Raw genomic sequence first — 62538 nt, 5'->3', positions numbered from 1 at the left:
TACTGGGTTCAAACTAAGAGATGACAACATCCATAAGTAGCAAAGCATAAAAAATGATCGTTTGACATACGTACAAAGTCAGTTATAGATCTAAACTAAATAATTAAAAGCCAAGTTGTCTTGCTAATTTAATTAACTTAGTCATAAAAAGCTACCTAGCCCTATTTAAAAGCTTTTCTATAACTAGGGTCGGTCAGTCAGTCCGTCTGTCTGTAACGGTTAGCTCCTATCGTTTTCAAAAGATTCCTATAGGTTCAACTTAGAAAGTGCAGTAACTCGAAAATCGTTACCACGTCCATTTTAAACATGCATATTTTTTTTTACTTTTTTGACAAAAAAATCAAGTCCTAAAAATGTAAGTATGTCCTTAAACAATATCATGTATTTAAGCAGTTTTGCAACAAATTTACTTAAAATTTTGTTTATACTTATACATTTATATCCTGACATTCTACAAGTGTTAATGTTCGTTTGTCCTACTGTTTCAGAGCTTCGCTTTTTTAAAAATTTTGTTATTAATTGTTTTTTAAAACAAAGCAAATGCACAAATCTAAAGTAAATACATGTTTTAGTATAGATTTGCAATAAGAAGCAAAGTGCATTTTAAATGCATACAGAAAAAGATAATTTATGGGGGAATCACATCCATAAAAAAAATAACTTTGAAAATATCCTTAACATGGCATGACTCAAAATATAGGTTAATCTGATGTCAAACTTTGCATGGTATACTATTCATCTGATTTTTGAAATAATGATTCCAAGGACAACAAGGTACAATATTTCAAGCAAAGATTCTCTATAATCAAGTCCTAAAAATGTAAACAATTTGCAGTTCTCTATCTCTCTGATATGTCTAAAATAAAAATGTGTCAGATTAGAGTTTATTTTATGAAATCAGGTCAAACAACAAACAAAAATAAAAACAAGCAAAAAAAAATTAATTTATTTTAGATCTAAATTTTTCAAAGATTAATCTCTTTGCACTTTTCATTTTTTGTTTGCTAGTAACTTTTTTTCTTTTGATTTTTTAAAGAAATTATTTCGCATTATCTTCTTTGTCAGGGATCTAAAGGGATAAGACAATGTCCGAAAAATTAATGCCCAATACACAAAATTAGCACTTCTGTAGATCACAATAAGTGTTGAAACGTTTGGACACTCAACTTAATGAACCAACCAATAACATTCAATAATAGTCCCTAAAGTCAATAAATAAGAAAACGTTATTATAAAACTTTGAGGACAAATGTAATGAACAGTCCAATGTCCCCTTCCTCCCTGCTTCTTAGTAGAGCAGCTATTCCTAATTATGTGTGTATGTTGATTTTTTCAACTGGAAAAATAATTAAAATTCAATTTAAACAAGGATGACAACTTTTAACAAGTAGCAAAGATAACATCGGACAAAGTGGTTTTACTGAGCAGATATTCATTGTCATAAAAAAATATACACCTGAATTTTGGAAAGTGAAAAAATCACGAAACCTATTTGTATAAAAAAAAATTGGTCTTGATTGACAAACTGACTGACCAAGTAAGTTTTCTCTTTACACTCATCAAAAAATAATTAGACGTCTCTCTTGAATAGCAGCTGAGAAAATCACGTTTATTATAGACAGATTGACAGACGGATGGCAGGGTGGGCATTTGAATTGTAGAGTAGCTTCGCTACTTATAAATATATTGCTAAACTTATCGAAGCTATGATAAAGCCAGCAAAATTGTTATATTTTCTGATTTATTGTGATAAAAAATATTTTCTGTTAATTGTTATGATAATGGGATCTAGGTAGTTCACGGAAAAATGTTCCTGGTAACGATCATCTCCAAAAATCTTTAGATATTAAAGGCTGCTATCTTCGAAACGGCTGTCCGCACAACATTTTAATTTCCATTGAAACACAGGGAAAGCTTTACTGAAATAAAAATGCGTAAAATAATTCTTTTTTTCGCATTTTTGTGCCCTGCGATATAACTATACATTAATAATTAATGACTATTCCAGATTATTTGTAGGTCTTGTTTTTGTCTGCTAAAATTTTGTTTAAGTATAATCTACATGTCCTCCATTTTGCCGTTAAAAGCCTTTAAAGTTCATTGAGATAATCGTTACCAGGAACATTTTACCGTGAACTGCATTTGACCTCAATTATGTCATTTCTGCACTACTTATGGACGTAATTATCATTGTTTGAAACAATATCTACATTTTAACCTAAACTTATCTGTGTTGAGTTTTATGCTTCGATTCTTCGTTTCCCCTAATTTAGTAAATTTAGAGTGCAAAACAGGTATTATTTTGCACAATATATCATGTACAAAACATTTTTGTCAGCAACATTTAATTTAAAGTTTTTTCTTAAAGGTAATAGAGATTACAACATCTATAAAGCAAACTACATGATTAAAGGGAACTCAAATGGCCAAATCGAAATTAATAGGCTGTTTTTATTGTCAGGGATCTAGGGATGAGACAATGAATCAAATATTCAATATTTTATGGCTTTCAAATCTTTGGGACTCATGTAAAGTGTTTGTGGAGGATTTAGCAGGTTCAGACTGACTTTGGGGACTAGCGCACAATTTCCACTGAGTTGTCCTGTTTTTTTTTGTATTAACTTAGGAACAACTCCATAGACGTCCAATTTTTCTATTTTGGAGGGTAAAATTTTTTTAATGGGGGGGTAATTCGGTTTTGGTGGGGGGTAAAATGGCGCGCGAAGCGACCCGCAAATTTCACCCCCCCCCCCCCCCAAATTTTTACCCCGGGGGTAAAATTTGATTTTGGGGGGGGTAATTACCCCCCCTGAAATCTTTTGGCAAGGGTAAATTTTGTTTATCCCCCCCGAAATTTACCCCTAGGGTAAAATTTTGGGGGGGAGTAATTTAAATTTTATTAAATATTTAGTATTAAAAATGCGCGGTTCTATGGGGGGTAAAATGAAAAAATATTTAGGGGTGCCTACGGCACCCCCAAATTAACCCCCCCCCCCTTGGACGTCTATGAACAACTCGGCTGTTTAAAACAAGCTACCATAAGCCGCGTGTTTTGATTGCAGCTGTGGCTTAAGAGCCCTTGCTATTAGAATTGTTCAAACAACATCAAAGATTTTAAGGGATAAAAAATGGACGACTAATTGATGCACAATTATATCTCCAACAATGATAAACAAAATTGCCCCATTCTATTTTGCATTCTGATACAAATCTGATTCTAAAATAATTTATTTTTGACAAGCCTTAGTTATTTATTTTATTGTTTACCCCGTATATATTTCTGCTCGGAGTTCTTTATAAATGTAGAGAAATTGAAGGACATACATCAATTGTAGAAATACTTCTTTTAATAGTTATTTATCGCATCGTAATTTAGACAGCCTTGAGACCCGTTTTGAGGGGACTAAGTTCCTGGCTAACAAAAATGGTATTGATTTTTCGATATTTATTTTAATAATCATGGAAAATTGTCTGTAATATGATGCTATACATATTTTTTTCTTTATGGCTGAGAACCAGTTCTAATCCAAAAGATATTAATCGGTTTCGTAGCCATACTGGAAAACGTGTAATACTTTCTCATAGCAATATCACGTATGTTAAATGCCCGTTTATAAAAAAAATTCCAAGATTTTTTCTGTAAAAATTTGAGGTATGTTAATCATCCTAATGTGTTTGCCTTTCTTTCTAGAATTATGAATGATGCTTTGTTCATGGCAAATATTTACCAGGCAAGGTTAGCCAGGGACTTTAAGGGATAGCATAAATTTAAACAATGACTAAGCATCAGGGATCCAAAGGGATAAGGCAATGGCCGATAAATTGATGTATAATCACAATGATGATACACAAAATTACACCTTAAGTAGATTAAAAATTATTGGTTGAACGTTTGAACACTCTACTTAATGAGCCAACCAATCAAAATTCACTAAAGTTGTTATACTAACGAATAAGAATACGTTATTATAAAACTTTGAGGACTAGTGTAATAAACAGCCAATAGTCCCCTCTCTCTTTGCTTATAATAGTGTTATATTAGATTTACTTAAAAATATTTGATTATATTAAATCAAATATGTATCTTTTTCCTTATAGAGTTGATAAATTTTGGTTTTAACTTTGACGAGGATGACAAAATGCCTTACTGAAAATTTCGTTTATGTGCATTCAGGCAGGTAGGATAGGGATGTGGGTACCCAAAGTACTTCTTGGCTCAATAACTTTGGGTACTTTTATGAAATTTTTAATTGGTTCAAAACTAGAAGTGTTCAAACATTTTAACCAATGATTTATCCTATAGAAGGAATAATAATGTCTATCATTTTCTGATGCATTTAGTTGAATTTATGATAGTCAGAATTGCAGGAAAGCTTTGCTTCTTACAATTAAAGAGTGAGTGACCAAGATTTTTAGAATTGTTTTGAATTCTTAAGTTAAATAAAATCAGGTGTTAGATCATTTAAATTTTTCTAACTTATTTATTTTCTCATTAAACAAACTTCAAGTCACATTAACATTTTTTTAAAGCTCTGAAACTTGACTTTCTACTTTAGGTTTTTTATAAAACCATATCATTAATTGAATTTTGACTATATTTATTCAATTTAAAACATTTAATTTTTCACTGATATATACAATTTTTTTATTGTATCTTAGGAGAAAACTTTATGTAATGAGAAGCTTTTAAAAAAAACTTGGGAATTCATAAAAATGAGAAATTATCCATCTCTTTTTTAGGAGTTTTCCTCCCCACTTCTCTTCTCATCTCCCTCATTTTTAAGACGTCACATGTCTGATTTTTTAATTAATTAATAATTGCATAAGAGCAGAAAAAATCTAGCTTTACTAACTTTTACTGAAAACTAATAGTTAAGATAAAACAGGTAAAAACAACAAAATGAGCAAAAATATATTTTGAAGATAGACAAAAAACATTATTTGTTGAGAAAGAACTTGTGAAAAAAGTGAACACTCAATTTATAAAGATTTACGACAAGAGATTGGACAAAATTGGTCCAATTTTCACAATTTTCATAATTTGGTGTGTAGTCACTCCTACACAAGATCTAAACAAAATTGTAAGTAAATTTGTTGAAAATACAGGATAATATTAAGGACATACTTACATTTTTATGACTTGATTATAGATATACCTCGCTTTTATCATTGTACTTTGTTGTCCTAGGAATCAGTATTCCAAAATTCAGATCAATAATTATATCACAAAAAAATTAGTTGTTAAAAAGTTAAAAATCAACATGTTTAAAATGGATATACGGATTATCTGGTAACGAAATCGTACCTAGTTACTATAGGTATCACCATGAAAAGTTTAAAATCGATAGGATAATTTTAACATGCCCAAATTAACAAAAAGGCTATCCGTTCCAGACGTACTTACGGACGGACGGACGGACTCTAATTATAGAAAGTTTCGCCTTTTTAAAAATCATTAGAATAGAAGAGCATTTTCTTACAACATCACTGCCCAGGGATCTTTGTGGATAAGATAATCGCCGATAAATTGATATACATCCCTAGTGATGATATACAAAATTACCCCTTCTATAAATTACAATTAGTGGTTGAAACGTTTGAACACTCAACTTAATGAACCACACAATCAAACTTCATAATAGTCCCCAAAGTTGTTGAGCTAACAAATGAGAAATATAATTGTAAAGCTTTGGGGACTAGAATAATAAGAAACCCATTGCCACCTTCCAACTTGCAAACTGAGCTTTCTATTACTTGTATCAGTCTCATGATGAAGTAACAGGGAGGAGGGGACATTGGGTTGTTTATTTTACTAGTCCCCAATGTCTTATAATAACGTTTTCTCATTTGTTGACTTAAAAACCTTGGGAACTTTTTATGAATTTTTATTGGTTGGTTAATTTAGTTGAGTATTCAAACGTTTCAGCCACTAATTGTGATCTACAGAAGGGTTAATTTTGTGTATCAATATTATACGGTATGTACGCCAATTTATCGGCCATTGTCTTATCTCTTTAGATCCCTGATAAAGTACTCTCTATTTGCTATGATGATATGCGGAGGTGAATATACACCCCCTATTTTCAATACATTTACTTCTTCCATGATAATCCATTTTTGATATTTTTGTTCAGACTACAATTTTTTGCTTGTGTTATTTTTTATCTTTCAGTCAAGACTGAAAAAAAAGCTTCCATTAAATTCAAATCTACTTGAATTTATTTCCTTTCAAAGAAAATTTTTGTTTAAAAACAAATATTATAAATTAGGATATGAAAAATTAACAACATTTCAATTTGACCCGGGATAAATGTCATGTTTTGAGTATAGAAAGAAAACTACCTGCAAATGAGGGCATTTTTAAAAAGTGTTTGTTTATTTAAATTCGTATGTAATATATATATACTATACTCTACACTTACAACAAACACACCAAATCTTTAGACACACTTAAGTATTTCACCTCAACTTCATCTCACCTGTAAAATCTACAGGTGGGTATTGATAAATAAAGTGTAGTAAAAAAAGAATGATCCCGAGGATAATTATTTCTTGTGATTCTTAACTTTAACCATATGAATTTAAGCCTGTTTTTCATATGGTGACGTTTAGACCTTCAAGAAAAATTACCTCATCCAATAGAGGGTCAGTATACAACCTTAACAATAATCTTGAGGTGGAGCTTTTGGTGATCTGCCCATTAAAGCATTCTGCAGTTTTCATTTAACAGGCCACACTTATTTATCCCTCCTTAGCAATTTTAAGTTCAGCTGTGTATCCATTATACACATTTTTATATTAAGGATTAGTACCTATTGACCTAATATTTTTATCATGAATATTATATTTTACTTCTCGATGACGATTAATTTTTCTTTCTGGAACTTACTGAAGTTTTATTTTTTTTGTATAAATTGGACATATTTTGAGAAGATATTATGTTGAATTAGTATTGACCTAATTTAAATGTACACTTTTTATGTTAAACGGCAAAATTTCTTTCTTTGTATTGCTTACTTCTGCTTTACAATGAACTTACACTTTCTGTAAGAGAATATCTTGGATTAGTCCTTATTTAATATTGTTATAATAACTCTTATAATTCATATGTTAACTTTTTATGTATATAGTTAAGACAAATAAAGAATCAAATAATAATAATAACAATTTTTTGCTTCTATAGGATTTTACCAGAGAGAGAGGGGACTGTTTATTACACTAGTCCCCAAAGTTTTAAAACAACGTTTTCTTATTCGTTAACTTAACAACTTTGGGGACTTTTAATGGACTATGATTGGTTGGTTTACAAAGTTGAATGTCTATACGTTTTAACCAATAATTGTAATCTACAGAAGAAGAAATTTTGTGTATCATAATCGGGGATGTGCATATTTTTTTGGCTATTGTGTTATCTAATTAGATCGCTGGGATTTTCTCTAATTTAACATTTATTATAAAAATTTTATTAATCAATAAAAAAGGTGTAGATGAAAAAACTTTAAAAATTGTTATTTAAGATCTGTGACACAGTTTTTTTTTGACAAAATATATGAAAGATATCTATAAAAACGGAGATGGAGGAGACATTAGTACCAAATTAAACTTGTACTCAAAGTTTTATAATCACGTTAACTTATATTTGTGTGCTTTCAATTTTGGATACTTTAATTCTAATTTACATTGTGTTTATTATCACTGGGGATGTATATTAATTTACCTCCGATTGTCTTATCCCCTTAAGATCCCTGACAATACACAAACATTTAGGTTAAGAAAATATTAATTTTTATTAAAAAAATAGCCGGAAATAAATTTTCTAAAGATAATTGTCCTATAATCTTTAAAAGATAAAATGTAAAATTTTAATAAAGTTGAAAGGAATAAAAATTTTTATTTTTTATTTTTCTATTAATTCAAACTAAAAAAATATTTATATTATTATTATATCTGCCTTTTAGTTTGTTTTGAAGAATAGAAATCCAGGCTCCTTTTCATGTTTGTGGTCAAACAATATCCTACAGTGCGGTACCCAGTGAAGAGACAATGGACGTTAAATTGATATATGTCCCGAATGATGATAAACAAAATTATATACAGCTTCTGTAAATTTTAATTATTATTTTAAAAGTTTGGAAAATGCAAGTTTGGATCCATACAATTAGAATTTAAAAAGGTATCCAAAATTTTGGTCATCGAATAAGATAACTTGGCTATTTCAGATGCTAGAATAATTTCCAGTCCAATGTCCCCTCCTTACCTGACTCTACATGACAAGTGTGCATTAATTTCCACACATGTATTACAAAATAATTATCATTATGGCCATTATCTCTTGCATAGTTAATCCAACCAGGGAGGGATGGAACATTCAGCTGTTTATTAAACTAGTCCCCAAAGTTTTATGATAACGTTTTCTTATAAGTTGACTTAACAACTTTGGGGACTTTTACTGAAGTTTGATTGGTTGTTTCATTAAGTTTAGTGTTAAACCGTTTCAACCACTCATTGTAATCTACAGAAGGGGTAATTTTATAGATCATATTCGGGGAGGTATACCATTTATCGGCTATTGTTTTATCCCTTTGGATCCCTTGTATAAAAGCGTCACATAATCAATTTATTATAATGAACAAAAGTACAAACTGTACCTTTTCCTTTTAATTTCCTTATATATTATTATCATTATACATATCTACTACTTTTCATTTGCTATTGTGATAATGTATTAAATTTATAAGTATACATGTATAACCCAGACAGCTACCTGGATCCAGTGTTGGGGACCCCTTTCATCTGCTAGCAAATTGCTTCCTGCTCCTTTAAAGCGACTTGGCTGTGTTAATATTTGCAATGTTATTCGCTGATATTTAAAGACCTAATTGAAAGTCGGCACAGGGGTACACGGGGGGAAGACATACTGTTAATCCACTCTATTGTTTCACTCTAATGATAATGCTGATATTTTCTGCAATTCATTTTATTGCATAAATGATAGTACACCATGCTACCTAACTTATTAAAAACGAGACCGGAATAATTTACAATGTTCAGGGTTACAAGGTTAGGTCAATTAAAGATTAAAAATTAAAAGTTGTTTGCAAACTAAATCAAAAATATTTAGAATTGGGTAAATTTAAACTTATCTTTCATAGACCTATCCCTGAAAACCCTTCTTTTTCATTTCACTTTATTGACATTAGGTTCCTGTAGATTTTTACAACTTTCTATAAAAAGGTTTTTACCAGATAGATTGTTAGATTGAATCAATTGTGAAGGATAACAACAGCCAAAAAACTGCGTAAAAGTCATACTTGAGTAATAAATATGCTTCATAACGATTGGAATCTCAACAAGAGCAAGGGAAATCATGTTTTGCCCACTCAATTTCTTACAGACGTACAGACAGACAGACATATAGACTGACAAACATTGCATACAGTATATTTGCAACTAAAAACTAACTGTCTCGAACAAGTAAAGCTCAAATTTTTGTCTTTTAATAACATCATTGTAGCTATTTCATTAATTATCTTTGATGCAAATTCCAGAAACAAGAAACAATCTCTATATTGACATATTATTTGCTGCTAGAAAATGTTTGGAATTGAGGTTTCTTGAATTTATTATGTTTTTGTTGCAAAAATGCCAAGATCGAATAGTCCACATACTTTGTGAGATATCAACTAGATTAGATTAAACAGCATTGTCCTTCCAGCACTAGGTGAAGAACTTTCCAACCCTGTATTCTTTTTTGAAAAATGAATAGTGATATATGGGGCTTAGGTTGTCAAAGCATCCTGGCAGGTAAGTGTTCTCTGTAACTTTTGCTTGATTTTTATATCTATTTTCCTTTTGTTCTAAAATATACCAGGAGGGTTTATGTTTGTCCAGTTTCAATTAAAAAGATTGTACTGATTCAAACATGGAGAATATATAGCTCAATTAAACTGGATATAAGTGGATAAAAAATGACTAAAATTCTTTATCTCAAATTATTTTTTAAAAATTAAGGGCAATAAGCAAAATTAAATCAAGCTTTACTCACACAATTAAGAAACTATTGAGAGGAGAGCTAATTTTAGTTTATTTTGCTTCTGACAAAAAATTATTCTACTTAATGTCATAGGTTTTTTAAAAAACATATTTTTTTATTTTGTCTTAAAATCCATAAACTATTAATTTCAGGTTTGGCCCAGTCTAAAAATTTAAAGACCAAGGTAGTTTCCAAAATGTGGATTCGAGTTATTTCATCAAGCAGTTCAGCCATTTGCCACTTTCAATAAATTATTTCATATTGTGGTCTTGATGCATTATCCTTATTTTATGATAAACAATTTTATAATACTAAAGCTACTCTGTAATTCCCTTTGTCTGTTCCTCCATCCATGACGAACCCCAAACTGTCCCAGTTTTGAGCAAGACGATTCCAGTTACGTCATATACGTTTCGGGAAAGAAAAAGGGAAGGGGGGAAGAAAATATCTTCAAAAGAGATGGGAGAAAAGGGAAGATATTTTCTTCCCCCCTTCCCTTTTTATATGACGTCACAGGAATCGTCTTGCTCAAAACTGGGACAGTTTGGGGTTCGTCCCATCCATCTGTTAGTTAGTTAGTAATGATATGAGGGAAAAATAATTTTAACTGCTGCTTTATAGACTAAATCGCAGATTTTTTGTGGTGAAAATTCCCTAAACCAATAAGCATCCAGTATATAACTTACTTGGTCTGTCAATCAAAAAAGTTTGTTACTAGTGGAAGATGTCATTCTTGTTCAATCTATAGTTTGATAATGTTTTTAGAAATTTATGAAAAAATATTGAGAATCCTAATGTCAACATTGATTATATTTCCAGATAAAAATGGCTTACTGTGGTGAGAGATCCAGATTAGAAAACAGACTCACAGGTAATAAACTATACTAAACCAAACGGATATCCGGCCATTTTTAATAATTAGCCTAATGCCAGATACTGAAACTATCCGGCCAGATATCCGGTAATATAATCTTTTATATTATACAACAAATAGTACATATGGACTGATCCTAATAGTATTTATTTTATGAAGAAAACTTAAATATCCGGTTATACGGCCGGATATTTGGTATCCGGCCTATCCCTATGCTAAACTTAATTTTCACAAGTGAAGCTTTTCTTTATAAGGTTCTGTATCTTCGTTGCATTTTTACTACAAAAGAAATATTAAATCGTTTAAAAATTGAATATTTTGCAATTGAATTTAATGACTTATTTTTGCAATTTTTTCTATAATTGTTATGATAGATTATATACAGGGTGCGGCACATAAATCCGGACTTTTTCTAATCTTTAAACAAATGAACATAAAATCGTCAATTTTAAAGATTTTATTGAATTTTAAAAACTGAGAGGCAGAATAGGTATTTGACTACTAGATTATTTTTAAAAATGGCTGCCAGTCTTATTCACCGCCTCTACCCGCCTCCTCAACCGCCGGCAGGCCCCGGTCAAAATGTACCTGTCCAAGCTGGCGAAGTTCTCCTTGATAGTGGCAATTAGGGAGGTCTTTGTGATATGGGCACGTCTATTGGTGCATGCTTCAAAGTAGCTGTAGGCCCAAAAGTCCATTGAATTAAGATCAGGCTGCTGGGAGACCACATTTCCATAGAAATGTGAGTAACCGCAGGATCCAAATTAACCCAACTTTCAAGCTACCCGTAGACGCGGAGGCTCTTATTTGGACCACAGTTGAGCTATAACGACGTTTTTTACCTTTTTGGAAATGGCATGACGATTCAGCTAGGGTTGTCAGCGCAACTTATAGTCTAAAATGAGTTTTTAAGTTCCAAATGGGTCCCTGAAATCGAGAACCGAGAAATATTCATAATTTTTCACGGTTTTTGACGTTTTTTACATCTCAAAATCTGCCTTGTTTCACTTTGCTAGGGTACTACGGCCAGGCCATTACAGATAGAGAGCTCTAGTCTTTTCTAGTGTCTTACTTATGTATCTAACAGTATTTCCAGCAAGTTACATAACTCTACCTCACCTACAGATGGGCTGAGATCAGAATTATTGGACCCTAGTCGAGAATCAAGATTAAACCACCTGCGCATTTCGAATCTGCCTTGCTGAACATATGCGCGGCCAGCTCGGAATACACGTCCATTCTCGTTCAAAGATTTTTTTTTGCTAAAAGGTCATTACCTAAGCTTTTTATAGTGGGTTCAAACGTCCTGATTGGTCAAGTAGTTTTGACGCTATGGCCGTTTTAAAAAAGTCCGGATTTATGTGCCGCACCCTGTACATATTTTTAAGATGGTTGTCTTTGCTAAATTGATTTGTATTTAGATTAAATACAGCTTTCATATGTTACCTTTCTATTGGGTATGCTATGTGAAAATCTGATGAAAAAAGTTTTATATTAGTTGGTCATACTCTTTAGAAAATGTTATAGTTGCAAAATCAATTACAGAAAAAAATGCTACTTTACACTTTATTAAACTGAAGGAGGGTATCAGGTTCATGTCCCGAACAAAACCGATATAATCTGTGTTAAAAAAATGTTTCCTATTATATATTTTTAATTTAAGCTTGGTTCTTTATCAATTAGTTATTTAAGACAAAATTCATGCAATCAAAAACTTGGTTGTTGACTAAAAACTGTTGACTAAGAAAAACAGTCTTGTTTATATTTCTTATCTGTACTCTTTAAAAGTTTCAAACATTAATGAAAAGCGTGAATTAATTTTTTAAAGAAAAATATAAGAATTTAATCCTCACACTAAAAACAAGGAATTAATAGTTTTACAATGAATTAAGTTTTAAAAAACAAGGATAATTCTGTGAATAAATAGCGCATCCTAAATTTAATAGGGTAAGAAACTGAGAGAGAAATGCAGCACTATAAGTATTCATTTCTATAGTAATGCAGGGATCTAAAGGGATAAGACAATGGCCGATAAATTGATGTACATCCCCCATGATGATAAAAAATAACCACTTAGTTGTTGAAACGTTTGGACTAAGATCAAAATTAAAATTCCCTGAAGTCTCCGAGTCCAAAGTTGTTACGCCAACTTTGGGGACTAGTGTAATAAGTAGCCCCATTTTCACTCTCTCTTTGATAGTAATGTGAAAGCTCATAGATATAATGAGAAGATATAACCAACAGATCTATAGTATAGATGTATATACACTGATACAGACAACTACCTTACTTCCTTTTTCAATTACCTTTTTCGTCTGCTTCTAAATTATTTTCTGCTACTTGGCTGTGTTTATACAAGCGACACCATTGGGTGATTTTCAAGGACCCAATAGAAAGGTTGCTCAAGGTTGATGCGATGGGGAGATACAGTTATTTAACCCTTTCTCCCTCTAGTGGCTTACTCTAATATATAACTAATAGACATACGAAGTTAAATGTAAGACCCTGAATATATGTAGTTTAGTTTCGCTTCTAGAAAGAATTAGATATTGCAACAAAAAAAGAGGACAGCTGCTGCAAATAGGAAAATAAAAAGTTTGTTGTGTCACAAAATAAAACTTTTTTTTATCTTTTTCCTAATAAGATGTTTTAATTTGTTACATGATGCAATTAATGAAAAGTGCTTTAAATTTAATTAAATTTATTTTCTTATTTCTAAGTAATAATAAGCGAAGCTTTTTACAATCATGGATTTTATCTAACACATTTGCAAGAAAATGTAAAAAAAAAGTTCAAATTTACTCTCAAATTAAAGAGTAAAAAAAAAAAAATTTTTATTTTCTTTCAGGGATCTAAAGGGATAAGACAATGGCGGATAAATTGACTTATATTCCTAATGATGATACACAAAATTACACCTTCTGTAGATTACAATTAATGCTTTAAACGTTTGGACACTAAACTTAATGAACCAACCAATCAAAATTCAGTAAAAGTTCTCAAAGTTGTTAAGCCAACGAATAAGCAACCGGTATTATAAAACTTTGGGGACCTGTGTAATAAAGAGTCCAATGTTCCCTTCCTTCCTGATTTTCTTTTATTTCGAGTAATGTATTGGCTAATTTAGAAACGAATCTATATAAATTCTTTGTCTGTTAAAACTTAAAATTTAGTTATTGTTAGTTTTTAGTAGCAATGAACAAAATTATAAATATTTATAAATATTTAATATTAATATACCTTTAACATATATTTAACTTATGGACAAATTGATTCTTGTAAACAGTTGCACATTTTTGTACAGCATGACCCTCGAAAAAGTATTTTTAAGCATCTGCAGCCCTTATTTCTCAATGAATTATAAAAAAATGCATATGTCCTTGTTCTCCATAGTATTCCACATAAGTAGATATAAAAATATTTTTTTTACCTCCATTAACACCGGAGATTTTTAGAGCTAAAGTTTTGAAAAAGTGATTGAGGAAAAAGTAACTTTTAACATGAAACGACTTTTTTAGCAAAATTAAGGTAGAAATCCTTTTATTTTTGTTACTAGCAGAAACTTTATACAAAAATGAAATAAAAAATTTAGTTTTTGAGTAAAAAGCATTTTTTTACACATATTTTTTGAGTCTTTTTAGTTTAATGATATTTTGAAAAACTTACTTATTAGGCAAAATTGTTTAAGATTAAAAAACCAAATAAATCTTTATGAATATAGCAGGAAAATTGTTTTTGTTTCACAATCCTAACTTTAATAACAAAAAAGTTATAAAGAAAATAAAATTAAAACATAATGATTTTTTTGTCTAAAAAGCTTAATTAACCCCCTATTAAATTATTGAGATGTCAGAAAAGTAGGCGGAGCAACTGTCATAATTAATCCTTTTCTCAAATAAGGGTTAATAAATAACCTAAAATTTGCAAATAATCAATTCATTTAGTAGTATTTTTTGCCATTAAAAATTTATATTTTTTGGTGGAATAAAAAAGAAATAATTAGTTAACTTGTTTTTCTTTGTGTATCATTATTCAGTTGCCAGAAAAACATAATATAACAATCCAAAAAATAAGAGAAACAAAAAAAAATTCTTTTTCTCAGTCACTTTTTCAAAACTTTAGCTCTAAAAATCTCCGGTGTTAATGGAGGTAAAAAAAAATATTTTTATATTTGCTTATGTGGAATACTATGGAGAACAAGGACATAAGCATTTTTTTATAATTCATTGAGAAATAAGGGCTGCAGTTGCTTAAAAATACTTTTTCGAGGGTCATGCTGTATATGTTTAGGCACTCAATCTTAATGAACTAGCCATTTAATTTGTCTGTTTAACTGACCAATATTTAAATTGTTTTTATCTGTACTTTGCTCCTGATTATCATCCTTGTTGTTATTAATTGAAATGTAATCTTTAAGTTGTATTAACATTAGGATATATAAGTTGGAAGGAATTTTAGAGGGAGATTTGAAATCTGCATCAAATTTTAAGGATTTTTTATAGAATTCGTTTTTTGTATAATTCTTTATCTAAAAGCGGAAATACAATTTAAGTTCATAAATTTTCACCAATAGGATAGGTGGATTAGAAACTACCTGCGCTCTAATTGGTTGAATGATGTGCGACACTTAAGCTTCTCCAAACAGAGCGCAGATACTTTTCAATCCACCAATCACAGATGTCAAAATTAATTAATTTAAATTGTATTTCCGCTTTTAGATAAAGAATTATACAAAAAATGAATTTTATAAAAAAAATCCTTAAAATTTGATGCAGATTTCAAATCTCCCTCTAACATTAAAATTCTTTCCAACCTATATATCTTAATTAACATAGTTTACTTGGGTAAAATATCAGGAATCTAAAGGGATAAGACAATGGCCGCTAAATTGATGTACATCCTCAGGCCCAATGTTAATGCACAAAATTACCCCTTTTGTAGATTACAATTTATGGTTGAAACGTTTGGACACTCATTTTAATAAACCAACCAATCAAAATTCATCAAAAGACCCCAAAGTTCTTAAGCCAACTAATTATAAAATAGTTTAACAGCCCATTGTCCCCTCCCCCCTTGATTAAATATTGTATTTTTCTATTCTATGAAATATGTTAAAAGCATCATAAATGAAGAATTTTGAAATGACCGGAAAAGACTAGTTTGAAGACATTTTTACACCTTGTATGAGTTTTACAATTGTTATTGAAATCTCAAAACTTTGGCTTTTTTCATATTGAAACTTTTTTGTGCAAGAAAAGTTAAGCGTTTTTTTTTCTCAGGGATGTTTGGAGTACAAAGATCTAGAAAATGTTTATTAAAAAATTTTAAAGTTGGGGAGGGGGGGGGAATAATTGTTGGACCTTCATAAGTACGAGATAAAGCAAGTGAGGGGGGGGGGGATATTGGACTGATTGAAATCTATAGAAAGGGGTAATTTTGTGTATCATTATTGGGGATGTACAATATTTTATCTGGCATTGTCTTATTCCTTTAGATACATGAAAAGAAGGTCAAACTTATGGGTTTTTTTTAATTTGATTGATATAAAAAATAATCTTGATTTGAACTCTTAGTTTAGGGAACTTCGTTATAACATGTAAAAGTTCTGTATAAATGAATACAGTTAGGATATGTTTTTTTCATTTATTTAACTCTTTATATCCTACTAGCGGCTACGCCCCCTAGAACCTCTAGGGGCACTTAAGATGGGATGGGAAAAAGTCTTTTTCAATTTGATTTTTGAAATGAAAATGCATCTTTTATTGGAAGGGTGAAGATATACTCCCCAAAAATAGTTATAAAACCTTACATAGACCAATTGAAAGCTACATTGTGAAACCAATATCGGTTCAGCGGTTAGCTAAAGACAAAAAAGCTTACTACTGTATATGATAGGATTAAAGTCTATGTTATTTTTTATTGACCTATCCCCCTCCCCATTGTTCCTGGTTGAATTGAAAAGTGACAAAGATGTCAATTTTTCTTTTCGTGTGATCTCACACGAGAAAAAGTCGAAAGATCGCATCATCTAAAATTGGACCACCAAATGACCCCACTTCGGAAGAGATTGTTTTGGCCTTTTAATGATTCATATTATTAAAAAGCAAAAATTAATTATGTCATTAAGAGGACATAATTTAGTTAGAAAATCGTCATATCGATAATATGTCAGTTATTACTACTTTAACATGAAATTATAAAGTCGTTATAAACCAAGAAAATTATTTATCTGCACAACGCTTCCAATGTTGTCAACAAAAATAGCTTCTAACTGACATTAGTGGATAAAATATAAGTTGGGGGAGGGGATAGGGGGGTTTAAATGTCCACTGTCGAAATGAACCTGCAAAAAAATCCGCAAATATTTGAACTTGAACCTTGAGGTTACTTTTCAAACAAGTGATCCTTATATAAAAGTAACAGGATCTGTGTGCGTGTGTCTGTTTGTACCAAATGATTTTTCTGAACCGATTTGGTTCTCCTTTACAGTTAGCTTCTCATAGGTCCTGAGAATGTTTATAGACATTTGGGAGGATAGTACCACCAATTTCCCAAGAGAAATCATCCTTAGAGAAAAATGAACTTCCAACCCCAATTTTTAATACTTAAAAAAAACTGAAATCGGAAATGTGTGGGATTCAACTCCCTCCCACCTTTAATGCCCCTAGAGGCCTCTAGGGTTAAAGCCGCTAGTTCTAAACAAGACGTGATTTCATCCCATACAATTCAAACATCATATGATCTGAATCAATTTGATTGAAAGTCTATCCACATTGCTTAAAAGTTTAATAATTTTATTTTTAAACAAAAAATATTTTTATGCCTTTTATATTGCTGAAATGGTAAAAATTAAAAGAAAACACAGCTAAATATATGCCCATAACTGACCTCTTTAGCGCGCACGTCACAGCTTATAATATGTCATGATGTCAAAATACTTCTCGAATGGCCTAAAAGAAATGATTTAGTATAGATAAACAAACAAGCATTCTTTAAGAATTTTTACTTATATTTTTAGTAGCAAAGCTACTGTATAATTCAATTTGTCTGTCCGTCGGTCAAATAGTCCGTAACGCTATGGGGACATTGTGGTTTTCTCGGCTGCTATTAAAGAAAGAGAGTTTGAATTTTTAGTGAAGATATCTATGACAAATGCGCATCTTTTCTATACATTAATTTGACCGTCTGTACGTCATGCTTGAAAAGAAATAAACCTAACTTTTTAGAGAGTTTGTGATTTTATTTGAGTTTTCGCACACTCTCACTCTTTTGTAGTTATGAACATCTGATTTATAACTAACTTTGACCGTTTGTCCATTCAATGTTTTATGTGATTCGCTACTTATGGCTTTGGTCATCCTTGTTACATCTTAGTTCTTCAGGTTCAAGTTCTAAAATTGTTTGCCGTGATATATTCTCGTAGCTAATTCATTATAATAGTTATAGAATATACGTGAATATTATGTCAGGGGAAATTTTTTTTATCAATTTAGGTTGCTAACATGTTCATCATTTATTTCTCAGTTCGTTCATACAGTAGATAAGATAAGATAAGATTTATTTTGGGTTGTTGGTAGCTCGTGAACTGCTAAGGGGAAACATCTGATATGGTTCCCTATTACAGTGAAGCTTCCTATATGTCTTGAGAAGGTTTGTAACTATCTCCACGCTCACACGAGAAATCGCCGCTAAAAATTACTATCCCCCCAAATATTTATCACGTTTACTTTTTAAAAAAATTTCCTGCCTTAAGGTATCTAGGGGCGTAGTCACTAGTTGTGAAATTATTGAATTTTGATAAAATTTTAATTACAAATGCCTGCTTTTTGTTTAGGTAAGGACCTGCAGCGTGCCCTGTGGGTTGGACCTGAACCTTCAAGATTTATGCCAGGTGTTCCCAGGTATCCTAACATTTAATACCAACTTATATTTTAATAATTACAGAGGCCTGTAGGGGCACTGAGGCGATGGAAGTTTCAATTCGTCCTCCCCCTCCCCCTTACTTTTAATTCTAGCTTCAAAAAGAAAAGTTTTAATTTTTTTTGGAGGGGAAAATTTTATTTTGGGGTTCGGGATAGTGGTGGTAACTTAGCTATAGCTATAAACCTTTCTAGGACCTATGAGAAGCTACCCTGTAAAGGAGAACCATATCGGGTCAGCGGTTAGCGAGATCCTTGGCTACAGAAAAAAAGACTCACTAATTTATATAACAACAAGAAGATATCGGGCGATTTCCCTTGCAAGTTTGTAATATTTTTACAAAGTTTGTAATACTGTGGTATCCGCCGAGGATCAATGGCAGACACCGGAGTTCAATTAGATTACGGCAGTGTGACAGACGTGGACACCTTACTATAGAGAAGCTACGCTTCTCTAGCTTTCACTAGATAATGATCAACATCTACTTTCAGTTGTCACTTTATTGAAGGGTTTAGAGATACTGGAGTTATATACAACAAACAATAATTACATGGATAGGAATAAATAATCATAACATAAAAGCATAAATAATATATATACAATGGTCAGTTTGGGCAATAATGATTCCCCCATCCCTGGAAAGGGTGGGGGAGAATTAAGAATACAGTTAACCATAATAAACATGACAGATTCAAATCATTAATTCTAAGCGTAGGGAGGGGGTCACTAGACCCCTTCCCCAGGACTCGGGGGAGGGCCATTGACCCTCCACCGAACCCCAGATCAGGGGTGCCATAGACATGGCTCACGGTTGCCGAATACCACAACTCTCCCCTCGGAAGGCTGGGAGATGGTTTCCCTACCAGACTTCCGACAGTGGTTGAGGCCTTCGGCCCGCTCCTTAGGGCTAAACAATATATACAAACGATAATGATTCAATGGAATCCTAGTGGTGAGTATCTTCTTAGGGTTGATGGGCTCCCAATGTGGGATAGAAGGCAGAGGCTGCCTTGGGTTGGATACGTTGGTCAGCGCCGGCAGGTATCAGGTTTGGTGGTGGCACATTTGTTGCTGGAACGGTCAGCAGTGGGACCTGCGGGTTGTTGTTGGCAGCGGCTGGGGCACTGGCTGCCAGGTTGAGTGTCTGAGCAGCGGCCTGTCCTCCTGAGGGGCCGCGGGGTCTGCCAGAGGGCGGTCCTGGTCTACCTGGGCGGTCATGCCCGCTGTCAGTTGATTTCATAGACACCATTTCCTCGGCTGCTTCCCTGCCGATGGGGATGGCATCCCAGTCCACTGAAAAGTCCCGGGACTTGGCATGGTTGAGCCTGGCTCTAGCCATCGCCTTCTTATACAAGGCTGGGTGGTACAGGAACACTTGTGATATCGCATTCAGGGCTGCCCGGACTCCTCCTTGTGCTGCTGCCAGAGAAATGATGGTGAGGTCCCCCAGCAGTTTGAGGATCAGCAGCAGCAAGCACAAGATGGCGGCGCCATCTCCCCACTCGTGGATGGCTTGTCTAAATCCTGCCCAGACATCCAGGGCTGCCTCTCCTTCCTCCGCCAGTCGGTCAATGTTGTAGGACACTATCCCATGGTCTCCTGTGGCCGAACAGCTGCCTTGCTGAACGCAGGAGCCATAGGATAGGCCGGTCAGCATGGCGCTCTTGTATGCTGGGAACGCCAGCAGCTGTTGCCAGTCGTTCAACTCAGCCTGTGAATACAAACCACCTGAACTGAAGTCATCTAAGGGGTCTGTCAACAACTGCTTGGGCGTATCCAGCGGGGGTGGCCTCTTCTTGGGAGCAGGGGTCAACTCTATCCAGCCTTCCTCTGCGTGCACAGTCAGGGGGTAGGTGGAGGAACAGGGAATCTTGGTGGCGTGCTCACTGTATACCCGCGTCACGGCGTCTACAAAACCTGTGGGCTCCACTGGCACTTTGTCCCAACACTCCTTGTGTTCGCGGACAACATACTTGTGCCTTTGGCAGGTCAGCTGCAGCAGGATGTCTCCCCTCAGTACCGAGAACGTGCTCCCCTGGACACGCACCGGGTGGGCCGGATCTAGTTGCTGGAGCTTCCAGCAGTTGGCCGCTACTTCTTCTGCTGCAGTGCTCCTCATGCGTGTTTCCAGGGTGAATCCAATATAACCTGCATGGATCTGGGCTTGGAGGGGAACGTCAACATCCCTGGCCGACACTCGGGGCAGCGCAGCCGCGGCTGGGTCAGCTGCCACAAACAGCGCTGGATGGTTGGTGGCATGGGCCTCGAAGTCGCAGTTCACAATTGAGGTGGGGCTGGTCATGTTGATGAAAAACTGGGCCTGATGGTCAACCAGATATGCATCCCTCACCAGGCTGGGCTGGAGGCTGCGGATCAGCCTCAAGGGGCAATCTCTTCCCAGGTGGTCCCACACGTAGGTTGCTTCCCCAGTGATACAGGACAGCTCAGAATGGGGACAGTCGAGGGTCAGGTGGTCAGACTGGGACTCCACCCGTCCATCCTCCACCACATAGGTCTCCTCCTTGACCAGCAGCCGCCGCTCCTGGAGCACTAATTCATTGCGGTAGAGCTGGCCCTCAAAGTGGACGTCCTCCCCCTCGCAACCCACCCCCTCGGGGCTGTTGACGAGGGCGCCCACTACATCAACGGTGAAGAACAGGGGGTGGTTCAGCTGGAACGTCAGTGGCTGGGTCTTGCCTGGCAACGTGTATACTCGGTTCCTGGCCAGGTCTCGGCACGCTTCTGGGTCTATCTTGGTTGGCCTCATGAGGGTGGGGACCGAGGTCACCTTGAGGTGACCCCATACCCCACACCTGAATGTCCACTGGGACACGGTGAGCTGACAGCTGAACCCAGTGGTTTCCCTCACCTTGACTTGCTGCAGGACGTGGATGTCGTGGCCCAGGGGCACCTCCTGGTGTAGGGGCTCCGTGTCACACATCTTTTCTTTGTTGTAAGACGTGACATGGGTGGGGTTGGCACAGTCCCACCCCACCAGGACGTAGCTGGTTGTAGGCCACACGGCTGCCAGAAGGAGGCCCCACAGGACCATCCACCAATGGGAGAGGCTTCCAGGTAACCATCTTCCTCGTGCACGCGGCTGGGGATCTCCGGTTCTGGTCACGGCTGCTTCTGGGGGCTGGACACGGCTGGGCTGCTCCTGGCTAGACACAAATTTCCATTGAGCGTTATCTGTATGCGGCCGAGGCACCCCGATACCCTCCCCAATGACAGACTGGCAAGCGACTGGCACTTGCCTGGGTGTCGGCTCCCCTAGCCCTAAATGCTCCCTTCCCTGGTCCAAGGCATGCCCAGTGGCATGGGGCTGAAGTGCATGTGGCACAGGCTCGCCCTTACTCAATGCCCTCCCCTGCCCTAGGAACTCAGGTGCATGTGGCACAGGCAAGCCCTTATTTTCCCAATTTTCAATCTCCCCAGCCTCAAGTGCAGGGGGCACAGGCAAGGCTGGGTGTTTACAAGGTTTTGGATTCAATACATTTAACAAATTCAACTTATCCTGATGGTGAGCCGCTGGGTTCCCTTGGCTGGTAGAGGGCTCTGGATGGCATGTAGCTGGACTCTCCCTGCAGGCTGGTGGCGCTGGCTGGCATGTAGCTGGGCTCTCACTGCAGGCTGGTGGCGCTGGCTGGCTGGGGGTGACGGGTGTCACCCCTTCCTCTGGGACCGCTGGCTCGTTCCAGGACTCAGGTCTCTCGGTGGCGGCGACGGGGGTCGCCCCAGACATCAGGTTGGAGGCTGGCTCGTTCCAGGATCCAGGTATCTCGGTGGCGGCGACGGTTGTCGCCCCAGGCACACGGTGGGAGGCGCTGGATAGCACCCCCCCATCATCCCAGGTGGCGACGCCGGGTGGCGTCCCATACATCGATGCAGAGGTGCTGGCTAGCACCTCCTGCCTCTCTCGTTCAGCGGCTGCCAGGGCCTCCCCATACACCGTCTCAGGGACGCTGGGCAGCGCCCCTCCACTCTTGCTGGGTAGGCTCGGTCGGGCAGGTTCCATCATATTGAGACTGAAAGGCTGGGGCCTCAGCACCTCTGGCTCGGCTATGTTGTTGGGCTGTATCAGCTCTGGCCCCAGATGGTTAAGACTGAAGCCTAGGCCAACCCGGTTGGGCTCAGCCGCGCCGCCCAGTACGTTGATCCTAGCTGGGACAGTCCCGAACTGCGGCATCCCATCGGCTCGGTCCGCAGCTCTGGAGGCGGCTGCTTGCGGTGGTGGTGCTGGGGGCGCGCTCCCTTCCATATGGGCCACTCTGCTGGGCTTCCCTGGAGGGGCACCTTTGTCGGCGGTGCGCCTGCGGCTGGCTACCTGGGCCCAGTCAGCTCTACACTCGGCCGCCGTGTGGCCGTCATAGTGGCAACGCTCACACTTGGCAGAACGGTCACGGCGTGGCTGGGTGCGCCTCTCCTCTAGGCTAACTTCCATAGGCGTTGGACAGTCTCGAGCTCGGTGGCCTCTCCCCTGGCAGCGGTAGCAGCGGCCTGGAACCTTGTCATCTGGAGCGACCTTCCCCATCTGGTGGAGACCCGGAGCCAAGGAGCCAATCTCCATTGGCTCCGACTCGTCATATTGGGGCAACTGGATGCAGGCAGATCCAGTCAGCCCGTCGGTCGAGTCCACTAAGCACACACCCTCCTTCAGTTGCTTAGTAACCATGGTCACGGTGAACATGGCCTTGCGAGTGTACTCAGGTACACTCGCAATTTCATGGTTCATCATGAGGCGTTTTACATTGGCGTTACGAATTCCACGGTTTAATTCGTCCACCAACAATTCAAGATCCTCATGATTGTAGGCGTCCCTATACAAGGCGCACTTTGTTGATATGTACGCCTGTATAGGTTCTGTCGAGTGTTGCTTGTAGTCCCTAAACGCTTGTTTAAGCGTTTGGGACTCAAAAGCAGGACGAAATAACAATTCACACTCGGTCTTGACCTGCTCGTAGGTCAAGGCTTGGCCTGCCTCGCCAAACAGATGGGACGCCATTTCCGCCGCTTGCCCTACCAATGACAGTAGTAGGGCGTTGCGGCGGTTGAGGGAATCATGAGGTGGCACGCGGTAAGCCGCCCATGACATTTCCAGTCGGCGGATATGTGCCGACCAGGACTGCTTGGGCGGCCCTCTATACTCCGGCAGATTGCTCAGCATCAGCTTGCGGTACTCGGCTGGGGCCGGCTGAGGGTCATCCTGGAGCCATCCTGGGGCTTGGTCACCTCCTGGGACTTGATGCTGGTCCATTGGGTCAACGGTGAAACGGCGGGCACAAAGTTATACAGGACTACAATGAATGGGTTGTCACTTGAGGCTTCCTAGCCTAACAGCCAACACTGTTTGTATCACTAGGTTGGGAGTTTTAGTTGCAAAGGTATAACTTAGCTGTACTCATCAATGGTTAGGTGTTGAGGTAGATAGATGTTGAGGGTCTGAACTGCTGTCAGGAACTGATTGGGTTTTCCCTTATCACACTAGAGCTAGGAGGAAAGAAACTTGCAATTCTTTATTTGCTAAAAATACCCCTGTTAGATGCTATGGAGTAGCTCTGCTCTGGTGTGAACGTGTGTGTGTGTGTGTGTGTGTGTGCGTGGAATCTTCTGTCCTTGTAACGCGCGTTCGCGCCGTCAAATCCGCGCACACGGGGAAAACGCGCTCTCACCCCTCAGCTCGCTCCCTCATTGGTCCGCTTCGTCCGTTGGATTTATGATGTTTTCCGCACTTTGTTGCGCTACCCGTGAATGGCGCTCTGTATATCCGATCGCTAGCTCCACACTACAGACGGACTTAGCCTAGTGTGGGTAGGAAGGGGGAAGCGCGTGAGGGGACGGGGGTAACTCCGTCCGTTCCCACTGTGAGGGAGGGGGTAACTGTGTGTTGGTGTAATGGGGCCTCTGCTTCTTAATCTTAGGCTTATCTGTTATATAACCCTGATTGTATTTGTCTTCAATTGGAGAGGGGCCCCCTCCCCTTCCCTTGGAATAAGGGGTGTATTTGTTATTGTGCTGTGGGCTTGAAATTGTTTTGATTATATTACATCTAACTTTTATTGCTGTCCTTATCACAATTACATAACAGATTTGTTGACCAACTCTGTTCTATTTTTAGCTGTTATCACAATAAACAGTAATCCAAGCCTGTTCTATTCTTAGATTTATCACAACACAACAATTTGTTTGCCAAGCTTTGCTCATAAATCTATTGTTTGGTCATCACATTAGGGTGGTAATCCCTGCAAATGTGATATAATATCTGTCTTCTAGATGGGTGGCTGCGTTGTAGCTTCTCAGGATACTCGGGGTTGACATAGTTTTTTCTCTGTTCTGGTGCACTACACCCGTATGTTAGCTCGCAGCTTGCAGCTATGTGGCATGTTTCAGCCTATCGGCGGCAGGGAATGTCCCGTCCTGCTAGCGCCACTGGTTCGGATCCTGCTATTTCTTGCAGTAAAGTTGGCCTATTTTCAGCCGTCTACACGTATTTGGCTTGTTTCAGCCGGTCCGCAGGCCTGTTTCAGCCCTTTTGGCGCTCGATTCTCCGTTAGATATCAGCGCTGCTCGCGGTTATTCGTCAGATTTCGCTGTTTTGCTTCCACAACTGCCGGATGCAGAGTTAAACTTTGCTGTCCAGGGTGGGTAATTCAGGTTGCTTGCGTCAGTTTTGCCAGATTCACTGCTGGGAGTACCTTAGCCTCAGATGCGCGTCTGCTCTACACTTGTGGTTCGCCGTAATCTCACACAGCTGTCACCAAAGTTGTGGTATCCGCCGAGGATCAATGGCAGACACCGGAGTTCAATTAGATTACGGCAGTGTGACAGACGTGGACACCTTACTATAGAGAAGCTACGCTTCTCTAGCTTTCACTAGATAATGATCAACATCTACTTTCAGTTGTCACTTTATTGAAGGGTTTAGAGATACTGGAGTTATATACAACAAACAATAATTACATGGATAGGAATAAATAATCATAACATAAAAGCATAAATAATATATATACAATGGTCAGTTTGGGCAATAATGATTCCCCCATCCCTGGAAAGGGTGGGGGAGAATTAAGAATACAGTTAACCATAATAAACATGACAGATTCAAATCATTAATTCTAAGCGTAGGGAGGGGGTCACTAGACCCCTTCCCCAGGACTCGGGGGAGGGCCATTGACCCTCCACCGAACCCCAGATCAGGGGTGCCATAGACATGGCTCACGGTTGCCGAATACCACAATACATGTAGTTAAATATTTCTCAAATATTAATATTAATTCTAATGATTTTACTATAAGTGTTAAAAATTAGAACAAATACGAATTTTTTTAAACTTAAAGCATTAAATTTACATAAATCAAATAGTTTTTATTTCATTTTTTATATTTATATTTTGGGTAATCCTTTTTAGAAATAAATGTTTATCAGTATATGAAATATCAATAGAATAGGTACTAATGTACATCACACACAGACAGACATCCTGTTACTTTTTATATTTAAATTAAATCTACTAGCGGCTATGCCCTAAAAAGTAACTATTTATTGGAGCCTCGCGAAGGCGAAGCAATTAAGCTAATCAAGGGAAATAAAAATTTCTAGGTCTTTATCAAAATTTTCTTCTGGATAATACGTACCAAATGCATAATTTTTTTAAGGGTAAATTATACAGATGCTTTTTGCTTATTACAAAGAAAAATCAAGCCAACCTTCCTGTTACTTTCATTATTTAATAACCTTTTTTTATTTAGAAAAACCACTCAGACAGAGAGATTAAAGATGAAGAGAGACTGTGATGAAGTATTCCCTCAAATTATTATCGGAAATGGAGATGCTATTAAAAATGTAAGTAAAACCCAGGGCTCGGCAGCCGTGCATCAACCACGTAAATAAGCCTCAAATTTAACCCCGTTTGGAAGTTTTGAATTTTTTTTAAGAATAGAGATTGCCATAATTTGGTCAGGTTTAGACTTCCAGCTGATTTTGTAATTGTGAGAGCTTGATTTTCTCGAGGCTTTCAGGCGGCTGACGCGCGGCTGCCGAGCTTAGGTAAAACTGTCAGATTATTATTAGAAATTGGGATGCAATTAAAATGTAACCTTTTATAACAAGACAGTCAAAATAAAATTATCTAAACAATATTTATAATTTTTTCTGGATTTACATACACAATAGGTTGGTAAAAATTATCATTGAGAAAAAATTATACCATAATAAAAAAATTTTATAATTGGAAAAATCTTTTTTATGTTGGTTTAAATAATACAAGTGCCTGTACACTTTCGAAATTATCTCCAAATAAGCAAGATTATGTAAAATTTAATATTGTAAGAATAATAAATCTTATCCTAACTTTTTTCTTTTCTTTTTACAAGTAACAACTCAATGATAGGATAATCTTTTCAATACTTAGAAACTTTATTTTCGGGGAGGAAGGGTACTTTGGACTGTAAATTAAATTGGTACCCAAAGTTTTATAAACAAGTTGGTGAAAACTACCAATGTTCAAACTTTTACTCAAACAGAAAGTAATTTTGTTTATTAAAATTGGGTTTGTTTGTAAATTATCGTCAATTAGTCTTATTCCTTAAGATCCCTGACTGTTTTTGATTTTAATACCATATAATAGTTTACTAATGTTAGTGTGCCTAACTTTCTTAGGAATCCTACTTATTAATTGAAAAAGTTGTAAAATTTTTGTTTGTCCGTTAAGGTCTAGCTAACCACTGAATCGAGTGAGCTCTCAATTTGGGGAACTTAACATAGGTTCTAGTGTGGTTGAGAATGTAAATTTGGATTTAAAAATTTTAATTCTTAGATTATTTTCAAGCATCTCTTTGTCCATTCTTCCTTTAAATGCGTTGGGGCGCAACCACTAGCATAAATAAAAAATGTATTAAATATTTACCAAGAAAATATTACATCTTCAGAGAAAAACAAATACAAAAAATGGAAATTTGACTATTTCCTACTATCCAATGTATCCATCTTTTCATTTTAAATTGGATCTAGAAAAAATAAATTTGTTCCTGAAAACTTTTGGTTACTCAGTTGGGCGGTTAAAAAAAAACTTAAAGGGATAAAAAAATACCCTTAATATTTTATCCTATAACCCTGTTATGTAAAGTACTAAGATTTTTTTCTGAAGCTTAAGATTTCAATAACTACTAAACTGGTTGAGTTCTCCTTTATAGGGAAGCTTCACATAGGTCACGGGATGGTTTTAAGCTATTTCTATTTTAGATATAATCCTTGGCATGATTTTAGGCTATTTTTATGTTCCCTAATTTAATTCTTCCATTTGAATACAAAGCCTCCTAGATGCTGGGGGCGGAACTGCTAGTATAATATAAAGTAGTAAGGTTTTTTTGTCTTAAGCTGAAGATCTCGGAAAATACTAGCATGAATTGGTTGTACTTTTCAGGAAATCTTTATAAATGTCTTTTGCTGGTTTTAGACTATTTTCCTGACCCCTTATAGAGGCTAGTGTCTAAGCAACTTGTAATGTATAAAAAACTGACCTTTGCTTAGATATAAATTAAGAACCCTCAGCTTTGGCGTAAAGCATCAAGAAAAATTTAGCATAAATCCACGTACACTAAATAGTGGATAAACTTTTATTAGGTGGGGTAAAATCATATAATCATTTCAAAGAAATTTAAAGGTAGGGGAAGAATTACCACTTCGTTGTTCTTGATTAATATTATAAAGTTTGTTTCAACCTCCTAACTATTAAATTCCTTAATTTTGAACACACAAAACTTAATTCATTTCTAGGAAAAAGAAAATTGTTCCATATTTACTTTGTGAATAAAAACTTTTTTTCAAGAATTTTTCAATAAATTCATTATATCTTTCTGTCTAGGGAAATATTTGAACAATTCCTTTACTTTCATTATTAAATTTCTTAAAACTTTTGACCTATAATGTTTTTTTTCTATTCTATTGTAACAAAGATAATGCACCTTAAGACAGATTAAGACTTACAAAATTTACTTTAATTGGTGACAAAAATGCATTCTTTAAGTGCTGAATCCATTATTTAAATCATATATGAATATCTACGTTTTTTTTAAATTTTATTACAATTTTTTAACCTTTGCTTTTTAGTAAATCTCTCTTTTGATTTTATATTTTAGATGGACTATTTGTTGGATATTGGAGTGACTCATATTCTTAACACTGCTGAATCAGACGTCAGGTATTATAATTTATTGTTGTTTTGCTGACTATGATATCATTTTTTAGTAACGATTATGCCCCTCTTTAGACCCTATTAGAAGGTGGGGAGAAGTAAACCCTCCATTTAATCTTAAAAAAAGAAAAGTAAAAAAGAATGGTGAGGGTCATTTTTCTTGGAAAGAAGATGGTACCCTCCCCTGAAATGAAAATGAACCTTCCCTAGACCCGAGAAGCTTTACTGTAAAGGAAAAACCATATCGTTTTGGTTTTTAGTAACAATTATTCCCCTTCTTTAGACTGTATTAGAAGGGGGAGGTGAAGTGGACTCCCCACATATTATCTAAGTTTTACTTTGCTAAACATACACACAAACACTTACAGACATCCTGCTACTTTTATCAAATGATGGGTACACGATAAATAAAGGGTACTTGACAAAAAAAATTAAAGATTACAAATATATTAAGAGGTAGATAAGACTGGATAAAAAAAGACTGCTGGTCTGTAAATACACTGGCATTATAAGATCTGGCTCTATGTCAAATGTTTTGCTCATGTCAAAAAGACACAAATCATATTTTATTAATACAATCAAACCTTACATATTAGCCATTACATTTTTTGGAAGATGATGAAAGTCCCTCCACAGATTATAGCCTAATACGATAGAATAACCAATGTGAGGCCAGCATAAATTTTACCATTGGTCAATTACAGTGTATACTGGCCACTCATTGGCTATTCTATCTATCTATTGGCTATCATCTGTGGCGGGACTTTAATCATCTTCTTTTTTTTGTTTTTGCCCAGTTACTAAATAATTAGTGAATGTTCGTATGCCTTACTGTCTCACTATCCGTCACTTAAAGGTTTATTCAATTTCCATATACCCAATCACTTAGGTACTAACTGACAATGAGGAAAAATAAAAATATCCCCTTCTGGATTAAATTTATTGGCTAATCAGTTTGGACACTGCAAACAATCAAATTTAAATAAAAGTGCCCAATGGTAATGAATCAATGAATAATAAATAAGGAAGAAATAAAACTTTATGTACCTATTTCATTTACAATGCAATGTCCCCTCCCTCCTTACAAAAGATAGATAAACTAACATTGATTTATCTAATTTATGAAACACAATAAAATATTGAAATATTAAATATTTTGTAATATATCTGTTATATTCTGAAGTTAAACAAATTTTAAAATGTATCAAATTTAATCAAATTTGTTGAGGCGAGTTGATATGAGAGACAGAGAGAGAGATACACGAGTACAAAAAGAGATTTAGTAATAAGTAAATATCAAATTTAATCAAATTTGATATGAGAGACAGAGAGAGAGACACGAGTACAAAAAGAGATTTAGTAGTAAGTAAATATCAAATTTAATCAAATTTGTTAATGTGAGTTGATATGATAGACAGAAAGAGAGATACACATGTACAAAGGAGATTTAGTAGTAAGTAAATATCAAATTTAATCAAATTTGTTGAGGCGATTTGATATGAGAGACAGAGAGAGAGATACATGAGTACAAAAAGATATTTAGTAGTAAGTAAATATCAAACTTAATCAAATTTGTTGAGGTGATTTGATATGAGAGACAGAGAGAGAGAGATACACAAGTACAAAAAGATATTTAGTAGTAAGTAAATATCAAATTTAATCAAATTTGTTGAGGCGAGTTGATATAAGAGACAGAGAGAGAGATACATGAGTACAAAAAGAGAAATTTAGAATTTAGAAATATAGTACCCACTACTGTATAGTAACGCATCACAGTGCCTTCGAAGGTGCTTTGACTTTAGTGTCAGAACCTTAATTGGGATATAGTGCATTTCATTACCCTAGGTTTTTTAACTTCATTTCACTTTTCAATAAAATCTAAAATGCAGCGGTTTTTGAGAAAATTAGATTTAAAAATTTCAAGTTCAATTTTCACCCACTAGGAGTTACCGCATAATCATGACAAGAAAAGCAAAGATTATTTATTTAAAATTTTAAAACAACTTTGCTTTTATAAAGTCAGTCATAAAATCTCTTTATATATGATTTATTTAAGGCTGAATTTCCATGACCTTAGCAAAGCAATTGATAAAAATGGCCATTAATTAACTAACTTCAGGAGTGGTTTTATGAGGAACTTTATAAAAGCAAAGTTGTTCAAATATTTAAATAAATAATATTTGCTTTTCTTGTCATGATTATGCAGTAACTCCTAGTGGGTGAAAATTGAACTTGAAATTTTCAAATTTAATTTTCTCAAAAACCGCTGCATTTTAGATTTTATTGAAAAGTGAAATGAAGTTAAAAAACCTAGGGTAATGAAATGCACTATGTCCCAATTTAGGTTCTGACACTAAAGTCAAAGCACCTTCGAAGGCACTGTGGCATGTCACATTCTTTAGGGAGTGGGTTTGAATCTCAAAACCAAAAAAGACATACGTTGTACCTACAGCTACTATGTCAGATGTGCGACATGAATAGAATGCCTTTGCCAAAAGCAGGCACAACTCATTATAATTCACCTTTAGGACTTCCAGATAAAGATCATTCAATGCATATAATCTACCATCTCCAGAGGAATAGAATGTTTTTTATATCATTTTTTTTGTTAATTTATACATTCCTTTAATTCAACACAGTTCAGAAACCAAATATATAAATCCTTTGAACATTTTTTATTAAAATTTCAACAAAATATCATATGTGACAACCTTTTACAGAAATACTAAAATTATATCATATTTAAAATATCTTATTTCAATATTTAGAAAAGTTCCATTGAAGTAATGAGCTAAAATATAATAAACAAGGACTAATAAGTTAATAGTTGAAGAGCTTTTTAAAACAGAATAACTAAACATAAGTTTAAGAAGTTTAAGTTGTGAAAAAAGAAAAGGAAAAATTAAGATAGCGAAATAGCAACAAAATACGTTTACTTATAAAGTATTTTTAACTGTATATTAAATATTAGCGGCTACGCCTCTAGATCTCTCTAGACAAAATTGGTTGAAGGGTGGGAGAGGGATGCAAAATTTTCTTAAAATTTATTAGTTTAATTTTCAGGATTGATCCCACCAAGTTTGCTAAAAATGGAATCTGCTACAAAGGATTTGTCTGCAAGGTAATAACATTTTTTTGGTGGATTTTCTCATGTTAGGTTAGGCCAAGTAATGGTTAGATTAGCCTTTAAACCAAAATGCCCGCATGGATAACTGTGGACATAGAAGCATATATAAAATAGAAGTATTATAGAATATTTATATTTTATTCTATATTGAAGTATAGAATTATATATTATCTATCCATCCTTCATTTCTTTGTTAAAAAAATAATTTATTTATTAACATAATAGTTATTGAATTAATACATTTATAACGTTAACATGAGTAGAAATTTCAATAATGGCAATTTGGGGATCTTAAGGGATAAGACAATGGACCATAAATTAATATATTTCCCTGATGATGATAAACAAAATTGCTCCCTTTTGGATTAATATTATAGGTTTAAAGTTTGGACACTACTAATTTGAAGCTAACTAATTAAAATTAATATTTGAGCTAGCGAATTACTTAAAGTGGTTATCTAACTTTGGGCACCAGTATAATTCTCAGTCCCCAAACCCCTTCTTCCCTGATAAAATCATAGAAATATGTCTTGATTCTACGGAATTTCTAGCTTTCCTAAAAAACAAAGGACACATTTGTATATACGGTTTGGGCCATATTTAACAAGGACGAGAATACCCATTTTTAAGTCTATGTTCATTCTTTAAATAAATGAATTTATGAATTTGATTTCATCTTGATTATTTTATTCATATTTGAAGTTTCCAAACTATCTAACCAATTATTTTAGTCTGTAGACTATGGTAATATGAAAACTCTAACTCTTGATTAATTGGTTTAAACAAGGAGTGTTCAAACTTGTTAAAACCAAAATATTGCTTTACAGAAGGGTAATTTATGATCGTAAATAACAATTTATCGTCCATTGTCTTTTCCTTTATGTCCCTTGACCTTAAAGAATTAGTTTATGGTATGTTTCAGTGATATTATATTTACCCAAATACAAAAAAAATATCTATATGTCACCAACTGATGAACAAATGAAAAATCTAAAGAAAATCTTTGCTGTAAAAATTTTAGACATGATTGATTAAGAAACAAAACTATCTTATTCTAGACTTTAAAAAATGTCTTAAAGGGAACATTGTTTTATCTTTCAATTCAACAAAAAAGTAGTATGAGTTTTAGCAAATACTGAACTTTTGATAATTAAAAATACGTAAATTGTAGTAATATTTATCAAGTTTATGTTCAACTAAATACTTTTAAAATGTATGACTTTCTTTATAGCTAGCGAAATTTATTAGACTAAAAGTGCCTTAAACTAGATACAACATGTTGTATTGAACTGAAAATATCTGGTAAATAGAATATTTTGTCATTATGGCTAAACACTAATACTGTTGAGTATACATTTTACATAAGCAAAAATAATTAAAGTTGACTTAAGTATTTTTTTTCTGATTGTCTGAACTAACTAATAATGATTATTTGAGAAAGTAAAATAAGGCAAGCTAAAATATTTTTAGACTTGTTAAAGGCTTTTGACACTATTCAATATCTGGATTTTTTTTCTAAAAATAATTTCAACTTAACAACTAAACAATCATTTACGAAGGCTTTTTTAAAAAATCCTTTGTTAAGTATTTAATGATAATATTTTTAATAATAAATTTAAAAGATATGGTCAACTTCTGGAGAGAAGGGCTCTAATTTCTTCTGACTTGGCAAAGGCTTTTGTTACTTCCAACATTTTCAAAATCTAATTTATTAAATTTAGTTTTTACACTTCAAACAAATACATTTTTAATAAACTTTCTAGAATATACCTTATTATTACAAGAATCATTTTGAATAGTTTCAAAACAATAGGACGATTTAATACACCTAAAATTTACAACCAAAGCTCTCCGTTACGAACGAGCCGACTTTACAATACATGCCAAAAAGATTCACTGCAAAAAGAAACTGTGACAAATGTAGATTGTAGTTGTTGCTAAGAATCAAGGTATTTAAAGAATTGTTAACGTAATTAAAATTACAGCATCAGAAACTCTCAAACTATGATGCAAAATAACATTTTTGTGTTGGAATGCAAAACAACAATTTTTTTATTCAGATTAAATGTTTAAACATTGTACAAATATAGCAAAATTTTAAAATCAATATCCATCTGTGATACTTTTTATGAAAAAATAATTCAAGCCTTTTCATACATTACAGAAAATAGATTAGCTACTATAAAAAAGCATTCAAAGTTAACATTGACCTCCGCTAATTTCAAGTTTTATCATTTATGTGGGAATACTATGTTTTAAACAAAGATATTGTGCAAAGGAAGGAATATTTTTTCCTTGGAAAAATGATAATTAGAATGTTGAAAGATGTTTGTCTAACTTGCAGCATTCATCATGACCTTATCTTATTTTTAAAATTGTAGTCTTTGCCTGTTGTATCTATCCATTCATGTAAAGGTTTAACAAACAAGTAAAATAGAAATAAATTAATATTATGGGGTTCGTCAAACCCACGAAAAACACCTGAAATCATGAAATAAAATGAAGAAGCGGGTTTCGCGGTATTTTCACAGAAGCTTTTCTCCTAATTCTAGCCAATGCGAGGGGCTCTATCCCTGCGGTGCCTATTTCCATACACTGCGTGGCAATCATTAACATTAAACTGACCTAAAATAACCTAACAAAGGCTACTGTGGTGTGCAATTACGACGAACCTTCAGTTTATTTTGTTTCTTGATCAGAAATAATCTTTGATTTTCCTTCCAGATAAAACTAAATAGTTTAATATTTCTTTTAAAAATATTTGTCTACAGGAGAAAGAGAGACAGCATAACAAAGTTTTTAAATTGACATGAGAAATCAATTTCAAGCCTAATTAGTAAAAACTAAAGATAAATATTTAAAGCAAGAATGACAACATTCAAAAATAATTTATCAAAAGAACAGCGTAAATGACAGCCTGAAAATTGTACCATAAACCTTAAAATCGTTTTTTTTTTAAATTGTCAAACACTTTTATAAGGTCTAACTTACCTTAATTATATTATTATCACACTTTTTAATCGATTGCAGTGACAGGTGCTAGGTTAGGGTAGACAAAAATAACGCAGAAAAAAACATTCATTTAAATTGACATAACATAACATAGAGAAAATTGTCAAAAACTTTAGATATTCAATCTACATAACTAGAACAAGTTTTGGTCGAATTTCGCGGGAAAAAACAGAGAGAAAAAGGGGTCAATGGTCTTTTTATTACACTAGTCTCCAAAGTTTTGTAATATCGTTTTCTTGTTCGTTGGCTTAAAAACTTTGGAGACTTTAGATTGATTGGGTTATTAAGTTGAGTGTTCAAACGTTTCAATCTCTGATTTTGATTAAAAGAAGGGGTAATTTTAGGCATCATCATTGATGATGTACATCAATCTATCAGCCATTTTCTTATCACTAAGGTCCCAGGACAAAATATGAATTCTAATTATACTGTTAAGAATATTAGTTTGCAATTTTCTTAAAACTTAACTATGAGTATCAGTTCTTAAGTTTACAATGCAGATAAATTTCAAAAATACCTTTTTTTGCTGAAACTTTTATGTTTTATTTTCTTCTCATAGCATATTAAAAGAAAAGCTTTTCTAAAACTAGGGTCCGTCCGTCCGTACATCCGTCTATCCGTAACGATTAGCTCTTTTCGTTAATTTAGTCATGTTAGAATTCTCGTATCAATTTCGAACTTTGAATGATGATTCCTATAATAGTTAGTCACGATTTAGAAAGCATAGGAACTCTATAATCGTTACCAGAATGTCCGTACGCTAATTTAAAACATGTTGATTTTTATCATTTTTGACACCAATTTTTTATGAGATTTTTTCATACTAAATCGTATTACAACAATGTACAATGTTATAAGCAAGGCATCTCTAAAATCAAGTCCTAAAAATGTTAGTACGTCTTTAAACAATATCCTGGGCAGTTTTGAAACAAATATACTTACAATTTTGTTTATACATTTATATTCTACTTATTTAGTTCGTTTGTCCCTCCATTTTAGAGCTTCGCTTTTATGGATGCTGCCACCTTTGTTTTAGTATATTTAAGTGCTTAAACTTTAATCTAAATGTAAAATTTTATGTTCAGTAATCTAAAACTCACTTAACAAAATTGTATTCTCAAAACAAATATTTAATTCACTAAAATGTTTTAAAACAGATAGAATTTATTCAGGTAAGAAATTAAACAATTGAATGTAATTAATTTGATAGAAAATACAGCTTAGAGTTTGAAAATTAAGAAAGGGACCATTCTCCCCCCTCTCAATTGTCTCAAGTTACAAGAAATTTGTTTTCAAGATCTTATGTAACATATTTAAAGACAGCAATAACCGGTATTTGTTTAAAAAGTGGCTAAGCACTAAACATCCCACCTCCTTTATTTTTGAAAAAATAATGATAAGGGGAGGGCGGTTAGTTTTTTCCATACCTAACCCTTACAGTCGGGCCCCTTGCCACGCCTTAAACAGTCGGGGGGGGGGGCGCCCCCCCTATTATCTCAGTTCCTATTAGAGCTAGAGGGCTAAAAATCTTTGTGCAAGTCCCCTGTGTTATGATGAATTTTCGACCTTAAGTAAGTCAAGGTTAATTTTCGCTTCCTTCACCCTTTTATTTAATAACCTTTGTTTTTAGGTCCTTTTTTACTTAAAAATTTCAAACGGCTGTAATTTTTTTATTTTTGAAGCTAGAAGAAAATTTTTTTTGCAGAAAATGTTTATTTTTATGTAAATTTTATGTTTGAAATATCAAAACATAAATTTCAGCGGCCGAAGCTGTACTTGGCAGCTGCCAGCCGCCGCAGTCGGCGGTCGGCGGGAAAACGGCGGCGGATCTTTATGAAATTTTTAAACATTATGTAGACATGTAAGAAAAGTTTAAAATTTGAAGTCTCTAAGTCAAAAATTGCGGCCACAGGAGCCTTTTAAAGATTTCTGGAGACCTGGAGGATCAGGACCTGCAGGATCATACCTGAAACCTGAAATTGACTTGAACACCTGTATTTAATATGAGGATGTACTACTAGAGGATATTTTAGTATTTTGGTAAGATAAAATGCTTTGTTTAAGTCAAAAAAATATTTTTGATCTTTACCTGGATGACCCTGCCAGGTTTGCTGGCATCCTGTGCCCGCCAGGATGGAGATATTCAAAAAATTCCAACTCTCAGTTATGTGTCATACTCAAACTTAAAAAGTCAAGCAGTTTGGGCTCTTTATCTTTCACACACAGAAAATGAGATAGAAAAAACCAGATGGGGGGGCGTTCAACGCCCCCCCCCCCCCCCCCCGACCGTTAAGGGTTAATTTTACTCTGTAAGCAAATTAACGTATATAAATGAATAATCAATTTTAGTTTTTATTATCTTCATAACAATCGAATATCCTTTTCGAGAAAACTTTCTTTAAATAATAAGATGGTTTTAGTCTATTCTGTTAAAAATGTTGACCCCGAGGTTCAGATTTATGCCAATAGAATATTATTAAAAATAATATTTAAATTTAGGATATTCCCGGTGCTGATATTTCCTCCTTCTTCCACGAGTGTGCTGAATACATTGAGAGAGCTCTCTCCATGAGATGTGGTCTCGTTCTTGTTAACTGCTATATGGGTAAGCTCTACCAGGAATCTAAAGGAAGGAGACAATGGTCGATAAATTAATGAACTGTACGACATACTCAATGATGATACAAAAATTACCAATTCTGTGGATAAAATTATCGGATCATGGAAGTACCGGGTTTTGTCGTATTTTCACAGTAGCTTTTGATACGTCATTTTAGGTTAAGTTAAGGCAAATGTTAATGATTGCCCCGCAGGGTTAGAGCCCCCAGCAAGGGGCTAGAAATGGGAGAAAAGGTACTATGAAAATACGACTTCGTTTTCCATCCATGATCCAATATCTTTTCTTTTGAAACAAAAGGGCTACTTCCCCTCCTTCTCTTACCTCTAGTACGCTTAGAGGCCTCTATGAGGTTACCCTATATTAATATTGATTGTGTTTTTAATTTAGGTTATTCAAGAGCCGCCACAATCGTAGCTGCTTACATGATGCTTAAGAAAAATTACACAGCCACTCAGGTTCGTTTATTCGCATCTTTCTAGAAGCATCTTATAGTCCCAAATAAAAATTAATGTCATACACTACAAGTGACCAATAATAGGCAAGTATAAATTGTAATTGACCAATAGTAAAATATATACTGGCCTATCATTGGTCTTTTGTATTATTTTTTATTTCTGAAGTGCTATAAGCTGCTTCATCTGTTTATCATATTATTCCTTCATTTTTTCTTAATTTTAATATCAACCTTTATCTCTTTATCTATCTATCTATCCATCTAGGCCCTGCAGTACATGAGAAACAGCAGAGAGGTACAGCCTAACATGGGATTCCTGCAACAATTAGCTGGTCTGGATAACAACCTCCGCAAGGAGAGATACAGGTATACAACAACTCAGGGAGGGAGGGGACATATTATCATACTAGTCCCCAAATTCTTATATTGACCTTTTCTTATTCGTTGACTTAAAAACTTTGGGGACTTATTACTTTTGGGAATTACAAATAACATTGTAGTCATCCTTGTTTCTTTTTCTCTATCTTTAAAACAAAATTGATTTTCAAAGAGCTCCTTATAGTGCCTATAATAAAGGGAAGTCTTACAAATGACCAATCATAGGCCAATACGTAAACTAAATTACCAATGGCAATAACAATTGCTGATAACCAGTCATTTATAGGGCTTTTAGTAAGTCAAATAAAAAAAATTTAATTTATAGCACAATATTAAACCTTTTTTGTCCGTCTGTCTGTCCGTAAGGAGTACTGTTATCTCTAAAGTTAACATTGTCCTATCAATCTTGAACATTTTACCTAATATTAAGGAATTTGTTGATATTTTAGAAAGTACAACAGTATGCAAGTTCAGATTCAGTATTCCATCTAAACAAGATTGGCTTGACAACTACTTAGGTATATTACACTTAATTTTCAACTTTATGTTTCAGAGAAGCAGCTTATAGTGCCTAAAAATGACGTCATACAATACAAATGGCCAATGATAGGCCAGTATACATTTTACCAGTGGTCAATTACAATGTATACTGGCCTATCATTGGTCATTTGTATTGTATTACGTCATTTTATATTAGGCACTATAAGCTGTAAGTATGTTAGTTATTTAAAATTTAGAAATATAAAGAATATTTTTAAAGAGGGTAATTTATTTTCGCGTAATTCTGTAAAGTAAAGGGTGCACGCTTCGAGTCAAATAAAAAGTACAGACAAATATGTATCATTATATTATGTATTTATGAAATTTGATATTCCAAATATGTAAGATGGTGCAGGGATCTAAAGGGATAAGACTATGACCGATAAATTGATGTACATCCCCAATGATAAACTCAAAATTATCCTTCTGTAGAATACAATAAAAGGTTGAAACGTAAAGACACTCAACTAAATGAATCAACCAATCAAAATTAAATAAAACCTCCCAAAATTGTTAAGTCATAAAAAAAGTTATTACAAAACTTTGGGGACTTATATAATAAACAGCTCAATGTCCCCTCCCTCCTTGTAAAATTATTTATAATTAAATAAATGAAATAGAATATTTGTACTGTATTATACAAGGATGCTTTTAAAAATTTTAAGTTAATATTAGATAATTAACAGTAATTTCAGCAAAAAAGTTTAAATGGCACTTTTTTCAGAGGACCTAACACATAAATGAATCTAAGAAATTTGTGTTTTTGAGTGCGTTAGGGGGGGGGGCGGGGGGTTGTATAGCATATATCAAATTATAAGTAAAACACAATGTTCAAAAATTTAGTTGAATACGATAATTATTTCGTACAAAAAGTAGTTGCCAAAAAAGTTTAAAAATCAGCATATTTTACATGGAAATTCAGCATGTTTTAAAAGGACTTTCTGGTAACCATTATAGAGCTGCTACACTTTCTAATTTATACCTAGTAGTTACATAAATAACAATCACAAGTTTGGAATCGATAGGACAAATCTAATATGGCAAAATCAGCAAAAATAGCTAATTGTTAGTACAGACGTACGCACCGACCAACTTAAGACTCTAACTATAGAAAAGCTTCGCCTTAAAAAAAGTTTACATACTTGTACTGAATTAATGCAATTTATAATATAAATACTTTTAACATTGTTTATTATTTTAGAAAATGGACGAATCAAGAATTATGAAACTGAGTGAATGAAGAAAATATAATATTTTTGTTATTGCTACAGGGATATGTAAAAGGAAGAAAAAATAGTCTACCTAAAGATTGAAATATCAATTTAAGTTCTTTTTAATTTGGGGGTTTATTTATTTAGCTTCCTTTGACAAATCCCTGTATACACGATAATCTGTAAACCCTCTAATGAAACAATTTTAGTCATGGTGTCCATACATCGCCGCCTAATTAACCACAAATTATTTTTTTTTGGCGAAACCGGTTAATATCCACTGGTTTAGAACCGGTTCTGAAAAGTTATGTATCGGATCTTGAATAACCAGATAAAAATCAGTAAGTTGAACCTGAGCCATTGGCTCATGGGGGGCAAACAAAACTGGATTTAATCTTATAATTTTTTATTTATCATCCGGCGAAAGCTTTCTATAATACGAGGCGATAAAACATTTTAGTTAGCGGATGTGTATGGATGCATCATTTTTCGTCGTTTTACAAAACTTGCTCCTATTATATTTTTAAAATTTGCTATTACATTTATTGAAAATTTGCCTATTCATATTTGTCTATATTTCTTTAGAACAAAGGGATAGGTTTTTGAAGGAAAATTTATCTTGCACATATTTAAAATACTCAAAACTTATAATTTATAAGAATATAATTTTTCTCCACTGACCTTTCCCTACTTCCCTGGGTATTTCTATTTACCTAATTGTATTTAGAATAAATATTTGATATTACTTTACAAATTGTTTTTTCCTGTGAACTAAATTTAATAGAGAAAACCAATAGATATATTGTCTAAATCAGCTAATAGGAGAATACTGACGATACATTTAAGACATCTCATTGGTTAAAACATTTTACAGATACGGGCATAATTTGTTTTATTTCGTTTGCATTATAAGTCAGCTGTAAATTGTCGCATATCTTAAATAATTTACGTAAAAATTTCTTCACTCATATAATGTAAATCAGTTAGCTAGAAAAAAAATTTCTAAAAAACTAATATCCCATTATAAAAAAATTCGTCTAAGATTGCATCGCCCGTATCTCGTATATACCAAAATGTAAACAATGTTTTTGTCTGCAAATGTCCCTTTTTATGTTTGACGAAAAAACGGGTCAGATAGATTATCTAGATATACTATATCTATTACTAAATTTTAGATGTTCCTTCACTTCCGCATATTATAAAATATTCTACATGGTCGCGTAATTAATGTATAAGTATAGATGAATAACCCATTCAACTAACTGGTTCCAGTGTTTAAGGACATTTTCGTCTGTTAGCAAATTGTTATCTGCTCTTTTGTATCGACTTGGCTGTGTTGATATTTCCGACGCTATTGGCTGATATTCTAAGACCCAACTGAAAGTCAGGACAAGGAATCCCAAACACGTGATCATACAGTTAAATAACCCCTGCCCCCTCTTTTTTTAATGTTTGCATAAAATTTAAAAAGCAAAGGTATAAAAGGTGATATTTCAAATGGAGGGGAAGTTTGTGCTGTTGTAATAATCTTAGGGATCATAGGGGATAAGACAATGGACGAAAAACTGATATAATCTCCAAAGATGATATAAAAACTTACCCCTTTTGGAAATCAAATTATATGTTGAAACTACTAGTTTGAAACCAACCAACCAAAACTTAACAAAAATACCCAACGTTTTTGAGCCAACGATTAAGATAACTTGGTTATAAAACTGTGGGTATAATTTGCAGTCCAATGTCCCCTCCCTACTTGAACATTATGCGAAAAAGAATTCACATCCTAAATTTTGACTTTTCTAATTTTGTGTAAAAGTTTTTTCGTGTTTATGGATTAAACTTTTATAGGACAATTAAGTGTATTATAATGTGTTAGATTAAATAGATTAAATATCATGAAATATTCTGTTTTTCATTTTGTACTTTGAGGAGCGAAGTTACTCTACAATTCAAATTAATCTTATAGTTCAAAATGATAGAACAAACAGTAACCTCGGAAGGGAGGGGACATTTAACTGTAAATTACTAGGATACCAAAAGATACTCTCCGCTGGCTTAAAAATTGTACAAATTCTTTATTATTCTGCCAGTGTCCATACGTTTCAAGATTTAATTTTAATCTACAGAAGGGGTAAATTTGTTTATCATAATAAAGGATGTACATCCATTTATTGGCCATTATCCGATCCCTAAAAACCACTGAAAAGTGTCAATCTATCTATCTACTTTTTTTTACCAATTTATTTTGTATGTACTGTTGTTAAAAAGATAATTACTATAATTGCACTCCAATTTTGTCTCAAGAGTGTAGCTTCAGGAACAGAAGGAATAGTTATTTATGGCATCGTAATATAAACAGCTTTCCACGGATATAAAAATTTAAATTTATAAGATGAGAACAAGTTTTGTTAGCCCCGAGATGCCAGGCTCGGGCTAACAGACCTGGTTGTGAGTGTATATTTTTATATTCGTAGAAAACTGGATATAATACGATACGATACATTATTTTCAGTATGGCTTAGAACGGGTTCTAATCCAGCGGATATTAATCGGCTTCGAAGCAATAACTGCTTTTTTTGTATGTTAATTTATTATTTTGAGTTAGAATACATTGGATACGGAAAAGCCCCTTCTGGGGCTAGGCATAGAGATAAAACTGCCCCCTCCCCCGTTTTTTAAAATTTATTTCAATGAATATCCAGTGTATACAGTGTGTTTTTTTTATGAGAACTTTTTTGAAAGCAATTTTACCCCACTTATAGTTATCAGAATTTAATGATTAATGGCTTATTTTCTTCGTTTTTTAATGCAATTAATAGAACAACAAAAAAATATTTCAGTTTTTATTTAAAAAGTACAGTAAAATCTAAAATTCAAAACTTAGGTGTCAACATCTAAAAATGGTTTTAGCGCATTTTCTCATGCCTAAATCTTCTACCCTTTGCAAGAAAAAAATTGGATTTTTGTAGTCGATTTTGGGGGCCAGTACTCCCTCCCTGGTTGAGATATGACCTTTGATATGTTCTAGTACAGGTCCCTAAAAGTATCTGTATACATTTTTAGCTCTATATCTCAACTTTGAAGTGATTAGCAGCCATTCTTGCAAAAGGTTGAATATTTGAGCATAAGAAAAATGCGCTAAAACCATTTTTAGATGTTGACACCTAAGTTTTGAATTTTAGATTTTACTTTACTTTTTAAATAAAAACTAAAATATTTTTTTGTTGTTCTATTAATTGCATTAAAAAAAGAAGAGAATAAGCCATTAATCATTAAATTCTGATAACTATAAGTGGGGTAAAATAGCTTTCAAAAAAGTTCTCTAAAAAAAACATACTGTATAATTTACTTGGCCCGTCAGTCATGCTTAAAAAAATATGAAATACTTATTTTTCAGAAAGGTTCCGTGATTTTCTATAATTCTCATATCATAATTTTCTCTTTCATTTTCTGCTTTGTAACTAACTTTGTCGGTTTGTCCATCCATCATTATTTGCTTAGCTACTTGCGGACGTAATCGTCTGTGTTTTTTTTCTTAATGATTATATATTCCCTAGAGACATGTGAAAATCATTGGAGATTTATATTTTTCCAGGGAAGGAGGGGACATTGTTTATTACAATTGTCCCCATAGTTCCATAATAATGTTTTTTTTTATTCTTTGGCCTGACAACTTTGGGGACTTTTATTGTATTTTGATTAGTAGTTTTATTAAGTTGAGTGTACAAACGTATCAACCAATTAATGTAATCTACGGAAGGGGTAATTTTGTGTATCATCAATGTGTATCGGTCAATTGGCTTATCCCTTTAGATCCCTGGGAGAATTCTATTTTTCTCTTCAAGTGTTTCAAATGAGCTTCACACAACTAAATTAATTATCAGGGACGCAGGGACGTCCAAACTTTTAATTTTGGTGTGGGGTGGGTAATATGAAGGTTTTCAAAGGTTTGAGGGGTGGTAATCACCCTTTTATCACCCACTTTGGAGTCTATTCAAAATTACTTCTTTTATAGTCTATGTCAGGGAGTAGATAAATGTACATACTATACCATTACCCAATGATGATAAATAAAATTACCTCTTTTGTAGATTAAATAGTTTGAACACTGCTAGTTTAAATCATCCAATCAAGTCTTAATAAAAAGTATCCAACGTTTTTCATTCAACGAACAGGAGAATGTATTTTTAAAACTTTGGGTACCAGTATAATTTACAGTCCATTGTCTCCTCCCACCTTGTTGTTACATGAACTTTTAATCGACAATTTACGACGACATAATGACAACTTACCATGTTACCACAAGAATTCTGTGTCAAAAATCATATATAGCATCGTGTTAAAGACAATTTTCTACGAATATTAAAAAATCATAAAATTAATACCATTCTTTGTCTATAATACGATGCGATAAAAAAACTGATATACTATGGTTTCCACAAAAGTTGGTTGCATAAAAACAAATTTAATTTTCTACAGCTTTGTTCTTTATGGACACACTGTGCTTGTTTTTTTTTAGAAATAATCAGAATATCAAAATGAAAAAATGTAAGGTATACTTTTTAAGGATATTAAAACAAGTGAAAATCTCATATAACATATTACATATACTAAATTATTCTGCGTTCTTTTTTAGTAGCGAAGGAACTATAAAAGTGTTCGTTTCTGTCTGTCATTCTAACAGTTTTACCAAAAATGGGGTCAGATGGATTATCTATATATGTTATATCTATTGATGAAAGAATCCTTTGTCAATGAAAGTTGCCAGCTTCGTTTTCTCACTATATTTTTCTTATTTTTTCTCCTAATTTTTTTTTTCAATCTCCTGTGAAGATTGCTTTAATAATAACTTTAAATTCTCACTTAGCATGAATCGCGACTATTGGACGTTATCATATTTGATTTTTGTTGTTGATTAATTTTAACACAATATAAGTAATTTTAATTATATTGTAATCAAAACTTATATCTGGTGCTAGCTTGCAGCCTTATATATTAGACTATAAAAGTTGGAAAGATTTTTAATCAATATAATAGATTTGAAATCTGCATAAAATTTTAAGGATTTTTTATAAAATTCTTTTTTTATATAATTCTTTATTTAAAGGCGCAAATACGATTTAAGTTAATAAATTTTGACCAATAGGACAGCTGGATTGGAAACTACCTACGCTCTAATTGGTTGAATGATGTACGTCACTTAAGCTTCTCCAATCAGAGCGCAGATAGTTTTCAATCCACCAATCACAGATCTTAAAATTATTTAACTTAATTTGTATTTGCGCCTTTAAATAAAGAATTATATAAAAAACGAATTTTATAAAAAATCCTTAAAATTTTATGCAGATTTCAAATCTATTATATTGATTAAAAATCTTTCCAACTTTTATAGTCTATTATATATCTCTCATAAAAATTGTATCTCTCTATAAAAGTACATTTAAAAAATTTAAAATTGAAGAAAAATATAAAAAAAAATTTGAAAATGAATTGTAATAAAAAATATGACACCAGTCCTTTATCTAAACAAGGATAACAACATCCATAAAAACGAAGCTTAAAATTTCAAAAGTCATACAAACAAATATTAATAATCGAGATTATTAAATAAGTTTAATCAAAAATTCCTTATACATTTATCCAAAAGTTACTTAAATACAAGATGCTTGTTTTAGACACACTTACTTTTGAAAACTTGATAAAAGAGATGCTTCGCTTTAAATTATGCCAAATTGCCATATGAATCACATTTCAAACATTGAGATTTTTCTATCTAAAAAATATTGTTTTTTAAAGGAAGCCTGCAAGAAATACCATGCTTTAACTGCTGAATGACTGCCATAAGTAGACCCAATACCCCAAATTTGAAGCCTTCAAAAAAAGTTCTAGGCATTTTAAAATGACATTTTATGTACAATGAAAATTTTGAAAGAATTTCAATTCTAATGTTAGAAATTTTGAAATTAAAACACGTGGCCTAGAAACAAAATTATAAGCTTATTTTTGTCATAAATTTAGGTTTTCAGTAAATTATATTTTTACAATAAAAATGCCCATTTTTATAGTTGTGGGAAACTGGTTTCAGTTGCTGAATAGAGAGTTAGATATAAACGGTTCACTAGTAAAGAGTTAAAATGTCTTTTGCCGCCAATGAGGAGTTGTACAATGTTTTGGAAAGTCGTATGGATCTAATAAAGGAGGAAATGATTAGTAGAGCTACAAATACTGATGATATCGAATTGAAGAGGGCACTGACCAGGTGCCTCTACCACCATGGTTGGGTGGAGGCTAACCTGCGCCACTGTCGCCCTACTGCTGAGAGGTCAGCTGCCGCCCAGGCTGCCGAGCTGTCTACTATGCTTCAGGAGATCAATCAGCACGAGGAGGAGTATCGTGCCATCTAGATGAGTCACCTCATAAATTATTAACTAGTATCAGACTTTTGTTATATTTCTAGTTTAATAAAGTTTATGAATATCCTTCCTAAAATAAATTGTTTATTTTCGTATCCGGAGTAGTTGAATGTGTGTCTGTTAAATCTTAACCTATATTGTTTTAACGTATGTGTTTTAAAGTTCTTCCCCGTTCCGACTAGAGAAGTTCTTTACCTAGGTAATAAAATATATTAGTTTTATCATGCAGTTTTGGAAGATATTTCTTCTTTCCGGTGGGAAATGACTCTGCTCTAGTTAAGTTTTCTTCATTCCGGCAGGAAAAGGCTCTGCCTAGTGTTAAAGATATCTTAAATATTATGAATACTTCTTTCCGGCGCATGTGAACTCTGCCTAGCTAAAGAAAATATATAAATGTTAAGTTTTATCTTCATTCCGGCGTAGGTGACTCTCCCTAACTGTAAAAGGTGAATAAAAGTATTGAAAGTGTAGGTTTAAGAGATATTTCGTCTCTGCTTGGTCCTAGATATGAAAAATATTAAACGTATTACTTCATTCCGGTGAGAGGAGACTCTGCTCTGGTCTATTTCTAAATTGTAATAAATTTTATTAAGATTTCTTCATTCCGGTGAGGTTAGACTCTGCCTAGGTTTAAGAAATATATTAGTTAGTCATGCAGTTTTGAGATATTACTTCTTTCCGGCGGTGACGATCTCTGCTCCTAGATTCAAGAAGGGTTTAGTTACAAAATATTTGATTTGATAAACTGTTTCCTATCTAATTTTCTTTTGCTACCTATCTATATCTTGAAATAAAACTCTAGTCTATCCATTTTTGATTATACGCTACTTATGTATGTTTTCATTCTTTATGTCTTTTGGCTACTTATGATTTATTAAAATCCTTCACTTAAGAAAAAAAGGTGTTTTTTGCAAAGATTTGAGAACTTCCCTTATTCGAAGTACTCAAATCTTTGCGTTTGTTTAACAAATTTTAAAATACGCTTAATATTAATTTTGTTAAGTTCTTCTGTTTTAAGAAAGAAACTTCCTAGTGTGTTTCTTCTGTTTCTTGCAAAGGCTGGGCATTGACCTAAAAAGTGTTCCATGCTTTCAATTGTGTCCTCCTCCTCACATTGTTCACACTGGTTCACGTTTGCCAGTTTCATGTTCTTGAGGTGTTTGTTCAGGGTTGTATGACCTGTTAATATCTGCGCTATCATATTCATGTTTCTCTTGGGTTGGTTTGCTACCTGCCTCCAGATTTTTGTGTTAGCTATGGGCATCATTAGCTTTGATTGTCTGCAGTTACTTAATCCTTCCCATTGTTTCTGCCACAGTGTCATCCCCCAGTTCTTGATTTCAGCTTTTATATTTGATTCTGCCATAGGTATGTGTGTCCAGGTTCCCTGAACTTCCATATTTGCTCCTTCTCGTGCTTTCCTATCAGCGATCTCATTTCCATTGTGTCCCTGGTGTCCTGGTACCCAATTTATTGTTATATTGTTTGTTTCTGCTAATCTGTTAACCATCTTTTTTGTTTCTGATGCCAGATTTTCTTTTAATCTGTATTTTCCCAGGGTTTTTATCACAGCTTGGTTATCCACATAGAAACTTATATTCCTGCCTGTTGTACCTGTGTTGACCAGTGTGAAGGCTGCTTCTTGTATTCCTAGTAGTTCAGTTTGATACACAGTGGCTAGTGGTCCACTGTTATTGCATCCGTAGAGTCTAAGTCCTGCTCCACTAATGACATATCCATATCCAGTTTTTTGTTCGCTTTTTGATCCATCTGTGAAGACCATTATGTCTTCATTGTCTATTTTTCCAGGTTTTAGTCGTTGTTGGTTGATAGTCTCTCTCCTTTCTATGATGGTTTCAAAGTTTGTTGGTATGCTGATTGTATGGTTCATCTTGTCTCTAGGGGCATGTATTAGTTTCAGGTTCTTTGCCATGTCCATGAGTGTTACAGCATGGCTTTTTTTGCTAAGAAGTTGTCCTGGTTGAATTTTCCAGCTTCCGTTGACAGCAAGTCTTTTATATGTCACCATAGCTTGCGTCTTAATAAAGATGTCTATTGGTTGAATGCCCAGCAGGACCTCTAGCCCAGCTGTGGGCGTCGAGGTCATGGCATTTGATATTGCAATGAGTGCTTTCCTTTGGACTTTCTTTAATATGTTGATTATTTCTGTTGTGTTAATTGCTGTTATCCATGCAAAACATCCGTATGTGAGTGTTGGTCTAATGATGCTGCGGTAAAGCCAGCGTCCTATTTTCTGGTTGACTCCCCAGGTTCTGTTTAGCATGCGGTTACAATGTACCCATGTGTTGTTGGCTTTTTCTGCTGCTTTTTCAACATGTTTCCTCCAGCTCAGGTTGTTTCTTATGGTTACTCCTAAGTATACATACTCATCCACCCACTGAAGTTTCTGCCCGTTCATTGTTATGTCCAGGTATTTTGGTTTCATGCCTTTCCTGCAGAAAAGCATGACTTTTGTCTTGGCTGGACTAAAGCTTAGTCCGTGTTCTCCAGCCCATTCTTCTAGTGTGTAAATGTCATTTTGTAGGTTTCTTACACAGTCCTCTTCAGTTTTTCCTACACTGATTACATGTGTGTCATCTGCATAGATGTTTCTTTTGCAGGGATGTATTTTTGGAAATCTGTGGTCTAGATTATTTTTGGCCATGTTCCATAGGTCCACTGATGCCACCCCTCCCTGTGGGGTTCCTCTGGTGGTTTGTTTGCTCGCTGATTCTCCATTTATTGTTGCTGTGACTGTTCGTCCTCTGAGCATTTGTTCTGTCCAGGCACATGTTTCCCTGTCTGCACCAATATCTGTCAGGTTTTTAATCATGCTTTTAACTGTCAGCATGTTAAAGGCTGCGCTCATGTCGCAAAAGAGCACAGCAACAAAGTTGTTGTGCTCTAGCCCTTTTTCAACTGTGGCGAGAAGAGAGTGTATTGCATCCTCTGTTCCTACTGATTCTTTGTAACTGTAAATATTCCTAGAAATTTCCTTTCTTAAAACTTTTTCATTAAGGTTCCAGTATAGACATCTTTCTAATCCTTTCAGTAGAAAGGATGATAACGATAGTGGTCTCTTAGATTTAGGGTCCGTATAGTCTTTCTTACCAGGTTTGTCAAGGAAACAGACTTTTGTGTCCAACCAACACTTAGGACTATAACTTAGTCTTACACTATGTCTGTACAGTCTAACAATGTCTCTTAAGATTGAGTCGAGTCCTTTTTTTAACAGAACAGGGTAAATACCATCTCCCCCGGGGGATTTGAAATTACCAAAACTGTTAATGGCAGCTCTAACTGATTCTTCATTAATTACACTATCCATATCTATCCTTTTATTATTACTTGAATGATCTATGGGTACATCATTGTCACCTTCTGGTTCCTCCGGAAAGTGTTCCTCCAGCAGTACCTGTAGAGACTCACTTACCGTCTTAGTGAATTGTCCGTCTTTCTTTTTAATTGTTCCCATTTGTTGTTTTTTACCCCTTTTGAAGATTTTTTGCACTTTTGCTGCCGTGTCCAGTTTTGTCATTTCTGCACAGAATTTTTTCCAGTCTTTACTCTTTTCTTTTTGTATTAGTCTAGCATGTCTGTTTCTTAACTGTCTATACTCTTCCCACCTTTCTTCTGTTTTTTCCCTTCTTACCCTTCTCCTCAGCTTTTCAACTTCTTTTTTTGATTTTTCTAAAGTCTTACCCCACCATCTTGGTTTCTCTTTTCCCTTTTTCTCTGACTCTCTACAACTCTCTTCAAACGCTTCTATTATGTCTTTCCTTAGGTCTTCTGCTTCATTATCTAATCTATCTATATCTATCTCTTCACTATCTATTCTCTGTCTACCATTTCTCTTACTTTGTAATGCTTGTTTATAGTTTTGCCAGTTGGTCTTCTTGACATTTCTGAAAATACTAGTATTAATATTTGGTAGTGACTCAATCATGAAATCTATGTATTTATGATCGGAGTGGCTGTCATATTCACTTACATGCCAACCAACTATTTTATTTGCAATCTCAGGTGTGGCTATCGTAATATCAAGAACTTCTTCTCTAGATTTAGTTACAAAAGTAGGTTTACCTATCTCGTTCATAATCATGAGTTGGTTGTCTAGAATATAATCCAATAGGGCTATTCCCCTTGGATTTATATCCGTAGATCCCCAGGCTGTGTTGTGGCTGTTTGCATCTGTGCCTACTACTATACCTATACCATTGTCTCTGGCATACCTTATGACTTCCTTGGTAATTTTCTCTGGAGGTAGTTTTACTGGTCTTACCCTTTCATCGCTGGCCATATATGTTGAAACAAGAATAGTATCCTTACCGTTAAGATTAAAAAGTACTGCTGCCTGATCTCTGTTGGTGAACTGTGTTAAAATTATACCTGTGACGTTTTTGTTTGTTATAATACATGCTCTATTACCTGCCTCTTTACTTTCGTAAATATTAACATTATGAAACATTTTTACCTTATTTTTAATTAGATAGGGTTCTTGCACTAGGGCAATTGCCCGCGCCCATCCTTTCCGTGAGGCTTGATCGTCTTGTCCAGTCCAGTCCGTTATTCGTTCTCCTAGTGTTAGGCTTGCTTGACAGCAGTGGTGGAGATTTATCTGAGTCAAGCTGGTGACCCTGACTTGATTGTCAGGGCTTATCTGCTGTTGATTAGTGCCTGCTGTTTCCTGGGGCTAAGGCTATAGCCTTAAAGCCAGTTCTGACAGTCTCGATTTCATCAACTATTCTTTGCCTTATAGCTGCCTTGACCTCCTGCTCCACATTCGACCCGTGAAGAAGTAGGTCACTAAAACCTAATTTCAGCTTACCGTTGATAGCAGGGTTTTTCAGCTTGTTGATTATCCTCTCATCTACCTGGAGTCCAATCTTGAAGAAACCAGCAGAGTTCAGAGGTCCTATTTCGTGCACCTTGAAGTGGTAGAAGCGAGTTACCCCATCCTCCTTGTATTTGAGAATAGGGTTGCATACCTTTATCCTCATTGTCAGCTGCTCCAGCGTGTAGTTGGTCCACTTACCGTGGACAGATGTCCACATGTTCCTGTAGACACGGTCCTCCGCCAGGTATATGTAATATTCCAGGGGATCTACCTCGTCATCTTGTTCTGGTGGCTTCAGGGTTTTGGCTACATTTATGATGAATTCCGCCATGTCTTTTGTGCCAGCTGAGAGCCAGCCTACTCCTGTTTCTTTGGAATAGCCTGCAACCGCATCATATTCAAAGTTATCGCCAAACTGCTGGATATGTTCCATGTATGCTCCAAGGAGTTGGAGATCCAGCTCATCCAACTGTGCTTGTGTGAGTTTTGCTTCTTCCATGGCATAAGTAGATCGCACTTTGACTTCAAACATGTATCTTTCTTTCTTGCGGACTATGTCCGAGAAAGATTCCTTACTTAGGTAGGTATCGATGACCTCCTGCTGGAGTGGATCCTCGGCTCTCACTTCCATCTCCCTTGAGGTCTTAGCCTTCTTGAGTCTCATACGTCTCTCGTATCCTATGGATCTTTTACTGCCCTTAAAAATATCAAAATCATCAGTATTATTATCATCATTATTTAACTCTTGTGTCCTATTCTCTGTCATTTTTCTCTTTGCTTCTCTACTAAGTATATCTGTCCATTCTCCTTCATTGTCTTTCATTTTCTCCCATATCTCTGCGCACGTCTGTCTTTTCTTTTTGGTCTCAGTTTCCTTGTCTCCTATCCAAGTTCTGTCCATTGTCTTGCCTGTCGTTTCCAAATCTTCAAGTACACTTTCATTAGCTGTCGGTTCTTTGTCCGTTTCTGTCATTGTCAAGTCATTTTCGTCATCTGCATCTAATAGCTCTTCACCAAAATTTAATTTATTTAGGCTCTCATTGATGTCAATCTTGGATTTGGCGTCCAGGTTTCCCCGGTCTCTGCCGTCTCCATTCATAGTGCATCTTGTCGTGTCCTGGTCGAAAGATTTCGATAGGTCTCTACGACAATCGGTTACCTGACTATTCGCCGTTACATTGGGGCCCCCATAGCCAGGTCCAAGGGGCGTTCCATGGCCAACGGTAGCTGAGGCTCCGTCCTTGACGGGCCCGAGAGTTCCAGCGCCATTAGCTCCACTGGCACTCCCATCACTAGTTCCTTCGGGTGTAGCGTACATGGTAAAAAAGGTCTGTAAGAGATCAGAAAAATTAATAATAGGCTATTAAAGAATCTATCTCTTATGGAAGTAGAGAAAAAGGTCCTAAAAATTTACATTGTAGGTCAAAATTTACTGTTAAAGGTGAAAGTTAAGAGGTGAAAGACAACCAGATAAAAGTCCTAATAAAAGATGAACTGTCAAAAAGTAAAAATTATAGATGTAGCATCAGTTAGGGTTGCTAAAAGCTGTGTTAGTTTAAATAAAAATTTTTAATAGTTTTAGGCTGCTACTAGCCTCGGCAGAAACTATTAAAAACATAAAAGAGAAAATAAAAATGATTAAAAAGAATATACGCTTCACACATTTGGAAAATTATTCACTTGTTGTATAGAAAAATTTGATGTTTGAAATTGGTGTACACTACCGACAGACAAACAACTAGTTCTGACACACACACATGCGTGTTTCATACAGACACGTATGCATAAGACACACACACTCATACACTCAACCCAGCTGATTATATTATACGGGAAAATCACGCAACCTCATATAAGTAAATGGATTAATATGGATCACGCAACCTCCCATCAAAACATATATCAACTTTTCACATTTCCCTCCCTTTGTCATTGACCCTTTTTGAATGGACTTTGAATAATAAAAATAAAAACCCCTTGCGTTTGCTCGTATCCTACGTTCTTTAGTTTGTGGTCTGTGTGAAACTGGTCCTATTATCCCTTTACATGAAAACACTATTAAAACAACAACACTTTGTAGGTTCATGATTAGTTCAGGCAGGTTTAGGTTTAATCCTGGGATCTCCCCCTCCTTCCCTATCCAGTCTCGCGTGGAGAGATTGAATTTTTGGCTGGTTCACATCACAATCTTGTTGTGATCTGACCCAGCCCCTCCTCCAAAAACTCCGGACGCCCATGATACCTGGTTGTTGCAAAATCCTCAGTTTACCCGCTGATTTTACCCCAACCTGAGACCTTTGGACATTATGATAGAGATGATTTGCTTTTAACATTATGCCTTGTTATCCTAGGAATAATTACTCACTAAATCAAAATAATAGAAAATTCATATCATAGAAAATTGTTGTCGAAAACGTTCTAAAACATCAACATGTTTTAAGTGGACCTACTGACTTCACAGGAACAGTTTGAAATTGAGAGAACAAATTAACAAGCCAGAATTATTAACGACAAGAGCTATATGCAACGGATCTACCCAAATTCTATAATAACTAGATAACTTCAACTTTAATTTATTTATTCCTTGATCCAAGATAAAATGTTAATATCTACATCGTCTAGTTTTATCTAGTTAAAGATTTATGCTTTTTTCCCATTATACCTAGATGTTTTCAGAGTAGAAATTTATTGCTTATTAGTGGCCTAGCCTATTCCATAAATATGCCTGCTTGGCATGTGATACGATGTTATACGTGGTTTTTTGGTATGGTTGAGAACCGGTTTCGAAGAAATACTGAAAACATCATTAAAGAATAGAATGTTTTTTTTTATATTACGTTATATTTCATTGTACTTAGTTTGTTATTTAAATCATTAGCGTGCGGTAGGGGGGTGTTCAAATTGCAATTTAAAAGACCTGCCTTCGCCATTTTTCACTTCCCTTGTGAATTGCTGTGCATACCACTGATTCCAATTATTTTTACTTTATTTGCTTATAATACTGTATAGGGTATTATTGAAATTTGTCCTTATAAAACAAAGTATAACAAATTTTTCCCATAAAAGAATTTCAGTAAATTTCTTAATTCTTATGTGAATAAGAATGCAATAACTTAAATATTTGCCGCAAGTTATTTGTACAGTTTAAAATGTGAAACAGTGAGGGTATGGGAATTAAGTGTTTAGCTGTTTATTTGAGAGACGATTTTACCTAGTATACATCTAAAGCCCTTTTTGAAACGGGGGGGGGGGGGGAGGGAATTAACCACATTAAGTTTTAGGTGTGAAATGAAAAAGAAAATTTTTTTTGGCGGGGTATATTTTTTTCTGTGTGCAATTTGGAAGGGTGGATGTATGTACTCTCCCTTAAATCTTACAATAACCTATAACAAACTTCCCTTTAAAGGTTAGCAATATCTTCCAGTGACAAATTTTGTTATTTTTATATAAGGTTTAATTAAATGATTACTAGTTCACTGATGTAGAAATCACGGATCTAAATTGGCAAGACAATAGCCTTGGAATTGATGTACATCCCAAATTATGAATTACAAAATATCCCCTTATCTAGATGACAATTAGTGGTTAAACGTTTACACTCTCACCAAGAAATGAACCAATCAAAATTCAATGATAGTCCCCAAAGTTGTTGAGCCAACGAATGAGAAAACGTTATTATAAATCTTTGGGCACTAGTGTAATAAACAGCCCAATGTCATCTTCCTGGTAGTGCGAATGGGCGCTTGTCCAATATTATGGTATGGAGATCGCTCTTCTATGAGTACTACTAAAATTCCTACTTTTACTGCAATACACATAGACATTCTCATCGTCGGTTCGTCATTTTAGAATGCTTATCCCTCTATTCCCACAAGTATAATACGAATTTGGTTGAGCCTGTGGTAGCTCAACAAAGACCCACGCGAGGTATTATATTGCTTTAAACTAAGAATAAATGGTTGGTTATGGTATTCGATCGGTATTATATAAGTATATTAAGCACTCAAAAAGGAAGATGGTTTTATAAAGTGTATTTACATTACAAGTGAATAAGTTAAGTATGAAAATATTTACAGGATAAGTGATAATAATCATAAGTAGTGTAGGACAGAAAAGTGCCCCAAGTCCTAAGCATTGAATTGTGCTAAGTGTTAGAATTCTAACATAAGGCCTAAGCTCAATTCATGCTAAGTACTGAGGGTCCTAAATTTAAACTACAATGCATGCCAAACAACTAAGTCATTACCTTTAAAGCCAGAAGAACTTGATGGTTAGAGAGTCAATAAATAACTGAGATATTTTAAGAAGTACAAGCTATAACATCAACTAGTAATAAGGATCTAAGCACTTGTCTGTTTAATTAAGTGTCTGTATGTTAAACTTGTGACGTAAATCAAACTATGGTTGTAGGCATACATACTTGAACTAAATGGTTACATGGTTACTTTAACAATAAACATAATGTTTTAATAAACATATAACAATAATAAATCACATACAATTTACCATGGTTAGGCTAGCATTACCCATATATGGTATTATATTGGTAAAGATAGGCTAATAAATACTTAAAAGCATACAAAAGGTGCCTCGGGGCTAGCTAGAGTAATTGTAATTCGTGCCTGAGTTGCGCTTGATAATTGCCGTGGCACGTCAATCAAATATTCAGATTCTACTTTTATATGGTGTAAAATTTATATTAAACATAGGTGGATAGACTAGATGCGAAGCATTTCTGTAAAAGTCTTATTCGTACGTTCAAAGAATTTTGAAAATTGGGGATCGCATCTCCATTCCTCCTTTTGTAGAAATAGTGAATATAATAATGTTAGTATATATAGTGAGTATACTGAAGAAAATACATACATCAAAAGCTTAATTACACTGTAATCAATTTAAAATCCACACTTATAATATGCATAATTAGTAACACAGCACATTTTCAATGTCTTATTCGTTTATTCAAAATGAAAAAGTGTTAGATTAATTCCAGAAATAAGGTATAGCAAACACACAATCAAATCTAAAATAATATTTGGAGGGCAGATATAAAGGTCGTCAATTTTACTATGTGTTGCCCCCCCCAACGTCAACTGAAAATCATGTATAGGTTTCGTGATTTTTTTCGAAATAATTTCGTTGTTGGTATAAGCTGATCTGACTGTCAGACAAATAAACAATAACAAAATTAGAATTATTATTTAGAAGTCTAAAAACTAAAATTATGTATAAATATATTTAAAAATTAAGTACTAATTAATATAGACCTTGAAAAAATAGCCTAAAAGCTTCCCAAAACATAAATCTAAAAAAAGAATAGCCCAAAACCCAAATCGGTACCCTGGAAGCTTCCCTATATCAGTTTAGTGTTTTTACATGTTATTTTTTCTTGGACTGTTTATTTTTGGGGGTGGAGGTACAAAAATAGTTTAAAACCTTCCTTGTATTTATTAATAAAATCATTGATTTGAATATTATTTGATGTTTACCCTCAATTATCATAAAACAAAATTGTCCCTTCTTTTGATTGAAATTATCAGCCGAAAAGTTTAGATACTGTTATTTTGTACCGATCAATCAAGATTTTGAAGATAACGAATGAGATAACAAATAACCAACACTGGGCACAGAAATAACATAATTACGTACGGATATACTCTTATCAAAGAATAGCTGCGCTCTAAAACCTATAATATTCGTATTACAGCTTGTTTTGCGTAAAAATACGTGGGATTAAAACTATTAAAGAGAAAATAAAAATGATTAAAAAGAATATACGCTTCACACATTTGGAAAATTATTCACTTGTTGTATAGAAAAATTTGATGTTTGAAATTGGTGTACACTACCGACAGACAAACAACTAGTTCTGACACACACACATGCGTGTTTCATACAGACACGTATGCATAAGACACACACACTCATACACTCAACCCAGCTGATTATATTATACGGGAAAATCACGCAACCTCATATAAGTAAATGGATTAATATGGATCACGCAACCTCCCATCAAAACATATATCAACTTTTCACATTTCCCTCCCTTTGTCATTGACCCTTTTTGAATGGACTTTGAATAATAAAAATAAAAACCCCTTGCGTTTGCTCGTATCCTACGTTCTTTAGTTTGTGGTCTGTGTGAAACTGGTCCTATTATCCCTTTACATGAAAACACTATTAAAACAACAACACTTTGTAGGTTCATGATTAGTTCAGGCAGGTTTAGGTTTAATCCTGGGATCTCCCCCTCCTTCCCTATCCAGTCTCGCGTGGAGAGATTGAATTTTTGGCTGGTTCACATCACAATCTTGTTGTGATCTGACCCAGCCCCTCCTCCAAAAACTCCGGACGCCCATGATACCTGGTTGTTGCAAAATCCTCAGTTTACCCGCTGATTTTACCCCAACCTGAGACCTTTGGACATTATGATAGAGATGATTTGCTTTTAACATTATGCCTTGTTATCCTAGGAATAATTACTCACTAAATCAAAATAATAGAAAATTCATATCATAGAAAATTGTTGTCGAAAACGTTCTAAAACATCAACATGTTTTAAGTGGACCTACTGACTTCACAGGAACAGTTTGAAATTGAGAGAACAAATTAACAAGCCAGAATTATTAACGACAAGAGCTATATGCAACGGATCTACCCAAATTCTATAATAACTAGATAACTTCAACTTTAATTTATTTATTCCTTGATCCAAGATAAAATGTTAATATCTACATCGTCTAGTTTTATCTAGTTAAAGATTTATGCTTTTTTCCCATTATACCTAGATGTTTTCAGAGTAGAAATTTATTGCTTATTAGTGGCCTAGCCTATTCCATAAATATGCCTGCTTGGCATGTGATACGATGTTATACGTGGTTTTTTGGTATGGTTGAGAACCGGTTTCGAAGAAATACTGAAAACATCATTAAAGAATAGAATGTTTTTTTTTATATTACGTTATATTTCATTGTACTTAGTTTGTTATTTAAATCATTAGCGTGCGGTAGGGGGGTGTTCAAATTGCAATTTAAAAGACCTGCCTTCGCCATTTTTCACTTCCCTTGTGAATTGCTGTGCATACCACTGATTCCAATTATTTTTACTTTATTTGCTTATAATACTGTATAGGGTATTATTGAAATTTGTCCTTATAAAACAAAGTATAACAAATTTTTCCCATAAAAGAATTTCAGTAAATTTCTTAATTCTTATGTGAATAAGAATGCAATAACTTAAATATTTGCCGCAAGTTATTTGTACAGTTTAAAATGTGAAACAGTGAGGGTATGGGAATTAAGTGTTTAGCTGTTTATTTGAGAGACGATTTTACCTAGTATACATCTAAAGCCCTTTTTGAAACGGGGGGGGGGGGGGGGGAGGGAATTAACCACATTAAGTTTTAGGTGTGAAATGAAAAAGAAAATTTTTTTTGGCGGGGTATATTTTTTTCTGTGTGCAATTTGGAAGGGTGGATGTATGTACTCTCCCTTAAATCTTACAATAACCTATAACAAACTTCCCTTTAAAGGTTAGCAATATCTTCCAGTGACAAATTTTGTTATTTTTATATAAGGTTTAATTAAATGATTACTAGTTCACTGATGTAGAAATCACGGATCTAAATTGGCAAGACAATAGCCTTGGAATTGATGTACATCCCAAATTATGAATTACAAAATATCCCCTTATCTAGATGACAATTAGTGGTTAAACGTTTACACTCTCACCAAGAAATGAACCAATCAAAATTCAATGATAGTCCCCAAAGTTGTTGAGCCAACGAATGAGAAAACGTTATTATAAATCTTTGGGCACTAGTGTAATAAACAGCCCAATGTCATCTTCCTGGTAGTGCGAATGGGCGCTTGTCCAATATTATGGTATGGAGATCGCTCTTCTATGAGTACTACTAAAATTCCTACTTTTACTGCAATACACATAGACATTCTCATCGTCGGTTCGTCATTTTAGAATGCTTATCCCTCTATTCCCACAAGTATAATACGAATTTGGTTGAGCCTGTGGTAGCTCAACAAAGACCCACGCGAGGTATTATATTGCTTTAAACTAAGAATAAATGGTTGGTTATGGTATTCGATCGGTATTATATAAGTATATTAAGCACTCAAAAAGGAAGATGGTTTTATAAAGTGTATTTACATTACAAGTGAATAAGTTAAGTATGAAAATATTTACAGGATAAGTGATAATAATCATAAGTAGTGTAGGACAGAAAAGTGCCCCAAGTCCTAAGCATTGAATTGTGCTAAGTGTTAGAATTCTAACATAAGGCCTAAGCTCAATTCATGCTAAGTACTGAGGGTCCTAAATTTAAACTACAATGCATGCCAAACAACTAAGTCATTACCTTTAAAGCCAGAAGAACTTGATGGTTAGAGAGTCAATAAATAACTGAGATATTTTAAGAAGTACAAGCTATAACATCAACTAGTAATAAGGATCTAAGCACTTGTCTGTTTAATTAAGTGTCTGTATGTTAAACTTGTGACGTAAATCAAACTATGGTTGTAGGCATACATACTTGAACTAAATGGTTACATGGTTACTTTAACAATAAACATAATGTTTTAATAAACATATAACAATAATAAATCACATACAATTTACCATGGTTAGGCTAGCATTACCCATATATGGTATTATATTGGTAAAGATAGGCTAATAAATACTTAAAAGCATACAAAAGGTGCCTCGGGGCTAGCTAGAGTAATTGTAATTCGTGCCTGAGTTGCGCTTGATAATTGCCGTGGCACGTCAATCAAATATTCAGATTCTACTTTTATATGGTGTAAAATTTATATTAAACATAGGTGGATAGACTAGATGCGAAGCATTTCTGTAAAAGTCTTATTCGTACGTTCAAAGAATTTTGAAAATTGGGGATCGCATCTCCATTCCTCCTTTTGTAGAAATAGTGAATATAATAATGTTAGTATATATAGTGAGTATACTGAAGAAAATACATACATCAAAAGCTTAATTACACTGTAATCAATTTAAAATCCACACTTATAATATGCATAATTAGTAACACAGCACATTTTCAATGTCTTATTCGTTTATTCAAAATGAAAAAGTGTTAGATTAATTCCAGAAATAAGGTATAGCAAACACACAATCAAATCTAAAATAATATTTGGAGGGCAGATATAAAGGTCGTCAATTTTACTATGTGTTGCCCCCCCCAACGTCAACTGAAAATCATGTATAGGTTTCGTGATTTTTTTCGAAATAATTTCGTTGTTGGTATAAGCTGATCTGACTGTCAGACAAATAAACAATAACAAAATTAGAATTATTATTTAGAAGTCTAAAAACTAAAATTATGTATAAATATATTTAAAAATTAAGTACTAATTAATATAGACCTTGAAAAAATAGCCTAAAAGCTTCCCAAAACATAAATCTAAAAAAAGAATAGCCCAAAACCCAAATCGGTACCCTGGAAGCTTCCCTATATCAGTTTAGTGTTTTTACATGTTATTTTTTCTTGGACTGTTTATTTTTGGGGGTGGAGGTACAAAAATAGTTTAAAACCTTCCTTGTATTTATTAATAAAATCATTGATTTGAATATTATTTGATGTTTACCCTCAATTATCATAAAACAAAATTGTCCCTTCTTTTGATTGAAATTATCAGCCGAAAAGTTTAGATACTGTTATTTTGTACCGATCAATCAAGATTTTGAAGATAACGAATGAGATAACAAATAACCAACACTGGGCACAGAAATAACATAATTACGTACGGATATACTCTTATCAAAGAATAGCTGCGCTCTAAAACCTATAATATTCGTATTACAGCTTGTTTTGCGTAAAAATACGTGGGGATTAAGGGCTTTAGGTTTAGAGGAAATATTGTTAGAGAAAGAGAAAAATTTGAGAAATACGAGAATTTTGAGAGAGAGAGAGAGAGAGAGAGAGAGAGAGAGAGAGAGAGAGAGAGAGAGAGGAGAAAAGGGGACTTATAAAAGAGGAGATTAAGAGAGAGAGAGAGAAAAAAACAAGTATGACAACAAGTAGTAAAGTACAGAGAAAACAGAACAAACGGACATAAAGAGTTATACAGCAAATGAGAAAGAATATGTGATAATCAAATAATATCATATCATGAAACTTTTCTTTTGTAGCATAAAAGACATACTGACATACTGACAGACCAAGTAAATTGTTTACTTGATGCTCTTAAGTAATCAGGTTATCTTTGATAGCAGCCAAATTAATCATATTTTTCCTATACGTTACGGAAAGACGGTCAAACATAGTGAATTATAGAGTATCTTCGTTCCTTAAAACAGAGAAGATTCGCGTTTGGTCAAAAATGAGTTATATATTTGAGAGAGAATCAAAGAGGAAAGAGAAAAATAGGAGAGAGACAGAGAGAGAGAGAAACAGAGAGAGACAGAGAGAGAGACAGAGACAGAGACAGAGAGACAGAGAGAGATATGTAGGGAGAGAGAAGGTACATAAATAAAAAAGAGCCCTTGTCAAATTCCGTCAGTTTTGCTGGTATTTCTCCCGAGGGAATGCTTTTATGTCAACGTAAAACTGTAGTAGTTATAATGACTTAAGAATAACGTTATGCTAATAATATGAAAGAAATAACCAATTTTGTTTATGTAATCGACATAAGTTATGACATTAGAATAACGTTATGTCGATAAGATGTAAGGCATAACCATTTTTTATGGCATAATAAACATAATTGACATTAACGGTTCCATAAGAATAAAGTTATGTCGATAATATGTCAGCCATTATAACTTTTTTTAATGACATATATAGTCGACATAAATAATGGCATTAGATTAGCGTTAGTTTCATGCATTTGAAATATTATCAGTATTCTTAAATGGCATATAGTTGACATAAATAATGGCATTAGATTAGCGTCAG

The 62538-nt window shown here is 34.4% G+C and overlaps 3 protein-coding genes across 3 annotated transcripts; 1 reads left to right on the top strand and 2 right to left on the bottom strand.

Moving 5' to 3' along the window:
* The first annotated feature begins 10855 nt into the window (after nt 1-10855).
* Nucleotides 10856-39128, top strand: LOC145328707 (dual specificity protein phosphatase 3-like). The gene is made up of 9 exons (XM_080172507.1): nt 10856-10904; nt 18742-18808; nt 26576-26669; nt 28964-29025; nt 32083-32140; nt 37658-37763; nt 38166-38233; nt 38498-38598; nt 39060-39128. Exons 1-9 carry the CDS (start codon nt 10859-10861, stop codon nt 39100-39102), a joined length of 645 nt encoding a protein of 214 aa, XP_080028633.1. The 5' UTR covers nt 10856-10858; the 3' UTR covers nt 39103-39128.
* Nucleotides 39129-47442: 8314 nt separating this feature from the next.
* LOC145327475 (uncharacterized) lies at nt 47443-51074 on the bottom strand. Its single transcript, XM_080171021.1, has 3 exons — nt 50633-51074; nt 47846-49819; nt 47443-47474 (listed from the first exon to the last, which is right to left on the bottom strand). The coding sequence occupies exons 1-3, from the start codon at nt 51072-51074 to the stop codon at nt 47443-47445; spliced, it is 2448 nt and encodes an 815-aa protein (XP_080027147.1).
* Nucleotides 51075-51441: 367 nt separating this feature from the next.
* Nucleotides 51442-53060, bottom strand: LOC145328706 (uncharacterized). The gene is made up of 2 exons (XM_080172506.1): nt 52771-53060; nt 51442-52308 (listed from the first exon to the last, which is right to left on the bottom strand). Exons 1-2 carry the CDS (start codon nt 52927-52929, stop codon nt 51445-51447), a joined length of 1023 nt encoding a protein of 340 aa, XP_080028632.1. The 5' UTR covers nt 52930-53060; the 3' UTR covers nt 51442-51444.
* Nucleotides 53061-62538: the final 9478 nt, after the last annotated feature.

The sequence above is a fragment of the Acartia tonsa genome, chromosome 9, assembly GCF_053477335.1.
Source record: "Acartia tonsa isolate MP-2025a chromosome 9, ASM5347733v1, whole genome shotgun sequence".
Classification (NCBI taxonomy): Eukaryota; Metazoa; Arthropoda; class Copepoda; order Calanoida; family Acartiidae; genus Acartia; species Acartia tonsa.
This window is presented reverse-complemented; position numbering and strand designations above follow the sequence as displayed.

Bases quoted from the DNA above. Each gene is read 5' to 3' on its own strand.
- LOC145328707 (XM_080172507.1), top strand. From the start codon at position 10,859: ATGGCTTACTGTGGTGAGAGATCCAGATTAGAAAACAGACTCACAG. The intron at 29,026-32,082 runs GTATTATAATTT...TTTAATTTTCAG, and splicing joins ACTGCTGAATCAGACGTCAG to GATTGATCCCACCAAGTTTG. The intron at 32,141-37,657 runs GTAATAACATTT...ATTTAAATTTAG, and splicing joins ACAAAGGATTTGTCTGCAAG to GATATTCCCGGTGCTGATAT.
- LOC145328706 (XM_080172506.1), bottom strand. From the start codon at position 52,929: ATGTACGCTACACCCGAAGGAACTAGTGATGGGAGTGCCAGTGGAGCT. The intron at 52,309-52,770 runs GTAACCGATTGT...GATATTTTTAAG, and splicing joins ATGTAACGGCGAATAGTCAG to GGCAGTAAAAGATCCATAGG.
- LOC145327475 (XM_080171021.1), bottom strand. From the start codon at position 51,074: ATGGCCAGCGATGAAAGGGTAAGACCAGTAAAACTACCTCCAGAGAAA. The intron at 49,820-50,632 runs GTAAGAGAAATG...TTCTACTGAAAG, and splicing joins CTATAAACAAGCATTACAAA to GATTAGAAAGATGTCTATAC. The intron at 47,475-47,845 runs GTCAATGCCCAG...TCTTGAATCTAG, and splicing joins AAGCATGGAACACTTTTTAG to GAGCAGAGATCGTCACCGCC.